This window comes from Schistocerca serialis, chromosome 5 (genome assembly GCF_023864345.2).
Source record: "Schistocerca serialis cubense isolate TAMUIC-IGC-003099 chromosome 5, iqSchSeri2.2, whole genome shotgun sequence".
NCBI lineage: Eukaryota > Metazoa > Arthropoda > Insecta > Orthoptera > Acrididae > Schistocerca > Schistocerca serialis.
The window spans coordinates 94,222,092-94,294,180 of NC_064642.1; positions in this window are offsets into that span (position 1 = coordinate 94,222,092).

Here is a 72,089-nt window from a genome sequence, read left to right on the forward strand (position 1 = left end):
CGGTTCACGTCCACGCTGTCGCGGCATGCTACCAGTGTTAAAGACTGCGATGGAGCTCCGTATGCCACGGCAAACTGGCTGACACTGACGGCGGCGGTGCACAAATGCTACGCAGCTAGCGCCATTCGACGGCCAACACCGCGGTTCCTGGTGTGTCCGCTGTGCCGTGCGTGTGATCATTGCTTGTACAGCCCTCTCGCAGTGTCTGGAGCAAGTATGGTGGGTCTGACACACCGGTGTCAATGTGTTCTTTTTTCCATTTCCAGGAGTGTACAAGTCGCTGAGAAATGGAAATGAAATAAATAAGAAGTGCTGGGAAGCTAAGACGAAATGGCTGCACGAAAAATGTGAAGAAATTGAAAAAGAAATTATTGACGGAAGGACTAACTCAGCCTATAGGACAGTCAAAACAACATTCGGTGAAATTGAAAACAAGGATGGCAACATTAATAGTGCAACGGGAATTCCACTGTTAAATGTGAGCAGAGAGCGGATAGGTGGAAGGAGTACATTGAAGGCCTCTGTGAGGGGTAAAATTTGTCTGATGGGATAGAAGGAGAAACAGGACTCGATTTAGAAGAGATAGGGGATCCAATATTAGAATCGGAATTTATAATGGCTTTGGAGGACATAAGATTAAATAAGGCAGGAGGAATGGGTAACATTCCATCACAATTTCTAAAATCATTGGGGAAAGTGGCAACTAAATGACTATTCACGCTGCTGTGTAGAATTTACGCGTCTGTCGACATACCATCTTACTTTCGGAAAAATATTATCCACACAATTCTGAAGACGCAAGAGCTGACAAGTTTGAGAAATACCTCACAATCACCATAGCAGGTCATGTATCCAAGTTGCTGACAGGAATAATATACAGAAGAACGGGAAAGAAAATTGATGATGTGTTAGATGACGATCAGTTTGCTTTAGGAAAAGTAAATGTACCAGAGAGGCAATTCTGACGCTGTGGTTGAGAGTGGAGGCAAGGCTAAAGAAAAATCAAGACACGTTCATAGGATTTGTCGACCTGGAAAGAGCGTTCGACAGTGTAGAATGGTGCAAGATCTTCGAAATTCTGAGAAAAATAGGGGTAAGCTGTAAGGAGAGACGGGTAATATACAATATGTACAAGAATCAAGAGGGAATAATGAGAATGGACGACCATGAACGAGATGCTCGGATTAAAAAGGGTGTAAGACAGGGATGTAGCCTTTCGCCCCTACTGTTCAATCCGTACCTCGAAGAAATAATTATGTAAATAAAAGAAAGGTTCAGGAGTGGGATTAAAATTCAAGGTTAAAGGACGTCAATAATACGATTCGCTGATGACATTGCTATCCTGAGTGAAAGTGAAGGAGAATTACGTGATGTGCTGAATGGAATGAACAGTCGAATGAGTACAGAATATGGATTGAGAGTAAATTGAAAAAAGACGAAAGTAATGAGAAGTAGCAGAAAGGAGAACAGCGAGAAACTTAACATCAGGTTGATCGCCGCAAAGCAGATGAAGTCACGGAATTCTGCTACCTAGACAGCAAAATAACGCATGACGGTCGGAGCAAGGAGGACACCAGAAGCAGACTAGGAATGGTAAAAAGGGTATTCCTGTCCAAGAGAAGTCCACTAATATCAAAATCGGCCTTAATTTGAGGAAGAATTTCTGAGAATGTACTTGCATTGTTTGGTTGAGAAACATGGACTGTGGGAAAACCGGAACAGAAGAGATGTAGGCATTTGAGATGTGGTGCTACAGACGAATGTGGACTGATAAGGTAAGGAATGAGAAGGCTCTTCGCAGACTCGAGGAGGAAAGGAATATGTGGAAAACACTGATAAGGAGAAGGTACAGGATGATAGTGAAACGGTACAGTAGTTTCCGCTCTGTAAGCAGCAGGTTTGGCAGCTCGCTCGAACCGGGAAAAACAAACGGAGGCTGCTCCGCCGCCAATTTTATTGCACGACGCTGCCGTCAGGCTTCTTAATACGTATTTATATGTGCGTGTATTATGCATTTCTTGTACGTGAATGTAAATCTGCGCATGAACTTTCCTAATCCTCCTCACACCTTTCCATAAAACGTGGCCAAATCTTAGTTGGGAAGTAATTCTGTAATAAAGTAGTGTCAACATTACTCCTGGGTAGGGGATCAGAGAGACAGCACAGGCAGGGCAAAGTCAAAGACGTTCCAGTGTCACAAGATTTGGGGTGGAGAGGTTGGTCACGGCCAAGTGGTTCGACCATCTCCTCCACCGAGGCCCAGGAAGACCTCCGGGTGCCTGCGATATTCTGGGAGTGTTACAGAAGACGGGTAAGTGAGCAGACATGCCCTCAGTGAGTCTGTCTCGATGTTCACGCGTGGAAGAGAGGTATTTGAATATTTGCACTAATTTTTTTACTTCCAGTTTCGGAATGTGTAAGGAAATGAATGTTCTCGTTTAATTTCGGAAATCTGACCGCCCTGTGTTACTGTATCTGGTCCCCAGTTTGCCCGTTATCCTCCTTACGTAATGGATGTCCCACGTAAAATATTGGGAGACTTTGGTGGTATACATTTGGCCAACGCAATTCCGTCTTGCCCGTAGAAATGTGCGTGCAGATTAGTATGCAATATACCCGAACTATAAGTTGTAAAATTGTAATATCTGTATACTGGAACAATTGCTGCAATCGCTGTAAAGTCGAGTAATAATATTTTAAAATAAATAGGTAATCAGTTGTCATCAATCTTTAACATACCCTAAAAATCACAAAGGAGTCGAGTTAAAGGAATTCATTTAAAATAAAAGATACAGAATGCAGGGCCCCACACATAAGCGCGTGAGCCCTCCAGCCCCTTGCCTAGTATCGGACAGAAAGGGCACGCTCTCTAGGTAGCGCTCTCAAGCTCCCCTCCCCAGTTATCCGTTGCGCGCAATTTTCATTCAGGGCTTGACTACATCAGCTTTCATCTGGCGTCCCTAGGCAAGAAGGTTTGACGGTAATCTTTCAATAGAACATCTGTTAAGACATGAGGGAATGATTTATATGGTACTAGAGGGAGCTGTAAAGGGCAAAAACTGTAGAGAAAGACAGAGATTGGAATACATCCAGCAAATAACTGAGGCTGTAGCTTGCAAGTGCTACTCTGAGATAAGAGATTGGCACAGGAGCGGAATTCGTGGCGGGCCGCATCAAACCAGTCAGAAGATTGATGACTCAAAAAACTTTGTGGTTTACCGATGACACTGTATTTCTGTCGGAGACAGCAAAGGACCTGGAAGAGAGCTGAACGGAATGGACAGTGTTTTGAAAGGAAAATATACACTGAAGAGCCAAAGAAACTAGTACACCTGCCTAATATCGTGTAGGGCCAGCTCGAGCACGCGGAAGTTCTACAACACGGCGTGGAATGGACTCGACTGATGTCTGAAATAGTGCTGGAGGCAACTGACACCATGAATCCTGGAGAGCTGTCAATAAATCCGCAAGAGGCTGGGGAGTTTGGTGGCCAGCGGAAGTGTTTAAACTCAGAAGAGTTTTCCTGCAGCCACTCTGTAGCAATTCTGGACGTGTAGGGTGTCGCATTGTCTTGCTGGAATTGCCCAAGTCTACCACAATGCACAATGGAAATGAATGCATGTAGGTGATCAGACATGCTTACGTACGTGTCATCCGTCAGAGTCGTATCTACACGTATCAGGAGTCCCGTACCACTCCAACTGCACTTGCCCCACACCATTACACAGCCTCCACTAGCTTTAACAGTCCCCTGCTGATGTGCAGGGTCCATGGATTCATGAGGTTGACTTCATACCCGTACACGTCCATCCGCTCGATACATTTTAAAACGAGACTCGTCCAACCAGGCAACTGTTTCCAGTCATCAATAGTCCAATGTCGGTGTTGACGGGCCCAGACGAGGTGTAAAGCTTTGTGTCGTACACTCGTCAAGGATACACGAGTGGGCTCCGGAAGTCCATTATCGATCATGTTTCGTTGAATGGTTCGCACGCTGCCGTTTGTTGCCGGCCCACCACTGAAATCTGGAGCAGTTGGCGGAAGGTTTGCATTTTCAAACTGAACGATTCTCTTCGGTTGTCGTTGGTCCCGTTCTTGTAGCATCTTTCTCCGCCCGCATCGATGTCGGAGATTTGATGTTTTACCGGATTCCTGATATTCACGGTACACTCGTGAAATGGTCGTACGGGAAATCCTCACTTCTTCGCTACCTCGGAGTTGCTGTGTCCAATCGCTCGTGCACAGTCTGTAACACAAGGCTCAAACTCAGTTAAATCTAGATAACCTGCCATAGTAGCAGCAGTAACCGATCTAACAACTGCGCTAGATATTTCTTGTCATATATAGGCGTTGTCGACGGCAGCGCCGTATTCTGGCTGTTTTGAATATGCATGCCTATACCAGTTCTTTGGCGCTTCAATGTAAAGCAAAACGACGATAATGGAATGTGGTCGAATTAAATTAGGTGATGCTGAGGGAATTAGATTTTCTACAGATGATAAATTTGTTAACATCGAGTGTAGATGTATGTGTCAGGAAGTCCTTTGTGAAAGTATTTGTATGGAGTGTAGTCATGTATGGACGATAACCAGTTTAGACAAGGAGAGAAAATAAGCTTTTGAAATATGGTGCTACAGAAGAATGCTGAAGATAGGTAGATCATTTACTAATGAGGAGGTACTGACTAGAATTGGGGAGAAGAGAAATTTGTGGTTCAACCTAACATGAAGAAGCGATCCATTGATATGACACATTCTGAATCATCAAGGGATCACGAGTATAGTACCGAAGGGAAGCGTGGAAGATGAAAATCGTGGATTGCGACCAAGAGATGGGTATAGTAAGCAGATTCAGAAGGTTGTAGGTTGTAATAGCTACTCAGAGATGAAGAGGCTTGCTCAGGATAGAGTAGCATGGACAGCTGCATCAAACTACTATTTGGACTGAAGACCACACCAACAACAGCCAGTTACGTGGAGAACAACTCCTCGGTGTTTGATAAATGTTGGCTGGTGTTTAATCGTGCTTTCATCCGCCAGTGTATTTTGGAATGTACCCTTTTTTACAACCATCTGAATCACATTGACTAACACACTCATAAGCTCTGGGTTTGTGAGTTTCGTGTTGATGCCCAAAGAAGAGATATTCGAACTCCAAAAAGAATTGCTATCGTAAAAGTGTGCCATAATTCAACAACACTCATGCTCGATACAGTCCTGCAGTTATGACCATGGCCCCTTGTTTTTTTTTTTTTTTAAAAAAAAGAAAAAAGAACGTAAATCACCGGAGCATTGTTCCCATTATTTGCAACGCTTCGTTGCTATTCTCGACGAACTGCTTTGGAAGAGAAGCAGGATCATTCACATAATCTTTGCAGGTTATCCAAAGGGGTCCTGACGTCTTTCCCATGCTACTCAGTAGTTTCTGTTGCACATCTATACCGCGATCACTTACGACTCTACATGTCTTTTTGTTAGTGCAACGACTGAAAGGATAAATATCATTAAAATATTTCACAATAAAACCACCTTTAGGGGTCGAGTCCAGTATTTCGGTCTCCTCTGTGCCCTCTGTATTAGTGCGAGAATGAGCACAGAACGATTGGATAGATGAATCTGATACGTTTTCTGATTTTTCATGTGACAAATAAACGAGTATCTTAGGGTTCTTTTTGTCATATCTAGTGATAAAATTTTACTTTCAACTTCGTCGAACGTTTCTCACATTACTCTCCTCACGATCGTCTACGCTTCATTCAACTTTTACTTCTCAACAAATCTGATGCCCTCTTTACTGTAGCACTAACTTCTTAATACTTGTATTGAACCCCATCGAGTCTTTCATACCGATCAAAAATTTGGTCGGCACATACCTGCTAAAGTGTATTCTACATTAATCTTGAATTAATTCCATCGATGCTCCTTCTCCTAATCCGGAGACGAACTGTTTATGTTTGATGCTCAGTTCATCTATTATCTGTTTCTTGGAGGACTTTTAAATGGAAATATGTTGCTTCATTTATTTAAAAACTCCGTTCTTGCTAGTACTAAGGATGCATATTTATTCTACCATACAAGTTGCGTTTTATTCTTTTATTTATAGCATAATGACTAATTTCGTTTTGTATGATTTTTCACTTCCATTCAAAAGTGTCGTTTACATGTTCATTTTCAAGGCATTCTTCCGTTTGGTACTAATTTTTTCGGCCTAGTTTCTCTTTCACTTGCAGGACTACACATTTCTTAGTATAATACACTACTAAATATCACACCACTAATGCTTTTTTAATTAAATAAACATTAGTGGAGAACAATTAAACATCAAGAAAAGATAGCGCTGCAAGACTAAGGGAAACTAAGCCGATGACACCAGTACCAAATGCAAGAATGCCTGGAAAATGAGCATGGAGACGACATTTCCGAAACAAAAGCAAAAATGAGACTAAAAACCAGTTAATAAAATGCCGCACATATGGTAGAATAATTGCAATGGTAGAATCATTACAAAGAATTATTTTAAAGTTCCTTAAATACTCATACACCAACTACGGTCCAGCATTGCCACAGACGGGAAGAAGGAATATTTTACGTCATTCCTTAACGTCCCTATTACCATATGTAGTCGCATGTATCAACACAGCCTTAGGCACAATAACTGCCTCGTGTACTTTAAGCGAAGAAACATTTTTTGTTTGGTTCCTTTTCTGTTTTCCTCTCGAGTGAATTACCTATATACCCTAGGTGATTCTCGGATAAGATACTTGAGTAATATCATATGGCCCCAGTCAAGTCACTTGTTGATCACGTGAGACTACCATGCTGTACAATGTTTCATCTCATCCTAATACCACAACATGAACAGGAAATTTACTTAACCAGATCTGTGATTTATAAAAGCGTTTTGCGAATTTGACCCACCATTAATGCTTACCTTTACCCAGGTTATTTCAGATTCAGAGTACATAATTACTACTGCAGTAAATGCGCTGCTAATGTGTGTAGTATCACAACACACTATAGTGTTGGTCACAGAGTGGCATTTCCAGAGACGGAGCTTTCCCTCCATTTCTGTTGGCGTCTGCGAGTTGCTCCGTTTGATTAGGGGGAGAGGGAATTTCACACAACCGAATCCCATATATAGGGTGTTGTAATCACTGGCTAACCCTGCCGGACAGATATCCCTTCCGGCACCTTTGTGTTCCAAGTGACACGCTCTGCAGGTGACGGCATGAGTAGCGCAGGCCTCGATGGTTGTCCGAAGGTGTCACCTGTTGCAGGTGGACCACTTTGCCACACCCTCCATGAACACCAACCAGAGACTACGAAGACATCGTCCGGCCAGGAGAGCCAATGGTCAACGAGTTCGTTATCACCAACTGTGGTAGCCAATTTTGTAGATCCGAAGTAGCACTCTGTGCGGTGTTGCAACCTCGAGCTCGATGACTAGAGTTGTTGTTGTTGTGGTCTTCAGTGCAGAGACTGGTTTGATGCAGATCTCCATGCTACTCTATCCTGTGCAAGCTTCTTCATCTCCCAGTACCTACTGCAACCTACATCCTTCTGAATCTGCTTAGTGTATTTCATCTCTTGGCCTCCCTCTACGATTTTTACCCTCCACGCTGCCCTCCAATAGTAAATTGGTGATCCCTTGATGCCTCAAAACATGTCCTACCAACCGATCCCTTCTTCTAGTCAAGTTGTGCCACAAATTTCTCTTCTCCCCAATTCTGTTCAATGCCTTCTCATTAGTTATGTGATCCAACCATCTAATCTTCAGCATTATTCTGTAACACCACATTTCGAAAGCTTCTATTCTCTTCTTTTCCAAATTATTTATCGTCCACGTTTCACTTCCATACATGGCTACACTCCATACAAATACTTTCAGAAATGACTTCCTTGTCATTGTCAGTCTACGTTTTATATCCTCTCTACTTCGACCATCATTAGTTATTTTCCTCCCCAAATAGCAAAACTCTTTTACTACTTTAAGTGTCTCACTTCCTAATCTAATTCCCTTATTCCATTATACTCGCTTTGCTTTTGTTGATGTTCATTTTATAACCTCCTTTCAAGACACTGTCCATTCCATTCAACTGTTCTTCCAGGTCCTTTGCTGTCTCTGACAGAATTACAATGTCATCGGCGAACCTCAAAGTTTTTATTTCTTCCCCGTGGATTTTAATTCCTACTCCAAATTTTTCTTTTGTTTCCTTTACTGATTGCTCAGTATACAGATTGAATAACATCGGGGATAGGCTACAACTCTGTCTCACTCCCTTCCCAACCACTGCTTCCCTTTCATGCTCCTCGACTCTTATAACTGTCATCTGGTTTGTTTACAAATTGTAAATAGCCTTTCGCTGCCTGTATTTTACTCCTGCCACCTTCAGAATTTGAAAGAGAGTATTCCAGTCAACATTGTCAAAAGCTTTCTCTCAGTCTACAAATGTCAGAAACGTAGGTTTGCCTTTCGTTAAACTATTTTCTACGTTAATTCGTAGGGTCAGTATTGCCTCACGTGTTCCAACATTTCTACGGTATCCAAACTGATCTTCCCCGAGGTCGGCTTCTATCAGTTTTTCCATTCGTCTGTAAGGATTCCTTTTAGTATTTTGCAGTCGTGGGTTATTAAACTGATAGTTCGGTAATTTTCACGCCATTTTCAACACCTGCTTTCTTTGGGATTTGAATTATTATATTCTTCTTGAAGTCTGAGGGTATTTCGCCTGTCTCATACATCTTGCTGGCTAGATGGTAGAGCTTTGTTAGGCCTCACTCTCCCAAGGCTGTTAGTAGTTCTAATGGAATGTTGTCTACTCCCAGGGCTCTGTTTCGACTTAGATCTTTCAGTCCTCTGTCAAACTCTTCACGCAGAATCATATCTCCCATTTCATCTTCATCTACATACTCTCCCATTTCCATAATATTGTCCTCAAGTACATCGCCCTTGTATAGACCCTCTATATACTTAAATATCTTCAATATTTCTTGGTCCTGTCGGCAACTGTGTAAATATTAATTTTAATTTGAATAATTAACAGTCTCAGTTGCACCGTTTGCCTAGAATTTCCCTATGTTTCAGTCGGGATAACCCATCCTTCTTCAGAATAACAGTAACTACCGTCTTTCCATAGTGGACATCGTCAAGCTGAAACTACAAATCCATAAATTATCGTCAGACTATAAAACTTATCTGGAACTGCCTCGGCCCCACTTCGCGACCGCGATGCGGCAGCCACGAGTGTTGAACTGGAACTCTATATACTCCTCCCAACTTTCTGCTTTCCCTTTTTTGCTTAGAACTGGGTTTCCATCTGAGCTGTTGATATCCATACAAGTGGTTCTCTTTTCTCCAAAGGTCTCTTTAGTTTTCCTGTAGGCAGTATCTATCTTACCCTTAGTGATAATAATTCTACTCCGTCAGTTGCAGTTCTGTTCTGAATCAATCTGCAGTTGCAGTTATGAAGTTATCAGGAAGTGCCATAGACTATTGAGAGATGCCATACTGGAATACGTCGTATTAGTAAATACACTTGTTATTGGAACCACCACAGCCATAGAGCTGCATCGCAGATACAGACTTAGTGTCTGAATATTTACTACTGCAACTTTTAAACTTGTTACGGACTAAGTTGAAAGGTAGCAGGATCTTTTACGCGCCTTTCTTCCACGTTATTTATTCAGTCGAACAGACAATAACAGGCTCTATGGTCAATGAGACTATTACAGAGGGCTGTCGGTGGTTTTGATACCGAATTTAATGGCAGCTAAATGCATGAAGGCATTAGCGGTGGAGGACTGAGCACTTATTTTATCAAACAACCATGGCTGTGACAGTAGTGGCTTAATGGTAACAATTCTGAGAGTATGACAAGTCACAGGTGTCTCTAGAGGGAGGTGAGACCCAAGCTGGCACCTCTGGACAGCGGAAGCCACTGCAGAGGTTTCAGCCTAAGGCCCAGTGGTTCGGAGGGGTGGGGACGGTCACTGGCCATAGAGAGTGGAAAGCCAGGAGCAGGGGAACAGCGTATTGCTCCTGACGCCAGAGGCAAAACATTTTACTACTGCTTTCGCCGAGCTGCGATGGACTGAGGAAATGGAAATTATTCCCGGCCTAGCTGAAGCACATTCTGCCGTTTCGACAAGGATCCTTGTATTGTTATCTGGGAAGCTTTCTGTAAGATTGGTATCAGCTAGGCCGGCGAAAACATTTCGCCGGAACGGACGAGATACTGGGTGGCCGAGAGTGCTGTAGCACTTTTTTTCATATGTCATTGTAGATGCACGAGCTGTGCTTTGTGGTAAATAATAATGTGTTGATTGGGAGGTGGACGGTGACGTCAGAAAACGTAACAGTGTGAGCCGTGCGTGGCTTATGTTCCCCCCATCATGTATTTTACACCCTGTTTTTAACGTACTTCCACCTCACTACGTTAATTTAAATTACTGGTGTCACTGAGTTGCTGCTTCGCCTGACCGTGAGCGGCGCTATCAGCGCGTATCAATTTATCTCCTCTCTTTGCTGGACTGCTATTACTTCCCGGTCGTTCTCTGTCGTCGCGAGTTCTGGCTGCCAGTCAGTTGGAACATGTCTGGAGCACAGCCCGGACCTGCCAGTCGGGGAGTTGGAATGTGGCACTAGTGCAGTCGGGTGGAGCAGCAGTGAGGTCTGCGTCGACATGGCTCGCCCGACCATTGCTGCCACGCATCACTTGAGCCGGCCACGGTCTTGGTGGATGGTCAGTCGGTCGTCCTACATGACGACGCGTTTTGGCTCGCCGATCGTTCATGAGTCTGGTGTGTGTGTGTGTGTGTGTGTGTGTGTGTGTGTGTGTGTGTGTGTGTGTGTGCATCGACTCCCGATTTGTCTTCGTGCGTGCTTAGTTACTGTTGGGTATCGTTCAGGTCTTCGTGCAAGTATTTGTCAGGTTGTATGTGTAATTGGTGTTATTTCCACTGACGACTATTTTAGATGTTGTCGGCATTCTGAGAGGAGTCGGTCGGTTGGTGTGGACCAGGGAAGTTATCTCAGCGCGGTGCAGTCGGCTGGGTCCGCTGGCGGTCCCTGCGCAGTGTCGGATCGTGTGTGGAGCTGTCCGATCGCTACGAGCTTCGTGGCTCACCAAACCAGGACGTCAAAGTTGAGTGGTGTTTTAAGCATCCAAGCCACGTCCATTCATGTTGTGGTTCGTTTCGGTGGTTCGCTGTTGAGGTTTTGCTGTGAGCAACATCGAGTGTTTGTATAGCTGAAATTTAGCCAGCATGCGGTGGAATTAACTATATTGGTTGACTGCAATTCATGTGTACCAGCGGAATTTTCTGCCTTGTGGCCGTTAGTGTTCCGGTTACATGCCACTAAATTTCAGGTAGTGTCCTTTCCTCATCTGTTGTCGCTGTCCAACACGGTGTGTAGCTTTGACAGCTGTTCCATTGCTTGAGATTTACTGTGATTAGCGGAAGGACGCGGAAGGAGGCTGTACGGTATATGAAGTGATATACGACTGGCGCAGGGGTGCTTTACTAGATTTCAGTTGGTGGTTTTAGCTCCACGGTGACCTTTCGGCAGACTTGGACGTAATGTGTAGAAGCAGAAGATTCGATCGCAAAACGCGGAGGAGAGCAGTCAATTTGGTGTTGGAGAAGAGATTTGGTTTTGGACTCGGACCCCGAGTGCGAAGGTAGATCAGGACGAGAGGAGGAAATTGTGGTCTGCCGTTCGATCCGACGCTGACGCGTATTGGGCATCACATCTCGAGATTTCTACATGCACACGGTGAGCATTTCACAGCAATGGCACTAGGAATTTTTGCAGTGAATTTCTCTTGCTTTATCGCACGCCCACAGCAGCAGCAGTCGTAGTCTCATTTAAGGACGCTGTGGATGTTTGTTTCAGGGTACAGTTTCACAGTCACTGCCATTCTATTTATTACAGTCAGATCGCGTTATCCATTTGTTCAACTTCGTCAGCTGTCTATAACAACACTGCACTTTATGAAAAGAAAAATATATTCTATGTGTTGTGTTAACCTATGTTCCATTTAATTCATGTCTTTTAGAAGTACGTCTGTCGTTACATTGAATTCTACCTGTTATTCACACAGAAAAGGTCCCTTGATCACTTTTACTAATTTTATTTATCTAAGTGGGAAATACTAGGAGTAGTCCTGGAATAAAAAAATACAATTTGTCGTCTTCAGTTTTACTGCACAGGACACACTTATTGTTATTCACGTCTAAAATGTTTTGCTTACACTTTCCTCCATAGTGTCAATGAAGGGGTGGTTCTGTGTCTTAGAGATATTGACAGGGAGAAGTTCATTAGAGAGACATTTTGTAAGGTTTGCGGCTCTATTGGAACACTTGAGTACCAGAGTTCACGTTGAGATATTCTGTAAATTAAAAAAAAGATTTCTTGTACTTAGACTCATTCGTTTATGTAGTAGCTCCAGAACACTGGACTGGTGCAGTCGCTCATAGTACCAGAGTTCAAAAGGAGTAGACACCACGTCGCAGGAGTGGCGAACTAGTACCGTGACACAATACCTATGCTTTAGTCACCATTGCCACAGGTGACCTACCCGTTAGCTGCATTTCTCCATATATTTGGCAAATTTATTGGCAGCCATTGAAGCAGTTATACTTCAGTGCATTTCTTTTGGATCGCACTGACAAGGTATTTCATGTGGTAATGTTATACAGCACAGTGTACTTACTCCGGATTTTCTATCTTCTAGTGTTGTCCTCAGAACATTCGGTGTTTAGTGTGGACGGCAATGTTATACAGCACAGTGTACTTACTCCGGATGTTCTATCTTCTAGTGTTGTCCTCAGAACATTAGGTGTTTATTGTGAACATAGCGGTCAACAACTTTTTTTCTCAGAACTCTGTTGAACATTCATTGAAAATAGGTTATTTGGTGGGCGTTTTGGACTTGGGCACTCACTCTTGCGGCCTCATTATATGGTTAAGAATTCTCACTGTTCGTGAACTGTTCCAAATGTCGTGAACACTTGACGTTATGAACATTTTCCAGGCACTCAGTGCTTCTGCGGAAAAATTAAGTCTTACTCAGGACTTATTGTTGCACCAGCTGAAGGACCAGGAACGACACCACCTAGATATTTAGCAAATGACATCTGCGTTCCATCCATTTGACGTGGCACAGGAACAATGGGCCAGTTACATGGTCAGCCTTGAACAACATTTTACTGCACACTGAACTTCAGGTCATATAACTAATGTACATTTCTCTTTTCTAATGCTGATACTTACTTGTATGGACTGGTTCAGCACCTTTTCCCAAATAAAGACTTGAGTGAGTTGAGCTATTCAGACATTAAGGACAAGTTAAGTGAATATTTTCAGAGTAAACGTCTAGTTGCGGTGGCATGCTATACATTTTGGTGTAGTTCTGAAGAGCCTGGCAAGCACTTAAAGAATAGGCCTTTGCAGTTGGAGGCTTCCCTCACAGCTGTCGCTTCAATTATGAAAACAAAGATTTTGCTCTTTCCTATGCAAATGCTGCAGTGAGAGATATGTTCGTTATTTGTGCTCCTATCGCAGGGCTTCGTAATAATCTCATCAATTTGAATAATCTTACATTTGATGAGTGCATTCGAACAGTTAAAACGTGGCATAGGCTCTTAAAGAATATTTCAAACTTCAAGATTAATGACTTTGACAAAGGAAAAAAGAACGGTAAACATCGCCTGGCACCTAGAATCTGCGCCTCAGAACAAGGCCAAATCATCTACTGGTGGTAACTTCTCTCATGTCAAATCTTGGTCTCAGTGTTTCGTGACTCGTAATTCGCAGTTCTGCTATTACAAGCGCACGAATTAATAAGGATGAAGTTAGTGTGAAGAGATTATGTCACACGATCAAGTGCTTCACTTGCACCGGTGGCACACATGATTCAGCAAAGATATTCTAATACTGATGGTTTTGAGAAAACAGTATACAGTGTGTTATTACGTGATAATTTTGGTAGTGATGGTTTTCAAGATAATTTATACGGTGCTCTCTCATATTACAAGTTTCACCCTAATGTTGATGAATATGAAATGATTTGGATCGGGTACTTCCACATAATGTGGATATCGCAGTTAATGGACAAATAATTCAGTTTCATGTGCTCATTGGCTCATATAAATCTCTTATCAATAGTGATACTTATGAGGTAATTGGATCTCTAAATTTGTTCATGTTCCATGGAACTCTGAACTGTTACGATAAGCAAACGGCGTAAATCAGAAGTCATTGTCAAGTATGTGTCCAGTATAAATACAATCAAGTATAAACTCTGTTTTTAGTGATGCAAAAGCATACAGTGGCCAATATCTTGCGACTAGATCTCTCTCGCCAACTGCGTCTGGGTCCCTGATTCAGGACCCCACATCCTGACCATGGACGTTGATGTGGGCGCCTTCTTCCCTGCATGCGACAGAGCCATGTGAGCCATGGAACTGGCTTCACCTTCGATCTGTTGGGACTTCTGTGGGAATGCACTGGTTCGTCTTGCTGTAAGCTAGCATTGACAATTGCTATGTGGTATGTATGGACAATCTACCAGACGGTCTGGACATTATAATGTATTTTCGCTGTGAATGATCTTCCTCACGCCCTTGTGACGGATCATGGCATACAGCATTTGCACTGCTCTGCCGATGGTGTCACAGGCCTCTTCATCCAAACATTCTAGGATCAAATGTGGACGTTAGTAGCTGACTTCCTTCTAAAGGGTGCTTTGCATTGCCAGCGGACAGGATGCACTCCTGTTATGAGCGACGCCCTGCCACCAGGACAACGTGGACGTTACCGGTTTCCATATTGGTAAACGGCAGTTCACCCTGGACACCACAGTTTCTAAGTCAGTGACTTGATTGGGACAGTACGGAGACGTACGCTGACCTCACACCACTGTTCTCTATGCATCAGGGCAGTCTTGTCTTACAGGCCTTACAGCCCTCTTCAGTTACAGGTGCCAGTTATGCGTCTTTTCATGTAGGGGAATGGGGAGTCTAACACAGCACCGGACCACTCTCACTGATGCTCAGACATAGAAAATGCTGCCTGGATGCAGAGACCCACAGCATCGGCAGGGAGGCCTGGATACAGACAGAAGACCAAAAACCATGGCCAATGAAGATGAGGCTTCACCTCACACTATCACAGGGATGTTGTAGCCTCTGGGTACCCCTGCTGCATAGATGTCCTTCCCAGCACTTTTGTGTTCCAGGCTGCATGCAACGCAGGCGATTCAATGAGCAGCACAAGCCTCGGCGACTCTTCACAAAGGTCACCTACAGCATAAGGACTACACTGCCACACTCACCATGGACACCAGTCAGAAATCATCCAGTCAGGAGAGCCAATAGACAAGGAACACTTCCGTGAGTGGCAGCCAATCACCTGGATCCAGTGGAACAATTTGCACGGTGTTATAACCTGCAGCCCTTGGGCTGCACGGCAGTTGCAATTTTACTCCAGCAGTTGCAGTTCTACTCTGCACCAAAGTGCAGTCACAGTTACGATGTTACCAACATGTGCCATGGACTGTCAAGAGACACAGACTGGAATATACTGTATTAGCAAACACACTTGTTATAGAACCCACCACAGCTACAGTGCTGCATCACAGATATAGACATAGTGTCTATATCTACATCTACATCTACATAGATACTCCGCGAGCCACCGTAAGGTGCGTGGCGGAGGGTACCCATACCACTACTTGTCACTTCGCCTCCCATTCCATTCGCAAGTAGAGGAAGGGAAAAACGACTGTCTGTACGCTTCCGCATGAGCCCTAATTTCTCGTATCTTATCTTTGTGGTCCTTACGCCCTATATATGTTGGCGGGAGCAGAATCGTTTGGCAGTCAGCTTCAAATGCCGGTTCTCTAAATTTTCTCATTAGTGTTTCTCGAAATAACGTCGCCTTACCTTAGGGATTCCCATTTGAGTTCCCTAAGCATCTCCGTAACACTTACGTTTGAACCCACCGGTAACAAGTCTAGCAGCCCTCCTCTGAATTGCTTCGATGTCTTCCTTCAATCAGACCTGGTACAGATCCCAAACACTCGAGCGGTACGCACCAGCGTCATATATGCGGTCTCCTTTACAGGTGATCCACTCTTTCCTAAAATTCTCGCAGGTTCGAATCCTGCCTCGGGCATGGATGTGTGTGATGTCCTTAGGTTAGTTTCTAGGGGACTGATGCCCTCTGATGTTAAATCCCATAGTGTTCAGAGCCATTTGAATCTGAGTAGTCACTATGGGCTCATGAAACTTCATGTTTTTGTTCCTTATTAACCAATGAGTGTCAGATATCAGCTCGGTTTCTTCATATGAAACAATGCGGCTTTTTGTTTGCAGAAGGTTAGTTTTACTTCAGCTCTGTGCTCTCTAAGTGTTCTCACAACTTCGTTGTCAGCTTATTATAAATTATTCATCAAGGATCGTGTGTACATGCCTCCGCTACCAGCAGACGTCCCTCAATTAAGAAACCGGATTGAAGCAGCTGTTGCTACACTCACTGAAGACAGACTTATCAACGCTTGGGAAGAACTCGTCTATAGACTTGATGTGTGCCGTGTGGCAAATGGTGCTCACATTGAACATTTATAAGGTTATTGGTAAAACTGTTTGAGTTGCTCTTTCCTTTGATATATTATTTATAGCTGTAAGTTTAATGTAATGAATATTATAAAGCGTTAAAACCCCGATATTCGTTTATAAACACTTTGTATTAAAAATATTTCATCTGATAATCTCAAGCCTGGATAAATTTCTTGTTTCCGTGTTTCAATAATATCGTCAATATTTACAAAAAGTGTGGGTGATAAGCCCCGACTCCCAAGTTTCTAGATGGTTTCAAATACCATGGTTATCCTCTGTTAAGTAAGATCTTGGTCAGCTTAATCACTGGAAAATACGATTTGACAACAAATTAAAACATTTACATACATCATAAACGAACAAAAGAAAAATTCAATGGCATTTAATAATAGGTCTATTCGCTTGAAGCGTCAATAATTGCTTGGCCTTTCCGAGGCACTCTTGAAATTAAGTTTTCCGCTTATTCACGTCGAAGAGACCTTCAAATGCGTCAAATTTGCGTTGACAGATATTTGCAAGTGAAGAACTTTTTTCCTTCCGACGTCTTTCTGATGTAAGACAATAAATTTTCAATAGGCTTTCAGTACCTGCATATCTTTCTGTTTGTCCCAGTCACTGCAAAGCCTGCTGCGGATCATTGTCCTTCTGCGGTATCACAGCTTCATTTTTGTCGATGAATCAACGTTTGGCAATCGACATAAGAAATCCTTGATAAACGCGACGCGTAGACTACAGTCAAGTCTCTTATTGTGTCTCTCAGTCAAGGATTCAAAGTAAACTCTTGCTTTATGGACATTACGTGAATGACAATAGATCCCTCTATTGGGCTGTGAAAGAACTAACGCAACATCTTTTACCATCTATGCGTAATGGCGACCACGCTCTCAGTTAACAGACTGTAATTTTTATTCTTATTTTTGTACCTCTATATCTCTCTACCAGCTTTGTTATTTGCTGAGGATATCCTTTCTCGTCTAGTATGTTGCATAGGATTTTTTTATCCACTTTGACAAAAGGCTTTTTGTAAGTTTCCCTATTCAATTCTCTTTGGTCATCTATGTCTTGTTTAAGTGTGACAAAAATAATCAGTACAGAATCTTTTTCTGAAACCATTTTCTTCAGGTAGTGAATTTTCATCAATGATTTATAGACGCTGGTTTATTATCTTTGCGTAATTCTTAAGAACTCTGTCTGCCAATATACTACGGTAATTATTTCGTTTACCTTTTCGAAGACTCGTATGACAACTACAACTGTCCACAGTTTTGGGATTTAGCGTCTCTTCCAACGCATTGTGTAATTGAAGAAGTCTACATTCTAAAAATAGTTCCCTGTATTTAATAAATTCTACGTTTATGCCGTCAGGTCCTGTTGCTTTCCGTTATTATTTTTTTCCCAGAGCCTCGTCATCAGAACGCCGTCATATGGGTTATCCATTTAAAGGAGGCACTCGTCTAATATTTATTGTTTTTTCCACCATAACTTCCTAGTAATGAGGGATATTCCGCATGGGCTTCGGTTATCGAACTACACTACTGGCCATTAATATTGCTACACCAAGAAGACATGCAGATAATAAACGGGTATTCATCGGACAAATATATTGTACTAGAACTGATTACATTTTCACGCAATTTGGGTGCATAGATCCTGAGAAATCAGTACCCAGAACAACCACCACTAGCCGTAATAACGGCCTTGATACGCCTGCGCATTGAGTCAACCAGAGCTTGGATGGCGTATACAGGTACAGCTGCCCATGGAGTTTCAACACGATACCACAGAGTAGTGACTGGTGTATTGTGACGAGCCAGTTGCTCGGCCACCATTCAGATGGTTCAGATGGCTCTGAGCACTATGGGACTTAACTTCTGAGGTCATCAGTCCCCTAGAACTTAGAACTACTTAAACCTAACTAACCTAAGGACATCACACACACCCATGCCCAAGGCAGGATTCGAACCTGCGACCGTAGCCGTCGCGGGTTCCAGACTGTAGCGCATAGAACCGCACGGTCACCACTGTCGGCTCGGCCACCATTGACCAGACGTTTTCAATTGGTGAGAGATCAGGAGAATGTGCTGGCCAGGGCAGCAGTCGAACATTTTCTGTATCCAGAAAGGCCAGTACAGGACCTGCAACATGCGGTCGTGCATTATCCTGCTGAAATCCAGGGTTTCGCAGGGATCGAATGAAGGGTAGAGACACGGGTCGTAACACATCTGCAAATGTAACGTCCACTGTTCAAAGTGCCGTCAATGCGAACAAGAGGTGACCGAGACGTGTAACCAATGGCACCCCATACCATCACGCCGGGTGATACGCCAGTATGGCGCTGACGAATACACTCTTCCAATGTGCGTTCACCGCGATGTCACCAAACACGAATACGACCATCATGATGCTGTAAACAGAACCTGGATTCATCCGAAAAAATGACGTTTTGCCATTCGTGTACCCAGGTTCGTCGTTGAGTACACCATCGCAGCCGCTCCTGTTTGTGATGGCAGCGTCAAGGGTAACCGCAGCCATGGTCTCCGAGCTATAGTTCATGCTGCTGCAAACGTCGTCGAACTGTTCGTGCAGATGGTTGTTGTCTTGCAAACGTCTCCATCTGTTGACTCAGGTATCGAGTCGTGGCTGCACGATCCGTTACAGCCACGGAGATATGATGCCTGTCATCTCGACTGCTAGTGATACGAGGTTGTTGGGATCCAGCACGGCTTTCCGTATTACCCTCCTGAGCCCACCGATTCCATATTCTGCTAACAGTCATTGTATCTCGACCAACGCGAGCAGCAATGTCGCAATACGATTAACCGCAATCGCGATAGGCTACAATCCGACCTTTATCAAAGTCGGAAACGTGATGGTACGCTTTTCTCCTCCTTACAGGAGGCGTCACAATAACGTTTCACCAGGCAACGCCGGTCAACTGCTGTTTGTGTATGAGAAATCAGTTGGAAACGTGAGCACGTTGTAGGTGTCGCCACCGACGCCAACCTTGTGTGAATGCTCTGAAAAGCTAATCATTTGCATATCACAGCATCTTCTTCCCGTCGGTTAAATTTCACGTCTTTAGCACGTCATCTTCGAGGTGTAGCAATTTTAATGGCCAGTAGTGTACTTCTGCACTGTGGCATGAAAGTCGTTCACTCGGAGTTCCGAACTACCGTTGTCCCCTCCCCTACCTCATCGTCCTTTGGAATTATGGACCAAGTTATTTTCTACGAACCGTACCCTTGGCTCCAATAGAGCTGCTTTGAGTAACACAAGAGCTAACCAGAGGGAACTCTGACTTAACTCGCCGGCTAGCAGGATCCTGTCACCACCGGTAATACTCGCGCCTTCGTCCCCGATTGCTCCTCTCCCTTGATGACATTCCACGCCGGATGGCATCGTGAGGCGGTGAAGGCTACGCGATCGCGTCAGCCCGCCTTTACGGCAAGCGGGCGGTGAATGCCATCCGCGAGCGCCCGCCGGGGTCTCGCGCCACGCCCGCCCTTGGGAGTCCGCCATTGCTCGCGTAACGTGGCGTGGAGGGCCGCGAGCACGCCTAGGTGACGCTAAGGCGGCGGCGCCACCTGGACGTCGCAGGGCGCCAATGAGGCGCGCCGCATCTAGGCCGACGCCGGAGCGAGGCGGAACGAATGTGCCTCACGTACTTGCCCGCTCAGCGCAAGTCACTTTCTCAGTAAAAGGCACTCCATAATACAGCTTCGCGAGTCCACCGATCACAGAGAAGCCTTAAAGGTAGACAACGCAATAGAAGGGGAAGTAGGACAAGTTCTTGTTAACGTGGGTATGTGACGGAACTGCAGTTCATCCCGTATGTCGAAGAAACAACAAAGGAACAAGTGAAAAAAATTCTAGGGGAACAGATAACGATCTTAAGTTAACAGACCGCACAGACAATCTGTCATGTACTATCCTCCTACAGTATTTATTTTCTGCAAGCGTTGTCGAGTGCGATAGCTATGATCTCATTACTCAATAGCAGCAACTACTGCACTTGGCTCCCATGTGCAGTAAAGATCTGTTCTGCGAGGTACCGAAAGAATAATTGATGAATATATAGAAACTTTTCATTTGCACTGCTTAAGGACAATTATCATTTTTTACTTGGAATGAAGTGGTATAGGAAATTAATTGTCATTGTTATAATGTCTGGTAGTACAGGGTGGGGTAAATAAAAGTAGCCCAGACAGTTTGAAACCATTTGTGACGGTATTAACGGAGGAGGAAAAGACCTATAGTTACTTCTAACACGATGGGGCAACTGCCCTTTCAGCCGGCCGAACTTTGGAGCACCACAATTTTCACACCTGACACAGTTGTTAGCAGAGGTCAGTCTGGTCGCGGCCTTAGATGGCCACTCCCGTCACCTGATCTGTCAGTGTGCGATTAGTTTGTGCGGCGAGCCGTCAAGCCTAAGGTGTATTGCAACAACCTCCATAGTCTTCAAGGGCTGTAGTAGAACATTTAGGATGAAATTGCAGCTTCGATCCTTCAGAAACTTACTGACCAGAGCCCAAAAGTGCCAAGAGCTGATGGTGGTCACTTTCAACGTCTGATATAGTCTCGTTAGTACTGCATTTCCTTTCCTGTTCTGTGTCCCTTTGTACCCTTGAAGTGTGTACCACTTTGATTTGTTCCACCATGTGTAATCCGATATAGAGTAATTGGGAATCAACAGATAACATACTGAACTGCTCCCGCCAGTGATACACCATTCTCGACTCTCAGTGTGTTACAACATCCGTTGCGGTAGCTTCTTGCCTGCTAGTTCCCAACTAGGAAACTAGCTTTTTTATGGTGAGAGAAAAAGATTGTGGCTCTGGCAAAGAGACGGAAAAGTAATAAATACTGCAAGATAGCAGTGTGTTATAGAAATAGTGAAGGAGAGAATGGTAGTGTGAGAGAAAGAGAGAGATCCAGTGGCAGTGGAACATGGTTGACAGTGACAGAATGGTGCTAGGATACGAGTTAAGGAAACAGTGCTGGGGGAAGATGGAGGAATAAAGAGAAAGATAAAGTAGAAAAGGGTGAGAGCTAGTGATAATCAGAGTATATGACAGTGACAACGAGTAAGACAGACATAGTGACAGTGAGAAGAGATAGCCGCTGTAGGAAGGAAGGTATGAGATATTAGGAGTAAGAGAGAGCAAGAAGGAGACAGTGACAATGAGAGGAGAACTAAATAGGACAGAACGAAGTTGACTGTGGCTGTGACATAGGAGACAATGACAGAAAGACGCGAAGAGAAAATGACTGTTTCAACTTCCTTTGCCGCGTCGCCAGTCTGTTTTAACTTCCTTGCACGCTGCGTGGTTCCTCAGTGGATACAGGAGCGAGGAACACTAGAGCAGGACAGGTTTTTAATGTGTTGTTCCGGTGTTTGGATGGAGACGATTATGTCGTCAAGATAATTAAAACAAGAAAGCAATTTGGACATTACTTGTTCGAGGAATTTTTGAAATAACGCAGGCGCGGAAGCACTTACGAAGAGGAAACGTTGATATTCAAACAAGCCGACACGACTATTCACAACAGAAATTTTCTTTGTCTCTCCGTCCAATGGTAATTGAAGACAGGTTTCTGCAACATCGGTTTTTGAGAACTGCCCTGCTGTCCTCTACTCGTGGGGGCAGGTAGGAATCAATGACTGTCTCTGAATTTACCGTGCGTCTGAAATCTGCACAAAGACGAATGTTTCCATTTCGGTTAAGAATGACGACTAAGGGCGATGCCCACTGACTTGATGACACCGACGGATTCCAGTCTCTGTATTTCTGCAGCCGCGTCATCACGTCATGCATGCGGCACAGGGCGTGCGCAGCAAAATTTGTGCCCATTCGCTTTCAGCGTAATGTGACCGTGAAAATCTTTTGCACATCCTAGAGTACCGTCGCGCAAATGCTGATACTTGCCACACAATTGTTGAACTGCAGAATTGTCACAGAATTGTTGAATTGCACAATAGGAAACTTTTGTGTCAATGGCATGCACAATGTCCTGTATGTCTAATCCGAAAGAATCAAATGCATCCATGCCGAAAATATTTGTGTTCGTTTGTGAGCGGGCTACAGTGAAAGGGCTTTCGTTAATCGTTTTATTTTATTTTTTTATTTCGAAGGTAAGCGGTACGCTCTAAGCACTGAAATGCTGTCGCCGTTATAGGCGTTGAGACTCACACTTGATGTCTGCAAAGGTGGTTGACCAATTTTTTCATGTGTATCTAGGTTAAGCAACTCGCAGAAGCTTCGATATCTAGTTGAACAGGCAATGACTGGTTACAATTTTGCATTGTAATATCTATTTTGTGTGTCTGCTAGTTGAATATCATTTATAGACCTTCATAGTGGCCAGGGCTAGTGATCTGTTGAACAGTTATTGTACTGAAGATTGACTGATCTGTAAATCTGCGGTATCTGCATATGTTTCAACATTCAAAGCTACTATTAGCGACTGACGCTGCAACTACAGCTACAAAATTATATATTATTTTTTACTATTGGTACTAGATGTAAAATCAAGTAATACCTGAATTCTCCGAAATATGTATCCATTAAAGAACCACACAGCGTGCAAGGAAGTTATAACAATGACACCGACCTGTGCAGAAAGAGTGAGCGACTAAGGGCAGCTGGGAGTGGATGGGTATGAGCGACTCACACCGATGAACTAGCGGGTGCGAGTGAGTTGTAGTTGGGTGAGCTTGTGGGAGTTTCACGTGAGCTGTATGTTAAAAAAAAAAAAAAAAAAAAAAAAAACAAAAACGCGAATATGTTCACACACCAAAATTATTGGGAAAGTTTTTAAAGGTGCTGAGGAAGTTAGAATGAGGCAGCTGGTACCCCATTTTTCAGTCAGTCTTTTAAATAAACAGGAAAATATTCGCATTTTTTGTGCTCCCATACGAGCATTTTTCCCCTTGTATGAGAATATTCCATGAACCATGGACCTTGCCGTTGGTGGGGAGGCTTGCGTGCCTCAGCGATACAGATAGCCGTACCGTAGGTGCAACCACAGCGGAGGGGTATCTGTTGAGAGGCCAGACAAACGTGTGGTTCCTGAAGAGGGGCAGCAGCCTTTTCAGTAGTTGCAAGGGCAACAGTCTGGATGATTGACTGATCTGGCCTTGTAACAATAACCAAAACGGTCTTGCTGTGCTGGTACTGCGAACGGCTGAAAGCAAGGAGAAACTACAGCCGTAATTTTTCCCGAGGGCATGCAGCTTTACTGTATGATCAAATGATGATGACGTCCTCTTGGGTAAAATATTCCGGAGGTAAAATAGTCCCCCATTCGGATCTCCGGGCGGGGACTACTCAAGAGGACGTCGTTATCAGAAGAAAGAAAATTGGCGATCTACGAATCGGAGCGTGGAATGTCAGATCCCTTAATCGGGCAGGTAGGTTAGAAAATTTAAAAAGGGAAATGGATAGGTTGAAGTTAGATATAGTGGGAATTATTGAAGTTCGGTGGCAGGAGGAACAAGACTTCTGGTCAGGTGACTACAGGGTTATAAACACAAAATCAAATAGGGGTAATGCAGGAGTAAGTTTAATAATGAATACGAAAATAGGAATGCGGGTAAGCTACTACAAACAGCATAGTGAACGCATTATTGTGGCCAAGATAGATACGAAGCCCACACCTACTACAGTAGTACAAGTTTATATGCCAACTAGCTCTGCAGATGATGAAGAAATTGAAGAAATGTATGATGAAATAAAAGAAATTATTCAGATAGTGAAGGGAGGCGAACATTTAATAGTCATGGGTGACTGGAATTCGAGTGTAGGAAAAGGGAGAGAAGGAAACATAGCCGGTGAATATGGATTGGGGCTAAGAAATGAAAGAGGAAGCCGCCTGGTAGAATTTTGCACAGAGCACAACATAATCATAGCTAACACTTGGTTTAAGAATCATGAAAGAAGGTTGTATACATGGAAGAACCCTGGAGATACTAGAAGGTATCAGATAGATTATATAATGGTAAGACAGAGATTTAGGAACCAGGTTTTAAATTGTAAGACATTTCCAGGGGCAGATGTGGACTCTGACCACAATCTATTGGTTATGACCTGTAGATTAAAACTGAAGAAACTGAAAAAAGATGGGAATTTTAGGAGATGGGACCTGGATAAACTGAAAGAACCAGAGGTTGTACAGAGTTTCAGGGAGAGCATAAGGGAACAATTGACAGGAATGGGGGAAGGAAATACAATAGAAGAAGAATGGGTAGCTTTGAGGGATGAAGTAGTGAAGGCAGCAGAGGATCAAGTAGTTAATTGATGAAAGGAGAAAATGTAAAAGTGCAGTAAATGAAGCAGGCAAAAAGGAATTCAAACGTCTCAAAAATGAGATCGACAGAAAGTGCAAAATGGCTAAGCAGGGATGGCTAGAGGACAAATGTAAGGGTGTAGAGGTTTATCTCACTAGGGGTAAGATAGATACTGCCTACAGGAAAATTAAAGAGACCTTTCGAGATAAGAGAACGACTTGTATGAATATCAAGAGCTCAGATGGAAACCCAGTTCTAAGCAAAGAAGGGAAAGCAGAAAGGTGGGAGGAGTATATAGAGGGTCATTACAAGGGCGATGTACTTGAGGACAATATTATGGAAATGGAAGAGGATGTAGATGAAGATGAAATGGGAGATGCGATACTGCGTGAAGAGTTTGACAGAGCACTGAAAGACCTGAGTCGAAACAAGGCCCCCGGAGTAGACAACATTCCATTGGAACTACCGACGGCCTTGGGAGAGCCAGTCCTGACAAAACTCTACCATCTGGTGAGCAAGATGTATTAAACAGGCGAAATGCCCTCAGACTTCAAGAAGAATATAATAATTCCAATCCCAAAGAAAGCAGGTGTTGACAGATGTGAAAATTACCGAACTATCAATTTGATAAGTCACAGCTGCAAAATACTAACACGAATTCTTTACAGACGAATGGAAAAATTAGTAGAAGCCAACCTCGGGGAAGATCAGTTTGGATTCCGTAGAAACACTGGAACACGTGAGGCAATACTGACCTTACGACTTATCTTAGAAGAAAGATTAAGAATAGGCAAACCTACGTTTCTAACATTTGTAGACTTAGAGAAAGCTTTTGACAATGTTGAATGGAATACTCTCTTTCAAATTCTAAAGGTGGCAGGGGTAAAATACAGGGAGCGAAAGGCTATTTACAATTTGTACAGAAACCAGATGGCAGTTATAAGAGTCGAGGGACATGAAAGGGAAGCATTGGTTGGGAAGGGAGTAAGACAGGGTTGTAGCCGCTCCCCGATGTTGTTCAATCTGTATATTGAGCAAGCAGTAAAGGAAACAAGAGAAAAATTCGGAGTAGGTATTAAAATCCATGGAGAAGAAATAAAAACTTTGAGGTTCGCCGATGACATTGTAATTCTGTCAGAGACAGCAAAGGACTTGGAAGAGCAGTTGAATGAAATGGACAGTGTCTTGAAAGGAGGATATAAGATGATCATCAACCAAAGCAAAACGAGGATAATGGAATGTAGTCGAATTAAGTCGGGTGATGCTGAGGGAATTAGATTAGGAAATGAGACACTTAAAGTAGTAAAGGAGCTTTGCTATTTGGGGAGCAAAATGACTGATGATGGTCGAAGTAGAGAGGATATAAAATGTAGACTGGCAATGGCAAGGAAAGCGTTTCTGAAGAAGAGGAATTTGTTAACATCGAGTATAGATTTAAGTGTCAGGAAGTCATTTCTGAAAGTATTTGTATGGAGTGTAGCCATGTATGGAAGTGAAACATGGACGATAAATAGTTTGGACAAGAAGAGAATAGAAGCTCTCGAAATGTGGTGCTACAGAAGAATGCTGAAGATTAGATGGGTAGGTCACATAACTAATGAGGAAATATTGAATAGGATTGGGGAGAAGAGAAATTTGTGGCACAACTTGACCAGAAGACGGGATCGGTTGGTAGGACATGTTCTGAGGCGTCAAGGGATCACCAATTTAGTATTGGAGGGCAGCGTGGAGGGTAAAAATCGTAGAGGAAGACCAAGAGATGAATATACTAAGCAGATTCAGAAGGATGTAGATTGCAGTAGGTACTGGGAGATGAAGAAGCTTGCACAGGATAGAGTAGCACGGAGAGCTGCATCAAACGTCTCAGGACTGAAGACCACAACAACAACAACATGAGAATATATTTGAACAATAGGAAAATAAAACTCTTTTTCTAAAACTTGTACACAAGAAACGCAATGCGATATGCTGCTTTGAAAATATCCTTTCCTGACCTAAGTATTTTAGTAAAAAACAAAAAATTATTACAGAGTGCGAGAGTTTCCACAGTATGACGTAATGGGTTTGAACCCGCTTTCCAGACAGCGTAATTTTAACAATTCCAAAAAAATTGACGTATCTCTAATAATGAGCTAACATTAAGAAAAATTTTGGGACATGCATGTAACACCACACCATAAGTAAAATTCAGATATTCCACGCGATTTGTGTAGGAGACAGATATTTGAAATTGATTTTCTATCGTCTGGAAAGTGTAGCGCAATGGCAGTTGCCTGCCGATATTAGTGGTGGCGACGACATGTCGCGTTACGGAATTAAATATCTTTGGTGTTATTGTAACCGGAATAAAATCCAGGTATACGTTTTCCAGTCAGGCATTCTGTCTACACTTATTTTACTACCATACTTTTTGTGATTCGGGGATACTGACCCTTCCTCATAAATTTTGAAGATGTATAGAAAATTTCCCTTCAAATGTGCATACACAAAATAACAATTTGATCACAAAGGTACTTTGTTTTCAACATACGAGTAGTTATCGTTCTTGACCAATCGATTCTCAATGGTTAGTAATACTTCATGGAAGATATAAGACTACTAAATAAGTCAATATTTATATTTCGCGTACTTTTTTTTATTTTTAGGAAGATTTTTATTATACATCGAGCACGTTTCATCATCATTTTTTGAAGATGTCGCTGTACCTTTTTATTGCTTACGGAATTTGATTATATCGCTCTATATAGCAACTCAAATCACTTAATAAAAGCAAGTCTTCTGGTCCAGACTGTATACCAATTAGGTTCCTTTCAGGGTATGCTGATGCAATAGATCCATACTTAACAATCATATACAACCGTTCGCTCGACGCAAGATCCGTACCCAAAAACTGGAAAGTTGCACAGGTCACACCACTATTCAAGAAAGGTAGTAGGAGTAATCCACTAAATTACAGGCCTATATCGTTAACGTCGATATGCAGTAGGATTTTAGAACATATATTGTGTTCGAACATTATGAATTACCTCGAAGGAAACGGTCTATTGACACACAGTCAGCATGGATTTAGAAAACATCGTTCCTCTGAAACTCAACGTGCTCTTTATTCACATGAAGTGCTGAGTACTATTGACAAGGGATTTCAGATCGATTCCGTATTCATGGATTTCCGGAAGGCTTTTTGACACTGTACCACACAAGCGGCTCGTAGTGAAATTGCGTGCTTATGGAATGTCGTCTCAGTTATGTGACTGGATTTGTGATTTCCTGTCAGAGAGGTCACAGTTCGTAGTAATTGACGGAAAGTCATCGCGTAAAACAGAAGTGATTTCACGCGTTCCCCAAGGTAGTGTTATAGGCCTTTTGCTGTTCCTTATCTACATAAACGATTTGGGTGACAATCTGAGCAGCCGTCTTCGGTTCTTTGCTGATGACGCTGTTGTTTATCGACTAATAAAGTCGTCAGAAGATCAAAACAAACTGCAAAACGATTTAGAAAAAATGTCTGAATGGTACGAAAAGTGGCAGTTGACCCTAAATTACGAAAAGTGTGAGGTCATCCACATGAGTGCTAAAAGAAACTCGTTAAACTTCGTTTACACGATAAATCAGTCTAATCTAAAAGCCGTAAATTCAACTAAATACCTAGGTATTACAACAACGAACAACTTAAATTGGAAAGAACACATAGAAAATGTTGTGGGGAAGGCTAACCAAAGGCTGCGTTTTATTGGCAGGACACTTAGAAAATGTAACAGATCTACTAAGGAGACCGCCTACACTACACTTGTCCGTCCTCATTTAGAATACTGCTGCGCGATGTGGGATCCTTACCAGATAGGACTGACGGAGTACATCGAAAAATTTCAAAGAAAGGCAGCATGTTTTGTATTATTGCGAAATATGGGAGAGAGTGTCACAGAAATGATACAGGATTTGGGGTGGACACCATTAAAACAAAGGCGTTTTTCGTTGCGGCGGAATCTTCTCACAACATTCCAATCACCAACATTCTCCTCAGAATGCAAAAATATTTTGTTGACACCGACCTACATAGGGAGGAATGATTACCACGATAAAGTAAGGGACACTCACCCTATAAAATCGCTGAGCATAGCTTTTACAAGAAATTCTTGCTCCAGTCTTTAATTTATGTCTATGACACGTATCTTACAGTGAAGCATACTTTAACTGACCCGAGAGAACAGTGAAGCTTCGTTCTCAAAAAAATTCAGTGAACAGCACAGCAGGTTTTGTTAAACTTTTGCGAGTCGTCAGAACTACTCTCTAAAATATTAGGTAACAGATTTTAATGTATTACAGACTGACCAGTCATATTGATATATGTACGGGGGCGTGCTGGAAAGTAATGCCTTCAAATTTGTTATGAGAAAATTCTTAAAGCTTCTTCAGTAAAACAAGTATAATTAATATTCTACACCTTTAATCTTCTTGTCTACTTAATTTTCTGTTTTTGTTTTGTTTACGTTGATCCCTGGTGACGAACACATTTCTCTCCAAACGAGGGACCAGTTTGTTGATAGCATCACCGTAGAATGTTTGACTTTGTTGACGGAGCCACAGCTTCGCCTCTGCTTGCACCGCTTCGTCAATATCAAAGAGAAGTCCTCGACGGTGTTGTGTAAGTCGTGGAAACAGATGAAAACCGCATGGGGCCAAATGGGGACTGTATGGAGGATGGTTCATGATATGATCCCAAGAAGTTGGATTATTGCAGATGGCACAGTCCTCGGGTGTGATATGGCATTATCATGCTGAAATATAGAATGCTCCATGTATGGACGAGCTCTTTGAATTCGACACTCGATTACTGCACGGTGCTTCTCAAGCACCTACATAAGAGAGGCCTTGAGTAAGGTAAGTAATGCAACACATTTTTCTCGGCGTATTTCCGTTCAAAAAATGTGGAATTTGATTTGGAACATTGTGGAATAATCACGCTTCAGCCCGTATAGTTTCATGAAGTTCCAATAGCTGAGGGCGTTATACGTTGTCATCAATGTGCCGACTGTGACGGAGATGCGCTGTAAGCACAGAGCTGTCAGCGAGTTTCTTTTGACGGAAAACCAAAGCGTCGCAGATATTGGTAGGTGTCTGCATAATATCTACGGAGACATGGCAGTGAACAAAAGCACGGTGAGTCGAGCGCGGCGTCATCATCATCGCAACAAGACCGCGCGAACGTGTCCGATGTCCCGCTGGCCGACCGCACAGAGTTGTGACTGCTGCAATGTCGAAACGAACGGACACTCACATTCGACGTGATCGACAGATTACAATCAAATAACCGGTTGGCAACTGCACATCTCGGTTGGTAGTGCTGACATACTCGTCCACCAGTTGGGTACTCACAGGTGTGTGCCGGCTGGGTTGCTTGTTGCGTAACGGAAGTCCATAAAAAGCAACGAAGAACCATCTGTGAGGAATTGCTTGCGCGCTACGAGGTTAATTGTAACAATTTTTTGTCTAATATCGTCACAGGTGGTAAAACATAGATCGAGCACTTCGAACCGGAAACAAAACGGCAGGGCATGGAGTAGCGCCACCCCCCCCCCCCCCCCTCTCTCTCTCTCTCTCTCTCTCTCTCTCTCTTCCGAGGAAACAGTTGAAAGTCGCACCCTCAGCCGCAAATCCTGATGACGGTCTCTGAAGGGGTTACTCCGTTTGATGCTCCCCCTCAACATGCAACGATCAACTCTGTATTGTGCTATCCTCAGAAAATCGAATAAACGAATTCAGCGTGTTCGTCGCCACAAATATACAAACGAACTTCTCTTTCTCCATGACAGCGCAAAGATTCACACAAGTCTGCGCACCCGAGAGGAGCTGATAAAACGTCACTGGACTGTTCTTCCTCATCCATCCTTCAGCCCGGATCTCACACCTTCCGATATCTATCTATCTGGCCCAACGAAGGATGCACTCCGCGGGAAGAAGTCAAACCAATGATTTTTATCAGATGGTCTGCCTCATGTGCCATGATGTCCATATGGTTTTATAAATGTTAATCCACGTTTCAGATCCGATGATGGCACCTTCAGAGTGCTGAAACCGGTCATCTAGTGAAGGATATTGAAGCGATCGTGGCTTTTCAATTATTTAAAAAAAGAGTGATCGCCCCACGACACACCATGTGTTCATTGCAAAATTTTGTATGGACTCTAGCTTCTACGACATTAGTTCGCTGAACCCCATTTGGACTACAGTCAAATGTATTGGGGGGCACAAAAAATATCAACTGGCGATATTTTGCTACGTAATGTTTTTAAACGTGCAATTGGCGTTCTCAGTTGAGCAACTCGTTTTGAACACAAACTATGATTTTAATTCATGGGGCACATCAAATCGAGCGAGAACGTAGAGGAGACATCGTACATATTTGCGTGTATAGAAGATGTGTTGCCACCGTACAATTCCGTCTAGCATTTGCGTATCGGACAGTCTCGAACTGAAATTTGAAGCAGGAGACTGTGACTGCCTGTAGATGCGATGTCCTTCACGGAAGGTGAACCTGCGCAGTTGCCTGGATGACACCTCCGGCTGCTATCGAGGGCCGGTGTACTCTGCAGAGATAAGACTTGTTTGCTCGCAGGTTCGGCAAATCAGCTCAGCTGGAGATAAGCGACAACGACCAGCCTTCCCGCCCACTGGTCCAGGCTCATCTGTGCAGACCAGGCCCGAGAAACTAAACTGCCGCATTTACAGCCTGTACTTATCAGGGAACATTTACCCATCCTAGAAAACTTTTGTAGAAGCAAGCCTAATTTCTGAGTGCCTTTTGGGAATAAGTAACGAACGTACGTACGAAACATTGAAACAAATTAAGACACGGAAAACAAAACTTATTTGTTGGAAACTGGAAGAAGGAAGTGCGTAAGAGAATAAACTGATATTTCATTTTGGTTCGTCTCATATGACGACACGTGCTCGAGAGCCCCTAATAGGCGACGGAAGCGCTCTCTCTTACCTCTGTATAACTATATCTTCAGAATTATGGAGAGCAGCAATTCTGCAACAGCGATCTATTGACATTTTTAAAGCAGAAATCAAAAATACGAAGAACAGTTTTTTGTTCACCATGAAAACGCAATTTTTTACCGATGGCCACGTGCATAAAGGATAGCATATTTGTGGACAGAGGAACGATTTTTTGTAATAATTTGTCTATTATATGTATTATAATTTGGCTGTTCTCTGTCCGGGACTTCTTTTCTTAATTTCTGGTGGAGATGGATGTATGAAATATTAAGTCTCAAGAGAGTTTTTTGTGTTGTATTTCTTTGTTTGTTTCGTCAAATGCAACTACAACTGAAGTACGATGAAGAAAGGAAGTAGATAGAAATAAATACTTCAATGACGTATTTCATTGGTCTTCTGGAAAGAGGTCGAGTTGTTTCGATCGCACAGCACATTCGTGATCGTACATTGTAATGTTACTGAAGTTACTGCGATACTGTAGTTATTGTACTATCATAGAACAAAATAGGTCGAAACATTACATTTTAACTTCTCGTTGCTGAAATTATCGACTGCGTCTTACATTTAAAGAGACAACACACGAATGTGACTCCGACATCCATATTTGTTACATGAGTTTATTAGGTTCTTGACCTGTACTGAGGAACAATTACTTCCAGCTCTGGCCAAAAGCCCGAAATTGCAATAGCGGGACGTGCAAATAAAAATTTTACAGTCTCAACTGTCAAACGCGAGAAAAATGTATTTTACAGAATAGAATTTTTAAGTGCAGTATCTTGGTACTCTTTTCAACTAGGTGTTGATACGATAATCCCAGCAAGCTTCCAGTTTCCACACAGCCATAAACACGCTGCTTTTCATTCGATGGTGCATCGCTACATATTGTTCCATTATTTGAACCAGTCTTTCAAACAGGGCTACAGACTATCAAACATATCGCTTCCAGCAATGGCTGTAGCTCTGCCCTGAATGATAATACACTACGAAAAAAGAAAACATATAACATTGTACCACTTCTGTACGCTGGCCAGCAGCAATCACTCAGCAGTTACAAAGCGTCTTGCAAAACACCATACACTGACAACATTTAAGATAACCTTCCAAAAATGTCTCGTAACTACAGACCCGCCGTTTATAATACCAATAGCAAAGAAAATTTTTAATTCAGTAGCAAAGACAAATTGCAGCCCTTGGCACAGAGTGATATATATAAAATCACTTGCAAGCAGCGTGAAAAAGTGTATTTTGGTCAATCGGCAGAGCTGTGGTAATTATGCTACGTGAATATGAGAGAAGCTGGAGATTAAGGAAGAAATATTCATGCTTTGCTGACCACATGTTAGCAGAAAACCATTCATAGGAAGTAGAATGTGAAGTTTTACTTTCTGTCAAGAAAGTAGAAAGATGACCCTACTGAAAATACTGGAAATCAACAAACACATGAATGCCAGCCTAGTATTAAACGATCAGACTCAATTACCATTTTCGCCTTTGTTAAATTAAGTTTTCGTTACAAACACTAGAATCAACACTAATTACGAGACATGGAAAGGAATGCTGGCATGCAAGTAGGGGTAAAAACTAGCGAACTATAGTCCATGGAAAAGGACGTACATTAACATGAGCTAGTGTCTCCTAGAATTTTATTATTCATTTACTTACTTTTAAGCACTTTACGCGATCACGACTAGAGGTCCGCGTGCGGCTGCAAGACTCCTGCTCCAATTTTGTGCCTTCTCTCGCCAGACAATCTGCATCAAGTCGTCACTGAATTCATCCCTTCATCTTTTCTTCGGTCTTCCTAGTGCACTTCTTCCACGGGGAGTAAAATCCATGGTTATCAAAGGCCAGCGGTGTTTATCCATCCGAGTGACAAATCCTGCCCATACTAGCCGTTTTCTTGTCTTCAGGCCCTCAAGGTTATTACTTAAGTCTTTTTTTCGGACACTACAATTTTCGCAACCTTACAGTCCTACACGCTGGATCAGTATTTTGTGCAGCTGGAGTTTGAAATTCCTTGAGGAACTACGTAATTTAAAATGCTGACTTGGAAGCACCCCTTGAGTGCGAGATCGCAAGTTCAGTCTTTAGTAAGGCTTATTTGGAAGCATTGTGTTAACTATTATGACAGGAAAAAAATCTTAGGTGCTAATGACGCACCACGTCCATCAGGTGGGCGACAGAAGATGGGTATCCGGGAGGTGTAGATATCAACCTTCTATGGGATGTACGAATTGCACTTCGACCCGCAGGATTAGCCGAGCGGTCTAAGGCGCTGCAGTCCTAGACTGTGCGGCTGGTCCTGGCGGAGGTTCGAGTCCTCCCTCGGGCATAGGTGTGTGAGTTTGTCCTTAGGATAATTTAGGTTAAGTAGTGTGTAAGCTTAGGGACTGATGACCTTAGCCGTTAAGGTCCATAAGATTTCACACCCATTTGAACATTTTTGAATTACGCTTCACAAAATAGACATCGTCGACATCTACGAAATGTTCAAAACAAACCATTAGCTTGCACCCTGAACACCGAATGAAAAATGGCGCACCACAGTGATCGCAAAGGTTCGCACCATCAAGATCGAGGGCGGACTCCTTGGGAGTTACAAACCGTGCAGGATGTTCAGCTAGGTATTCGCTCTGAAAGAATTCATATACAATTGTGTTTGTGTAACGGGGTGAAGAGAACTGATAGAATGTGATGGCATGCAACTGAATGCGAAATAATCTGTTGTGGAGCTTATCTATTCTTTAAGACGTAGCTGCAGGCAGTGCAATAATATGTTTTATAGTCATGGAAAAAACAAACATAGAGAGACTGAATTTGTACAGTGTTCCAGTTGTATGAACTGCAATGTCACACACTATTCAGGAGGCATACTGAGCTCTAAAAGAGTAGCATTTTTATATACTGACCAGGAATCAAGTCAAACCAAGTTACTTTGACCAGCTATCGGATAAAAGCAGTGCTCATTCCATAGTTGTACTTCTCTTCCGCGTATTTTCCCACCTTTGCTTGCTGTGATGTAAACATTCATCTACATCTACATCCATACTCCGCAAGGCACCTGACGGTGTGTGGTGGAGGGTACCCTGAGTACCTCTATCGGTTCTCCCTTCTATTCCAGTCTCGTATTTTTCGTGGAAAGAAGGATTGTCTGTATGCTTCTGTGTGGGCTTTAATCTCTCTGATTTTATCCTCATGGTCTCTTCGCGAGATATACGTAGGAGGGAGCAATATACTGCTCGACTCTTCGGTGAAGGTATGTTCTCGAAACTGTAACAAAAGTCCGTACCGACCTACTGAGCGTCTCTCCTGCAGAGTCTTCCACTGGAGTTTATCTATCATCTCCGTAACGCTTTCGCGATTACTAAATGATCCTGTAAGGAAGCGCGCTGCTCTCCGTTGGATCTTCTCTATCTCTTCTATTAACCCTATCTGGTACGGATCCCACACCGCTGAGCAGTATTCAAGCAGTGGGCGAGCAAGCGTACTGCCTCATGCCCTTTCAAGATCACGTACACGAGGAAGCATCGTAGCGGGCAAAGAACTTCCTACTTCTCGCAGCGCAATAAATAACTTTCCAGCCAATTTACCATCCAGATTAACAGTCGGCGTAATTGTACGCGAATGGTCTAAGGCATCGATGTTAGTTGATCTTGATACAACTCTCATGGCAGCTTTAACTGCCAAGGTGCCTTTCATATGCGTTTCCTCTTCAAACCCAAATTGGTCGGAGTTGAAAACAAATTCCTTACTGAACGATAGGATAAGTTTGTTTATCTCGTCTACAAATTTACTGGGCGATCCCGCAGTTTTCTGTACATCGGCAAATTAACACTTTGTTTGAGATTTAGTTATCTCACGTTTTCCAATACTGTAGCATCGTTGTTTGAAGTTATACAACCATCCACTGCTTCCCTTGAACTCACTGTAATATAGGTCGCGCGCAGTTTGATGTGCGTGATATACTAGGTCAGTGTCAAGCACATCCTGTAATTTGTATCCAGTATCCTTGAAAGGAACAAACATCAGTTTTTGTAACAAGTGCGCCTTTTGCCCCCTTGAATATCCGAAGTTTATCTTATGCATTACACAGTCATACTTCTGCGGACTTATTCTAAATCCGTTCACAATCGTTCTTTTACTATGCTGCGGATGATCTTCCATGTACGTAGTTACGTTTAGTATTGGCTTCTTGACTAACGACTGTCCTTTAATGGTTTTCCTGGAGACTAGATATGTGGCTCCCTGTCCGAAAAGGATTATGAACTACATAGCTTGGTATCTGTTTCAATATCACTTTCACTTGTTAAGCACCAATCGTCATCATTGTACTCTTCACGACAAATAGATTGTCCGCACAGTCGAGCTTATACGACACCACACTTTCCACTAACCCATCTTGCAGAAACGGTAATATTTCATCTGCGACTTCTTTCTCATTCTGCGAAATACCTTGGCTTCTTTTCTGACAAAATGTCAAAGTCGGCAACTGTTGTCATAGACATTAAGCGATGTTCGCTATGTTTATCGTTGCCATTGGTCTGCTTTGTATCAACACCACTAGCACCGTAGCACTGTTGTAAGTTACTTGTCAACCAAACAGTTCAGCTACGCTCCGTAGCCTCATGCTGTGCGTGCCATTGGATTCCTGTCCACTCCCGCGCCCTGTTGCCACTAGCAGCTAGCGTCATAATTATATGGTAAACAACTTTTGGGCCGTCGAATATCATAAACATCATTGGCCTTTTGCGACCTCGTATTCAAAGGGTTCCTCGTTAGACTGAAGCACGATCGGTTTCCATCTTGGATTCTCGCTTTGATTTCTGTCTGACACGATGTGTCCTCTGTAAAGATTGCCCCCAGTATGAACCGTTTCATATGATCGGGTTCCGATTACCAGGCGCTGGAGACGGTCTCTTCAATATGCATGGTTCCTGATCATCACCATGTACTCTGTCTTCCATTGTCTCACAAGGAACCGGTTTTGCTCGCTGCCGCCTCCATGCGGTCCAGCATTCGCACCAGTTCTCCCTTAGATCGGGACAACAGGGAAACATCGTCGGTTAATGCGAGGTGTGTGATTTTCACATCCTCTACATCAATCCCCTCAAAGTTTTATAGAAAGCTTTCTCATTCACTTATTAATGACTTGAATATACTGCATTAATGTTTCACAATCATTTGTTTAAGAATTCACTATGAACCGGCTTTCGGCTTCTTATACCATCCTCTGATAACGTAACACTAAACAGTGAATATTCACAGCTATAAAATGGTTGTTGTACAAAGACATTTTATGACTATATCGATACAAAACGCAGACACAAAGAGAAAGCCTCTGAACAAATAAGTCTTGGATTGAAGTATATTGAAATATTAAAACTATATGAATGTACAAGCCAAAAAACGTTCTACATGTGAGTAATGGAGCAGGCTACTATATCATATGAACAAACTGTTGAATGTGATTGAACAGCCCAGAAAAGATTGGGCGGGGGGGGGGGGGGGGTGGCGAGAAAGAAGTCTACGGAATGTAGATGTGGAACAAGCATTATCTAACGGTGAGACTGGCTGCTGCTGCTTTAGTAAGGGTGATTAAACGAACAGTTGGTCATTAAGGAAGGGGTCATAGTTCTATGACTGGTGTTTATTTATGGACAGAATTTCGAGTGATGTTAGTTTTCTGATTTTGGTTCCTCTATAGAGAACTACACATGTAATATCATGTGAGTGACTTACTTCAGAGCATGTTCAGTAAAGGTGGAATCTTTATTTTTCAGTCTCCGACTCCTTCCATGCTCAGTCAGTCTAGTAGTTATAGCGCTTCCTGATTGACCTACGTATAATTTACCACACGGATTGCAAGAAGTACTATAGATTCATCTCTGTTCTAAAGGCAAAGTCTTGTCTTTAATGCTGAACAGAAGTAGTGTAAAAAACCTGGAGTGTATTTCGTGGATTTTAGTTTCCTGGCAAAAACATGTGTAGTCCTACCCAGAAACTGCCTGGGAGCCTATTTGTCATCCGTATGGTTTTGTGCTGTCTGCGGTGAATAAAAGAGTGCTGTTATTCTGTGTCTCATCTTTTTGCTGAATGTGTTTGAGCCGTGGCGCCACTGAATTAGTAGGCTGTTCTGTCTGGCGCCACTGGCTCAGGTGTAGTATCGACTATCCCTCTTTCGACCCCATTGCCAATATCTATGAAGAAAAGTTTCTGTCTGTGGGTTGTGTTCTTAGAAGATCTTTGCTTGCCGATGTACATACGGAGTTCGCTGGCCCGAGAGGGAATCACGAAGTTTGGGGATTGGCGGTAGCGTCGCGACAAGAGGTGGTCACGAGGTCCGAGCGGCAGAAGCCACGAACTGCGCAAGGAGGGCCTGCGCAGAGCGAAGATACCGGAGTACTTCACCGGGCTCAGCGTCGACTACAAGCAGCAGGCCGACATCCCGTCGATTGGTTGGCAACATTCGTGTCGGACGACCGCTCGTAGCCTGGCTGCCCTCTTCTACCTGGCTTTCATCGGCACCACTCAGTAGCAGTAGTAGTAGTATCAGTAGCTTTATTCACCCGTAGATCTCTTTTTACAGGGATGTAGGACATGTCAAAGTATTTACAAGTTTAGACCAATTTAAAATAAGCTGATTCGTACACACATACATTTACAGTCTTCTAGTTAGAGACACGCACTGTGCATCCATGCAACTGCTTGCTGGAGAAGGGGAGTAACATTCTGTAATCTTTGTGGTGATTTGTTTCTTTGCCTACCTGCCCTCCTCATTATTTTCTGGTTTGTGCCCAACCCTCAGAGTTTTACTCGGTCGGCTCTTTGGTCGTAAATATAGGCAGTAGTATTGTACTAAGACATTAGTTGTTGTTTGAAAATTTGTCCCTCTATTACAAGGTGGAATCCAAAATTTTCGGGACTCGTGCTGCCATCTGGAAAGTAGAAGTAGTAGACCTTTGCACAGCTAGATGGCAATAGCTGCATATCTGATGAGTCAGTGTGCGGAGCGGCATTCAGCTGGGAGGACGTGTTGCGTGTCCACAGTGATTTCCGTAATACTCTATGTTTGGTGTGTGGCGATTTTACGATGGATCTGCGAACATAACAGCTCGTGTGTATCAAATTCTGTGCGAACCTCTACAGAGACCCTTGCAATGATTCCACAAGTATTTGGGGGACAGAACATCAGCCGTACACGTGTGTTTGAGTGGCATGCTCGGTTCAGGGCCTGCCGTACAGACGTCGAAGATGATGCTCACACTGGAAGGCCCATTAGCGCACAAACTTCAACAATTTGTTCGTGCGGATCGACTTCGAACCATTCCAGACCTTGCGGATGAAGTGAGTTATGGGACATGTCAACGAATGTTGACTGATGAATTGGGCATGCATCCTATCGCCGCAAAATTTGTGGCCAGGATCTTGACCGCGGATCAGAAGGCACAGCGTGCAGAAGTGTGCATGGACCTTCGTCAGACCGCATCTGGTGATCCAACCTTTTTGTCACGGGTTATCACCGGCGAGGAGAGCTGGATTTACGGCTGTGACCCAGAGACCAAGCAACAATTGTCCCAGTGGAAGAGCCAGGGCTCTCCAAGACCCAAAAAAAGGGAGACAGGTGAAGAGCAAAGTGAAGAGCAGGATCATCGTTTTCTTTGATACCAAGGGAATTGTGAGGAAAGTATTCGTCCTACCCAACCAAACAGTGAATTACGCATACTAATGTGACGTTTCGAGATGGCTCCGTGAAAATGTGTGGTGACGATGGCCCAAACTTTGGCGTCAAGGGAAGTGGCTGCTGCATAACGACGACGTGCCCTGTCACACATTCTTGCTCAGTAGGACCTTTTTGGCAAAAAGCAACATGGCGGTTGTACCCCACCCACCGTACTCGCCAGATCTAGCACCTTGCGACTTCGCGCTATTCCCAAACGTGAAACTCAAGTTGAATGGCCGTTGGTTCGACACTCTAGAGATGACTCAAGGAGCATCACTGGTGGTGATAAACACCCTCAAAGAACAGGACTTCCAGAAAACGTTTGGCCCGTAGCAGAAGTGCTGGGACCAGTGATTATTTGCAGATGGGAACTACTTCGAGGGTGATGGTGACCATTAGTCCAAAGGTAAGGTTTTCAACAGATGGCAGCACCAGTCCCGAAAATTTAGGATAGAACTTTGTATATTGCCTTCCCTTTCTGGTTTGTACCCGATCATAAATGTTCAAATTAATCATCTCTTGGTTGTACATACAGCTGGAGCAATTGTACTAAGGCACAGGTTGCCATTAAACAAAAGAGGGAACTCGTGGTTGGATTTAGCTGTTAACCAGTTCAATTCTTTGATTGTAATTGCATTTCTCAGCCATTAGTTGCAATTTGAAAGACCTGTTGTAGTAAGCTGTTTGTTTCCGTATTTGAAAGATCGGGTCATTATTGGTGTTTTTCAACTGCACCTTGTAGCTCCGTCGAGTGAGTTCTCTTGTAATAAGTGTTCACAAGTGGTGTTTTAAGACGTTCGTTCAGAGCTGTCTTAATAACTTACAATCAGTTTAACCTTGAAAATATTAACAGCCAACTGTCACCAGGGCTTTAGTCAGTTGTCAGAAGGAACGTGGTGGGGCCAGTCGCCCTTTGTCGCCGATTGAAACTGAGAGGTTGGTTGCTTTGAAGCAAGCCTTATCATCGTCATATTGTTTGCTAAGCTGTTTAATCTTTAAGCACAGGTGTGCTCTTAACCGTGAAATTTTCGACATACAGCTTTCAAATTAAAAGTTAAGTCATTTGTTTTGAATAATTGAACCACTCTTGTCATCAATGGGCTTGTGTTGCAGAAGGGCAGTTAATAAGACATACTGTGCCCAGCGTCGTAGTAAACACCGCTGTTTCACCCGGTAACGGGTGGGCTGCAGGTCCGACCGTCTTGTAGTCATTGTCATATTGTTTGCTGTTTGCAATACAGCACTACAGATTTCTTTTGCAAAGATTAAAAGCTTATTCAACTTAAGGTTTAAGGTCAAAAGAATTTTCAAGATTTGTTCATTTTGTTAAAGAAAATTTTATCGTTAAATGCTTCGATTGTCTGTAAAACACAGTTTATATATTGTTAAATGAAGAGGGTGTGTGGAAAGAAAGTTATATTGGTGGGTCGCCCCTTCCAAGTTTTCCTTAATTCCAGTAAGTACCACGTATCAGTGTTGTCAATTTTGGTAGGACTATAACAATTGCTGTAAGCTACTTCTTTAATTATTTTCAATTCATTTTCAAAATATGGTTTCGTTTGTGGTGTAGGCAGTAAGTGGTGCACCAAGGAGTGCTGATTGCTTGTGTGCTAGGGGATGCTGCGAACTTGCTGGTATTAATGTGTCTGTTGAAGTTACTTTCCGGTATATCTCAGACAAATTCTGTTGCTTGTAAATATCAATGTTGAGATCTAAAAAGCTGATAGTCTTCTCACAACTCCACCGTAAATTTGATTTTACTGCGGTGTGAATTCAAATGTGGAAAAAATTTATTTAAATCACTGGTTGTACCCGTTCACAAGCACAGTACATCGTCCACGTCGTGCTAAGTCCAATATTGTATTTTAGAACTTAGAGGCTCTTTATTCAAAACCTTTTGCTCAAAATTATCCATAAATATTTAAGCTAATAGGGGATGCAGCGTTTTCAAAAGGGTTCAAATGGTTCATAGCACTATGGGACTTAACATCTGAGGTCATCAGTCACCTAGACGTAGAACTACTTACACCTAACTAACCTAAGGACATCACACACATCCATGCCCGAGGCAGGATTCGAACCTGCGACCGTAGCAGCAGCGCGGTTCCGGACTGAAACGCCTAGAACCGCTCGCCACATCTGCCGGCGGTGCAGTGGGGATCCAATTACTAAGCCATCTGACTGGCAGTACAGAGTATGTTGAAACTGGAAATAATTTTGCTTTAATCATGTTTCAGTTGCCATTCTTATGTCTTCTGTCTCCACTGGATTTGTTCTTGCTATACATAACAGTTTTGTTAAACTTTTCATTGCTTCTGCAACAAATGGAAAACAAGCTTCTAACATCAAATGAGACTAGTTTTGCTCTAGATGAAATGTGCACATCTTTTAATTTTTTCACTAATGCAAGTGGATTAGGTATTCCAAATTTTGGTTGAAATTTAGTTTTTGTTTTAATTAGTGAATCTAACTCTTTTGCTAATTTATGGCAAAGTTCTGAAACTGAAGACACTGCATCTATTATTCGAACACCTTCTTTGTGAAGCTTAGATAACCTGCTTGCTCTGGGTGCTATCGGATTCATGTTTGTGAGGTATTTGGAATCACTATCAGTAAACATGGATTTACAGGTTTTAAAAAGGTTCTTCGCTTCCATAGCATATTTCATTGTGGGATCGTTAGGTAATTAAGAGAAGTCTACAGGGTTGACGAATGTAAACACTTTTTCAGTATATTCTGACTTACTAACATTAAACTGTTCCCTTGTCGCTCATGGTGGCAATCACATCTTGAGAATGTGTACAACACTCCTTTCTCCCTACAAATAGAGTTGAATATAGCTGTGTTTATAGTTCTTCGTTCACGGGTTACCAAATGTATCGTGGACACATCGTCTAACAAAGATCATTCGAGAAACACTTTCAGAATGTCTAGCTGTTTTTGGAAATATTGTATTTGGGAGCCTATTTAATTCCCTCACTTAAAATTTGGAATTCTTCAGAAGACAAATTTAGATTTGCTGTTCTAATGACACGTTCTACAAACTGTTGACGTTTAGTGTTTGATGGAGCTCGTGATAGTTGATATGACTGGTACACTTTAGCTTTCTGGCGGAGGTACATCAGATTTGTAACAGCAAATGAATCTTCTGGAACTTATTTATGAAATACGTCGAATTCTCAAGGGTGTGGGAGTGGCGTAACTGCCGCGTGAACAACTTTCAAATGTAAACACCCACTTTGAGGCACCATATACCACTTTTTCATTTCTTCATTCACCAGCGTTCTCTCGGCAACACGGACTGGTTTCTTGGGTACTTGTGTGGTGCTTCCTGACTTCAGTATCCCGCATTTCTGTGTGACGGTTAGTTTTAAGCAATCGCAGTTGAACCAGGTATGTTGTCTGGCTTTAGACTTCTGTTTCACTAACCCATTGTTTATGACGGGTAATTGAGCTAAGTTAGAACATTTAATAATATTTATGGAATATTCCATAGAGTTCTTTCTCGCCCCTCCTCCCTGCTTTTTCGGTCTATTCAGTAGTTTATCCATATGAGGTAGAAGCCGGTGCCATTACTCACTTGTAGTACATTTTTAGCTTGTAAATTCATATAGTTTTAATATTTTAATATAGAGTGAAACAAGATTTATTTCTTCAGTTTCTCTTTAGGTATTACATTATGCTTGTGTTTTGTATTGATGTTGTCATGAAATGTCACACATCTTTGCACGACAATCTTTTTACAACTATGAATTTTCACTAAAGTTGTGTGGACTATTAAGTTCTGACGATGGCCTAAGAAGCCGAAAGCCGGTTCACAGCGAACTATTAAATAAATCATTGCGGAACAATAAAACTGTGTATTCAAGTTATTAATATATCTATGTTCCCCCACGAACCGACGGAATATGCCAGAAATATTTCTCTTCGAGCAACAGGTTGAGCAATATCGGTGACATACCATCTCCCTTTCTCAACCCTATTTATGGAAAAGCTCTCCGTGACCTGTTTCCCGAGCTTCACTTCGCCTTTCGAATCAGTGAGACAATCTCGAACTAGGCTGAAAAGTTTCTTACGTATTTCAAATTCGGATGGACAGTTCATCAGGCCGGCCGCGGTGGTCTCGCGGTTCTAGGCGCGCAGTCCGGAACCGCGCGACTGCTACGGTCGCAGGTTCGAATCCTGCCTCGGGCATGGATGTGTGTGATGTCCTTAGGTTAGTTAGGTTTAAGTAGTTCTAAGTTCTAGGGGACTGATGACCACAGCTGTTAAGTCCCATAGTGCTCAGAGCCATTTGAACCATTTTAGTTCATCAGGCTCTCCTGGTGGATGCAGACACATTCAGGTCTTCGCCATATCCCTACATCTACTCGGTGAGCTGTTGCAGCACCTAGATGTTGTAGACAGTAGAACAGCCCTTTCTGAACCCCCCCCCCCCCCCTAAAGTTCACCAGTCAGTTCTTCTGTAAACGGGTGGATTGTATCCAGCATACAGTCGGAGAAGATCTCATAACGGACGTTCACCAGGGCAATTTCTCTGTACTTAGTGTAGTCCATTTTGTCACCATTCTTTTCGGTACAGCAGATGACCGCTGCTTTCCAGTCTTCTGCGATCTCCTTCTAAATCTAGAACCTCTTGATTAGTTTGTGAATTTTCTTGTGGTCTCTCTCCATCAGCCTGAATGATTTCAGCCTGGATTCCATCTTCTCCTGGACTTATCTTCTCTTCAGCTTCATTAGCTGAATATTTACGTCCTCCAGTGAAGTTGGGGGGGGGGGGGATTATCTAAGTCTACAATATCAGGAGGTTAAAATTCGAATATATCTTTAGGTTCATCACAGTTGAGGAGCTCACTGAAATATTGTTTTCATCTCTGAGTAATGTTGTAATCGTTGGTGAGTATGATCCCATTATTGTCCTTGATAAAAGTTTGGCTGCTTTGGAATTCCTTCTTTCAGAAGTTAACTTTACAGGACATCTTTTGCGCCTCTTTTCCCACGAAATCTTGATTAGCTTCATCTACCATTCCTGTGGCGTACATTCTCTCCGCTCTGGTCATGGTTTCTTTGCTGGGTTTTCATTCTTCTTCGAACTATACTTTGCCTTAAGCAAAATCTGCGCCTCGTAGCCAGCTCTCCTTGGCTTCTCTTCTCTTGGCTGATGCCTTAATGCATTCGTCCCCGAACCGAATCTGCTTGCCCCCGAACCGCTTCTTGGTAACGGCATTTGCCATCTCAGTTACTGCATGTTTGGCTTCTTTCCACTCTTGTCCTTTTTTTGCAAATCCTCTTCCTGCAGAATTTCAAAGCGTTTTCTGAGCTGGAGTTTAAATTCGATTGTTTCTAACTCTGACTGTGGGCTACGCTTGTAGCCAGTTTTTTACTAGGAAGTACTAGGAAGTGGTCGCTTTCGCACCCGGCACTCCATTCAGTCTTTACATGCGACATCGCATGCTGTCTTTACATCCATCACCCTGTTCTTTGCCTAGATGTCAGTTGCCGTGTGATCTATCTGATTAACTGTTTCATCATCTGGCGACACCTAAGTTCCTTTATGCATATTCTTCCGTTGGAAATTCGTGCTGTTATTGAACATCCCTTTCGATGTTGCAAAAGTTATGAACCTGATGCCATTTCCGTTGCCATTGCTGAGTGTGTGTAAGCTGCGTGTTCCAGTTGTTGAAAGGAATTCGTCTTCACTTCCTGCCTTAACATTCATATCACCTAGCGAGGCTTCAAAACTGCTTTTGCGGCTAGTATCCACGACAGCTTCCAGTTCCGCATAGAATTCATCCTCCAGTAGGCATGTGCTTTCTTCTGTGTGCACATGGTAGTTCACAAACTACACTTTTGTGTCTTCACATCTATCGTTAATACTGCTATTCTAATGGTCACTGATGAAAAGCTGGATACATTAGCAGTTAGAGCATTATCCACACAGAATACCGTGCCTAGTTTGTGTCCTGTCTCATAGCTTCCATTTTAATGTTATGGTTTCTTACGGGGGTTGATTTTTTAACAAATTCTGTCAACAAAGGATCGACGTGCTCTTGTGCACGCATTGGAATTCAAACGCACCCCACAGCTGGGAAAGGAAATTCACTAATCACCGAAAATCCTAATAATCCCTGAGAATTACGAATGTCTACTTCCAGACCTGACTTCTGACTGCTCTTGTTGTTCAAGAAAAACTGCAGAGCACAATAGACAAATTCTGACGCTGGTGGATAATGAGAACAAGATTCATTCGAGAACTAAGTTGAAAACCGGTAAAGTTTACATACACAGAACTTACTCGCGTATTTCCCTTGCTAACTGAATGTAATTACTGCATCTATTACCAACATTATAAAGAGAAACATCTAACAATAGTATCAACCAAACGTTTTATGCTAAGTGTGCTCAGAAGCAGCAAATGTCACTAATCACGCCAGAACACGACTAAATGACCACGAAAACTTTTATAACTCCCCAGACGCTGTGGTCTTGTGAAAAATTTCTGATTGGTGGCGGTGGACAGAAAATCGTGAGGAAAAACGACCCTGCGGTGCCAAACGCTTCGCCCAATCGAATGAACGCTAAAACAATGTTAGCGCCTGTTAATCAAATCTCCCACCAGTTTACCGAATAAAATTCGAACAATAGTTCAGTGGAAAATTCCACAGTCCATTCGTTAGCATGACTGACCAATCGCAAGACGAACGTTTAAAAAGAGCAGGACGATCTGTTGTCTCGAGTCGAGTCACGATACAAGCCTACTTTGAAAGTTGGAACTCAGTGGACATTCTCACTCTTCCGCAATGAAACCCAAGAAGGCTACTCTGATTCTACAATTGCACATGTATTTTCACACAACCACACATTCACGCATCACAGAGATAAGTGATTAGGTTATGGACAGAAGGTAACATATGATGTTGATATGAAATAAAAGGAAATAAAATAAATAAAGTTGGTTCCGTACGCTACTCGTTTTCCAGACGTCGCTATATGATAAGCAAATAGCAGAAAAGCAATCGCTGAACTAGGTGAAGTCAGGTAAGTCTTTACAAATAATACTTTCGTGAAATTTTTCTTTTGTGTGGGGCCATAGCCTCTAGAAATTTTATGAAGGAAAGCATGGTCCATAGTAGGTTGTATAGTCATTATGTTTTATTAGTGGTGCTATCAGCCGATTTCTACAATTACATCATTATCAACCACACGTGGATTAGTATCACATGATGCAACACATAAGGTGTGCCACATGATGAAAACTTCTGTGGCAAACTTGGGACAACATTTTATATACTCCCATCAAATCGCTCGGGGCACTATGGGACTTACCATCTGAGGTCATCAGTCCCATAGAACTTAGAACTACTTAAACCTAACTAACCTAAGGACATCACACACATCCATGCCCGAGGCAGGATTCGAACCTGCGACCATAGCGGTCACGCGGTTCTAGACCAAAGAGCCTAGAACCGCACAAATTTCACATCAAATATATCAGGTGCACGGAAGCATTTAATTACATATACATAAACACATGACAGTAGGTGTAAGGTGTGACCAAGCGAAATATAAACTGTCAGCTTGGACTGTAACTGTCAGTTTACCTACTGAGTGGCTAGAGATTGCACCTACTGTCATTTGTTCAAATGGTTCAAATGGCTCTGAGCACTATGGGACTTAACATCTGTGGTCATCAGTCCCCTAGAACTTAGAACTACTTAAACCTAACTAACCTAAGGACATCACACACATCCATGCCCGAGGCAAGATTCGAACCTGCGACCGTAGCGGTCACGCGGTTCCAGACTGTAGCCCCTAGAACCGCACGGCCACTCCGGCCGGCTGTCATTTGTTCGTGTATGTGTAATGACATGCTATCATGCACGGTTAATATTGGATATGGTCTGTGTAAAATGTGGTCTCAAGCATGAAATAGAAATTTTAACATCTTATGTCCGCCACCAATTGATACTCGTCAACATGTGCTTGATAATGACGTAGTTGTCGAAATCGGCGGATAGCACAGCTAACAATAAGTAAAAACAGTATAGCCTACTGCGGACCATGCTCTCCCTCATATTACTTTCATAAAAGGTAGTTGCGACAGATGCGTTTAAATACAAAATCAGTTAAAGACGGTGTAAGAACTTGCACAACTTCGAATAAAAGAATTTTGGGGTATTATGCTGTGTCATTCTAAAACGCTAAAGCAATTAAATTGCCAACGTTTCGACCGTCCTCCTGTGGTCCTCTTCAGGGTGATTAACTGCCGGAGACTGGTGAATCTGGTCCCCTACGTGCTGTCTGTTTCGGTCATCTGGTTTGCTATCGACGTGATGTCACATATCAGGAATGTCTCTGGACAATATAAAGAGAGATTGTTGTGGAAGGGGGTAGTTGTATGGTGGGCTATTGTCTGTGCTACCCTGGTGGCTGATTGGAAGGTAACTCTAGTTGATAACTGGTAGGCAATAGCAAATCGGCAGTTATAATCCATGGGGTCATGTTTTCCTGCAGCGAAGCGTTAAGGCCGCACGGCGGTTCTCTCGTGGCCCCTGTTCACGCTGCTAAACGCAGGTCAAGTGGTGCTGCTGGCTGACGAACACACGCGGTCCGCCAAGCTGGAACCACTTAGGTCGCAGCTAACTTATTGCCACCCTCCCTGTTCATGCTGTTCGAACATTTGATTATTTTAGTAGCTTCTCTTATTTTTCGCTGCTGCATCCACAGCTGCCGAGCAAACTGGAGGTTCTAGAAAATTTATAGAACTGCCACATTCCCGGTGATGTTCAGCTACGGCTGACTTGTTGTTCTGTCCCAGTCGAGCGAAACGTTCACGCTCCTTCATTATTAATGTGTCTCCCGCTTTCACCAATATAGACTTCGGTGCATTCAGTCATGCATACTCATACACACACACACACACACACACACACACACACACACACACACACACACACAACTATAACAAGCGGTGCACGGTCACTTCTGGCTAACGATAGAAGTTAAAAGAACTCTGAATGCGATACGAAAACATATCACACAGACGATGTCTCTGGGCTGTAAGATTTCCAAGGCATTTCATTCCCCATAAAACTCCAGGAACTGCCAACTTAAGCGACAGAACCCTGGCTATTCAGTTCGCTTATACACCCTGGAAGTTGATGATAACAAGCCAGAAGATGTTGCACAACAACAAAGGACTGTAATAATGTATTACAAATAAGAAGTTGTTGATAATGAACTACTAGTTAATTTCTTCTATCACTGTTATTATTTCCAAACTATGCCAGTTTAGAATTATTGTTTATAACATTCCTGAACTTCTCCCCATAATGCAGAGATCTCGATGAAGAGGCAAACAAAACTGAGCTAATTATGAAGGATGATATGGTGGAGTGGGGAAGCTTGAATCTAATTCGTTCACGGGCTTCCACCCATTTTAATGATCTCCCATTGGTCCAGGAGTTTCCCACCAATTATGCCGTGACCTCGAATATAAATAGTCGACGTGCCTTAGGTAAGTGGGGGTTACCCTGGATGACGCTGATCAATTGTACCGCTACGGTCGCAGGTTCGAATTCTGCCTCGGGCATGGATGTGTGCGATGTCCTTAGGTTAGTTAGGTTTAAGTAGTTCTAAGTTCTAGGGGACTGATAACCTCAGAAGTTAAGTCCCATAGTGCTCAGAGCTATTTGAACCATTTTTAACCTTGACTATAAGTCTCCCAAGTGCGTAACCTGACACGGGACGTCTTTATAAGTGACCTTGAGCTAAGAAACTAGTTGTAACCGTCTCGCAGTTTTAATGCCCACCAATAATCTACTGTCGCGCAGACCCCAAATTATGCTCACACTTATAATATATATAATATTCAGTACTGTAATACAAGATACGTCTTATACCTATCCAATTCAGTTGGCCACGTGCTTTTACATTAACATTCGGATACAATACACAAAATAAAATCGCCACGCATTGCATTAATGCTTGAAATATTAGCTGACGAGTGGAAGAGCAATGAGATAAGCTACTGAAACCTTGAATGACTGAGAAAAAATATGCTATTGGCCCCATGTGTTCCAAAAAGTTTGATCTTCGAACGATGACATTGGACTTCTCAAGTTAAACTCTAATGTTAGAAAACCATGTAAGGTACAGTCACGTAAAAACAAAACCTACAAGCCAGCAACGAAGTCGGTTAAAATGCACAGTTAACTATTACAATACAAAGCGTCTATTTTTCAAGGTAACATAGGAACGTAAACATAACAGCAGCAAGCGCAATGCAAGTGAGTGTCTTTGTATGCCAGCCACACAGCCCCGCCAACCAATTCTGTCACCAAGTTTTCCCATTGGCTGAGTAACGTCAAATCTCGCACGACTTGGTAAGGCGTACCATGCAGTTTCCAGCTAGACATGTACTGCCGGCCGGAGTGGCCGAGCAGTTCTAGGCACTACAGTCTGGAACCGAGCGACCGCTACGGTCGCAGGTTCGAATCCTGCCTCGGGCATGGATGTGTGTGATGTCCTTAGGTTAGTTAGGTTTAATTGGTTCTAAGTTCTAGGCGGCTGATGACCTCAGAAGTTAAGTCGCATAGTGCTCAGAGCCATTTGAACCATTTGAACCATGTACTACCCTAGCAGACGGATAACTAACAGCTGATCATTGAGCCTGGTAAGTGCCTTTCGACGAGGGCATGAAAACGCGGCGTGAAAGATGTGTGGACAGCGGGCGCCTCTCAAGCTCTACTGACGTCAGATTTTGATACTGAAATAAGTAAATTCCTGGAGGGATACATAGTTTCAACGTGAAATGTGAACTAAAGGAAATTCTAAGAAGAGGAAACTGGGAGCATTCACTATAAAGTACTGTAGAATGTTGTTGAAAATTAAGTTGATAGTGAAACGAAAAAACTACTAAATAGAATACCTGAGGAAAGAAGTCTATACATGATCCTTATCAGAAGAAGTGTCCAGTTAATGCGACATCTGATACCTCGTCCGTGTCAGACTAACTTGGTGCTCGTTGGAACATTAGAAAGGAAAATAGCAGGAGCCTATAGCTAGAATATGTGAAGACACAATAAAGGATGTTTGGTGTAAAACTTACAAGGAAATGAAAAGATTTGTACAGTCTAGGAAAAAACTGAGGACAGTATCACACCAATAAAAAGACTGACGTAAATCAAAAGGAGTCCTCTAGTAGTAGTGTAGTAGAAATGTTGTATTCTGTTTTGACTTAGTCATCGACTAAAAAGTGTGTAATGGTTGTCGATAGTGACTGGTCAGGCGAAACCAATATAGTTTATGTGAACATAACCAGAACTAAACTTTATAGTAAAAGCCAGTTATTATGCACTTCTGTTGTGACTGACTGATGGAACCCAATGTTTCAATATCTCGGGTACTGGTTGACTGCGTTATGTATTTCCTCAGTTATGTATAGAGCAAATATTCTTTTCCTTGTTAGACAGGTAAGCTATTACAAATGATTTTTTATTTTGCTGTTTTTGAAACATTATGGACAACTGGTTCGGCTGCCTGGCGAAGTTCTTCAGAAAAATTAGGACTTGTTATTGTTTACTGGTGAGTTATTTAGCTATGAAAATGATGTTGGCACATAATTATTGCACTTATTGGAGGGAAAAGGCACTATATCTATTTCAAAAACAATTTCATCTTGTCATACAGAAGGAAGGTTCAAACATAAAGTTCCCCCAAACGTAACAGCTTTCTCCGATTATTTTATGACGATTATATTCCCTCAAATAAATCACAATGTTGGATAATTGTTGAACAAGCAAGGTGAAAAAATTTTTCATGATAAAGAATTGCATTTGAATTGTAGTTACTACTTATGTTAACTAACTTAAAATGTCGGTAAAAAAATAGAAGAGTGGTCGTGCGGAAGTGTGTTTTCTGGAACGAAAAATTAAAGAAGACAAATGTTACACCGATGATCCGGACTTTCATTTGCCCAAAAAACACTATGAAATCAACTATTTTATAATTACATAAAAACCCCTGGGGAGCATTTGTCCATTAAAGTGACATCGTATGCAGTTTTATTCTGTTTTATCAGGATGTATTTTACGAGCATTTGCAGTATGGTTAGAGCATTGTAATTCGATAAGTCAAGCTGCATGGAATTCAGAAGGAGTAGCAGTGGAAATAATTATGTTCATAGGCCATAGTCGGATAGCCCTTACTGTTGACACGATGTTAAGAAGCTAATAAGATAAGAAAAAAAGGTGTGTTGCTTCGTTCGTCACAATACACGTCGTGTTTCTGGATAACACGACAACCAGTTTCTAGCAGCAGAAAACCACTGGCGAGCGAAAGCAAAGCGACAGCTGAAACGAACAGCAACTGTAAAGCGGCACGCTTCAGGAAGTCTGTAACATCTCATAAAAGCCGAGGCCACGGGAAACGCTGTTTGACAGCCGCGACTTATCATCCATACACCACCCACAGAGCGACATTGTGCACTGAGAACCTGTCACGCTTTTATTCACGAGCTCCCTCCTGAATGAAGCGGCTTCGTTAGATGTCACAAATGCAAATGCAACGAATTAATTAAGATACCGTGCATCCGGTGACGCCGCGCTAACGCAAGCTATTTACATAAACTGCTTAGCAATCTGAACATCACACTCTCTGACGCAAGAGCTTTTCCAAACTGACATTAAACAGCCGCGAATATTGTATCTGCAGCTACCGAATTTTCTCAGCGAACACGAGAGAAGTACCATTAGTTATGAATTTAAAATTAAAATAAGGGAAAGCATGGGAAAACCACAGCTCGCACGGGAAGATATCTGTGTTCGATTTTTTCGCGCGCTGTTCGTGAATAGACTAGTAGAGAATTATTGTGAAGGTGGCTCAATGAACGCTCTGCCAGGCACTTAAGTGTGATTTGCGGAGTATCCATGTAGATGTAGATAAAAATTCATGTTAGGTTCTTAAGCTACATGAAGTTACGAATAATTCATACGTGACAATAAGATTACATTATCTTTGCAGCTCACAATACATTTCAGAAGTAAATATATCAATATCAGAGTTTTTTACGAAATCTAAGGACACATGTAATGGTATTCGTACGTTATTGCCCCGACTCTGTGAACTTCGTGATTTCCAAGAGTTTTGTGTTTCATAGCAACGAGACACATCTCTGGACATCTGATTATCTTACCTGTTTTAACGTCACAGTCTCGTCTCGCGGTGGAGTGCGGGTCGGCAAACCAGTTTGTTGTTTTGCCAGCCCTGCACGACGAGGTATCAAAGTATGTACAATGAAGAGCCAAACTAAGTGGTACACCTGTCTAATATCGTGCAGGGCCTCCGCGAGCACGCAGAAGAAACGCAACACGACGCGATGGGATATGTACTGACTAATTGACAACAAGAATACTGCAAGGCTGACCATAAATCCGTAAGAGGCCGAGGGGATGGAGATCTCTTCTGAATAGCACATTGCAAGGCAACCCAGATACGCTCAGTAATGTGAAATTTAGAATTTTCCCGGCGAACTAAATATTCAAAAAGATTTCGGCTTTGCAGCCGGTCCGTCCACGATATTTCGACTGGACAACTGCCAGCCATCCTCAGGTGAGCCATCGAAGGCTGACGAAGACGCCCTCCGTTCCGTAATATAGTGTGCAGCGAGTATTCCGCGCATGCGTCAAAATCGTATGGAGAGACGAACCACACCGCCCGCCAGCAGCGCTATATATTACGGAACGGAGGGCGTCTTCGTCAGTCTTCGATGGCTCACCTGAGGATGGCGGGCAGTTGTCCATTCGAAATATCGTGGATGGAAGCTAACAACGACCGGCTGCAAGCCCTAAATCTTTTTGAACGCATAATAATGTTCATGTCTGGAGAGTTTGGTGGCCAGCGGAAGTGCTTAAACTGAAAAGTGTTCCAGAATCCACCCTGTAGCAATTCTGGAAGTGTGGGGTGTGGCATTGTCGTGCTGGAATTGCCCAAGTACGTCGGAATGCACAACGGACATGAATAGATGAAGGTGATCAGACAGGATGCTTACGTACGTGTCACCTGTGAGAGTCGTATATAGATGTATCGCGGGTCTCATATTACTCCAACTGCACACGCCCCACACCATTAAAGAGCCTCCACTAGCTTGAACAGTCCCCTGCTGACATGCAGGGCCCATGAATTCATAATGTTGTCTCCATACCCTTACACGTCCATCCGCTCGATACAATTTGAAACGAGACTCGTCCGACCAGACAACGTGTTTCCAGTCATCAACAGTCCAATGTCGGCTTTGACGGGCCCAGGCGAGGCGTAAAGCTTTGTGTCGTGCGGTCATCAAGGGTACATGAGTAGGCCTTCGGCTCCGAAAGCCCACATAGGTAATGTTTCGTTGATTTGTTCGCACGCTGACACTTGTTGACGGCCCAGCACTGAAATCTGCAGCAGTTTGCGGAAGGGTTGCACTGCTGTCACGTTGAACGATTCTCTTCACTCGTAGTTGGTCCCGTTCTTGCAGGATCTTTTTCAGGCCGCAGCGTTGTCGAACATTTGATGTTTTACCGGATTGCTGATATTCACGGTGCACTTGTGATATGGTCGTAAGGGAAAATCCCCACTTCATTGCTACCTCGGAGATACTGTGTCCCATCGCTCGTGCTTCGACTATAGCACCACGTTCAAACTTAAATGAATCATGATAACTGGCCATTGTAGCAGCATTAGGCGATCTAACAACTGCACCAGACACTTGTCGTCTTATATAGGCGTTGTCGACCGCAGCGCCGTGTTCTGACTGTTTACGTATCTCTGTATTTGAGTACGCATTCCTATACCAGTTTCTCTGGCGCTTCAGTGTATTATAAACGTAAAAATGTCTTAGCGGGTATGGAGCAAACAGCGCAAAAGCCTCATATTTTCTTCTTCCTAGCACCAAGAACTGCAGGATAAGCACTGCCTGACAAAAACGTGGAGCACCAGAAAGGCTTGTTTTGATGTCATTGTAGCTTTGCCTATGTACACATCATCTGCGGGTGTGTAAATGACATTCTCTGTTACAGAACGGCCACCAGTCTGTATTAGAGGTGTTCGTGTTCAGTGTTGTTACCAAGCCTGATAATCATATATGAGGCCTAAACAGAGTCATATGTAGAGCGACCACCGGCCGGAGTGGCCGAGCGGTTCTAGGCGCTACAGTTTGGAACCGCGCCACCGCTACGGTCGCAGGTTCGAATCCTGCCTGGGACATGGATGTGTGTGATGTCCTTAGGTTAGTTAGGTTGAAGTAGTTCTAAGTTCTAGGGGACTGATGACCTCAGAAGTTAAATCCCATAGTGCTCAGAGCCATTTGAACCATTTTTTTTTTTTTTTTTTTTTTTTTTTTTTTTTTTTTTTTTTTTTTTTTTTTGTAGAGCGACCGTCGTGAAGGACACGGTGATGCCGCCCAAGACAGCGTTATCAACACCTGACTGTTTCAAAGGGGTCTGGTTGGCCGACTGGTCGAATCGTGCAGTATCCACATTTGGGGGCCATTCGAAGGTGACAGTGGCCCGACGAGGGACGGCAAGCAAACGTTAGGGCAGACATACGCACTGTCAGGGTCGTGGTCTACCATCTCTGACCACCACAACGGAGGATCAACATATTGTGCACCAAGCTTGTTGATCACATCCGCGCCTGCCATCCGAGAACAAGTAATGGACTCCCTGCACCACTCTGCATCACCCCGCACCATTGGTCGCCGCCTAGCAGCAGCCGTAGTAGAGAGTTAACGTCCCATTATGTTAGCACCACAACAAATGGTTCAAATGGCTCTAAGCACTATGGGACTTAACATCTGAGGTCATCAGTCCCCTAGACTTTTTTTTTTTTTTTTTGGTCATCAGTCTACTGACTGGTTTGATGCGGCCCGCCACGAATTCCTTTCCTGTACTAACCTCTTCATCTCACAGTAGCACTTGCAACCTACGTCCTCAATTATTTGCTTGACATATTCCAATCTCTGTCTTCCTCTACAGTTTTTGCCCTCTACAGCTCCCTCTAGTACCATGGAAGTCATTCCCTCATGTCTTAGCAGATGTCCTATCATCCTGTCCCTTCTCCTTATCAGTGTTTTCCACATATTCCTTTCCTCTCCGATTCTGCGTAGAACCTCCTCATTCCTTACCTTATCAGTCCACCTAATTTTCAACATTCGTCTATAGCACCACATCTCAAATGCTTCGATTCTCTTCTGTTCCGGTTTTCTCACAGTCCATGTTTCACTACCATACAATGCTGTACTCCAGACGTACATCCTCAGAAATTTCTTCCTCAAATTAAGGCCGGTATTTGATATTAGTAGACTTCTCTTGGCCAGAAATGCATTTTTTGCCATAGCGAGTCTGCTTTTGGTGTCCTCCTTGCTCCGTCCGTTATTGGTTATTTTACTGCCTAGGTAGCAGAATTCCTTAACTTCATTGACTTCGTGACCATCAATCCTGATGTTAAGTTTCTCGCTGTTCTCATTTCTACTACTTCTCATTACCTTCGTCTTTCTCCGATTTACTCTCAAACCATACTGTGTACTCATTACACTGTTCATTCCGTTCAGCAGATCATTTAATTCTTCTTCACTTTCACTCAGGATAGCAATGTCATCAGCGAATCGTATCATTGATATCCTTTCACCTTGTATTTTAATTCCACTCCTGAACCTTTCTTTTATTTCCATCATTGCTTCCTCGATGTACAGATTGAAGAGTAGGGGCGAAAGGCTGCAGAATTGTCTTACACCATTCTTAACACGTATCATTGATATCATTTCACCTTGTATTTTAATTCCACTCCTGAACCTTTCGTTTATTTCCATCATTGCTTCCTCACAGATTGAAGAGTAGGGGCGAAAGGCTACAGCCTTGTCTTACACCCTTCTTAATACGAGCACTTCGTTCTTGATCGTCCACTTTTATTATTCCCTCTTGGTTGTTGTACATATTGTATATGACCCGTCTCTACCTATAGCTTACCCCTACTTTTTTTCAGAATCTCGAACAGCTTGCACCATTTTATATTGTTGAATGCTTTTTCCAGGTCGACAAATGCTATGAAAGTGTCTTGATTTTTCTTTAGCCTTGCTTCCATTATTAGCCGTAACGTCAGAATTGCCTCTCTCGTCTCTTTACTTTTCCTAAAGCCAAACTGCTCGTCACCTAGCGCATTCTCAATTTTCTTTTCCATTCTTCTGTATATTATTCTTGTAAGCAGCTTCGATGCATGAGCTGTTAAGCTGATTGTGCGATAATTCTCGCACTTGTCAGCTCTTGCTGTCTTCGGAATTGTGTGGATGATGCTTTTCCGAAAGTCAGATGGTATATCGCCAGACTCATATATTCTACACACCAACGTGAATAGTCGTTTTGTTGCCACTTCCCCCAATGATTTTAGAAATTCTGATGGAATGTTATCTATCCCTTCTGCCTTATTTGACCGTAAGTCCTCCAAAGCTCTTTTAAATTCCGATTCTAATACTGGATCCCCTATCTCTTCTAAATCGACTCCTGTTTCTTCTTCTATCACATCAGACAAATCTTCACCCTTATAGAGGCTTTCAATGTATTCTTTCCACCTATCTGCTCTCTCCTCTGCATTTAACAGTGGAATTCCCATTGCACTCTTAATGTTACCACTGTTGCTTTTAATGTCACCAAAGGTTGTTTTGACTTCCCTGTATGTGAGTCTGTCCTTCCCACAATCATATCTTTTTCGATGTCTTCGCATTTTTCCTGCAGCCATTTCGTCTTAGCTTCCCTGCACTTCCTATTTATTTCATTCCTCAGCGACTTGTATTTCTGTATTCCTGATTTTCCCGGAACATGTTTGTACTTCCTCCTTTCATCAATCAACTGAAGTATTGCTTCTGTTACCCATGGTTTCTTCACAGCTACCTTCTTTGTACCTATGTTTGCCTTCCCAACTTCTGTGATGGCTCTTTTTAGAGATGTCCATTCCTCTTCAACTGTACTGCCTACTGCGCTATTCCTTATTGCTGTATCTATAGCGTTAGAGAACTTCAAACGTATCTCGTCATTCCTTAGTACTTCCGTATCCCACTTCTTTGCGTATTGATTCTTCCTGACTAATGTCTTGAACTTCAGCCTACTCTTCATCACTACTATATTGTGATCTGAGTCTATATCTGCTCCTGGGTACGTCTTACAATCCAGTATCTGATTTCGGAATCTCTGTCTGACCATGATGTAATCTAATTGTAATCTTCCCGTATCTCCCGTCCTTTTCCAAGTATACCTCCTCCTCTTGTGATTCTTGAACAGGTTATTCGCTACTACTAGCTGAAACTTGTTACAGAACTCAATTAGTCTTTCTCCTCTTTCATTCCTTGTCCCAAGCCCATATTCTCCTGCAACGTTTTCTTCTACTCCTTCCCCTACAACTGCATTCCAGTCGCCCATGACTATTAGATTTTCGTCCCCCTTTACATACTGCATTACCCTTTCAATATCCTCATACACTTTCTCTATCTGTTCATCTTCAGACTTAGAACTACTTAAATCTAACTAACCTAAGGACATCACAAACATCCATGCTCGAGGCAGGATTCGAACCTGGCGATCGTAGCAGCCGCGTGGTTCCGGACTGAAGTGCCTAGAACCGCCCGACCACAGCGGCCGACAACACCACACCACAACACAGCCGCTTACGTTTGTAGTGGTGCGCCACCGAGAAGAGGTTGTGGTCCTACGTGAAATAAACTAGCGGCAAGACACAATCAATGCCTTCTCTGTGTGATAGCAATGGAAACACTATCGGCGACGTTGCTCCCAGAGCAGAGTTATTAAACACAGTCTTCCGAAATTACTTCAGCAAAGATGACGAAGTAAATATTCCGGAATTCGAATGAAGAACAGTTGCCAACATGAGTAACTTAAAAGTAGATATCCTCGGAGTAGTGAAGGAACTTAAATCACTTAATAGAAGTAAGTCTTCCGGTCCAGACTGTACACCAATTCGGTTCCTTTCAGAGTATGCCGATGCAATATCTCCATACTTAATACTGATATACAACTGCTGGCTCGACGAAAGATCCGTACCCAAAGACTGGAAAATGCACAGGTTACAACAATATTCAAGAAAGGCAGTAGCAGTAATCCACTAAATTACAGGCTCACATCATTAACGTCTATATGCAGCAGGATTTTGGAACGTATAGTGTTTTCGAATATTAAGAACTACCTCGAAGAGAACGGTCTATTGGCACATGGTCAACACGGATTTAGAAAACATTGTTCTTGTGAAACACAATTAGCTCTTTACTCACACGACGTGTTGAGTACTATTGACAAGGGATATCAAACTGATTCCGTATTTCTAGATTTCCGGAAGGGTTTTGACACTGTACCACACAAGTAGTGAAATTGCATGCTTATGGAATATTGTCTCAGTTACGTGATTCGATTCGTGATATCCTATCAGAGGGGTTACAGTTCGTAGTAGCTAACAGAAAGTCATCGAGTAAAACAGAAGTGATTTCTGGCATTCCCCAACGATGTGTTACAGGCCCTCCGCTGTTCCTTATCTATATAGACGATCTAGGAGACAATCTGAGAAGCCGTCATAGGTTGTTTGTATATGATGCTGTAGTTTGTCGTCTAGTAAAGTCATCAGAAGATCAAAACAAACTCCAAAAGGCTATGAAAAGAAAACTGGCAATTGACCCTAAATAATGAAAACTATGAGGTCATCCACATGAGTGGTAAAAGGTAACCGTTAAACTTCGGTTACACGATAAATCACTCAAACCTAAAGGCCGTAAATTCATCTAATTGCCTACGAATTACGATTATGAACAACATAAATTGGAAAGAACAGGCAGAAAATGCTCTGGGGAAGCCAAACCAAAGACTGCGTTTTATTGGCAGAACACTTAGAAAATGTAACAGATCTACTAACTTGGGTTCCTACACTACGCTTGTCCGTCCTCTCTTGGATTACTGCCGCGCGGTGTGGGATCCTTACCAGACAGGATTAACGAAGTACGTCGAGGAAGTTCAAAGTAGATCAGCACGTTTTGTATTTTCGCGAAATAGGGGAGAGAGAGTCACTGACATGATACAGGATTTGGGGTGAACATCATTAAAACAAAGGCGTTTTTCGTTACGGCGGAATCTTCTCACGAAATTTCAGACACCACCTTTCTCCTCCGAATCCGAAAATATTTTGTTGACACCGACCTACATAGGGATAAACAATCGCCATAATAAAATAAGGGAAATCAGAGCTCGCACAGAAAGATACATGTGTTCGTTTTTTCCATGCGCTGTTTCATATTAGAATAATAGAGAATTATTGTGAACATGGTTCGATGAACCTTCTGACAGAAACTTAAGTGTGATTTACAGAGTGTCCATGTAGATGTAGATGTAGCGTGGACTGTTGAAGGGTGGCATAGCATTGTGTTCAGTGATGAACAACGCTTCGGCACTAATCCGGACGAACAACCTCGGCGAGTATGGGTGCGATTTGGGGAGAGGTCGCGTTCTTTCAATATACTGGAGAGGCACAGCGGTTTTACTCCCGACGTCGTGGTTTGGGGAACCATCGGTTTGACTTCAGTTCATAGCTGGTAGTGACTGAGGCACAACGGCACGTCAGGGCCATTCTGCGTCCTCATGTGCTACCCTCTCATGCTGCAGTATCCTGGTGCCACTTTTCAATACAGCAATGCTCGTCTATACGTGACACGCACCTATGAACCGTCTGCGTGATGACGAGCGTCTCCAGTGGCCAGAACATCCGCATACCCACGGCCGATAGAGTATGTGTGGAACCAGCTCGGACGCCAACCTCCGCCACAGTGTCAGTATCCAGGATTGGTAGGACCAATTACAACAGTTTTCCATCTTACACCTGGGGTGTTTACAAAGGCTTTATGGCACCCTTCGCAATCGAATGAGTGCTTCGAGACCAAAGAGCATGTAGTATCATACTAATAAGTGGGCTCATGCAGTCAAGTTCTTTGCAAATTTGAATCGATTATATAATCTCAATATAACATCAGTCCGGTCGAATTCAAAAGTAATAGCAGTGTGCATGGCTACAACAATAGGAGAAAAGATGATCTTTACTACTCAAGGTTAAATCTAACTTCGGCTCAGAAGGGGGTAAATTATTCTGCCACAAAATTCTTTGGTCACTTACCTAATAGCATCAAAAGTCTGACAGATAGCAATATGGCATTTAAAAGGAAATTAAAAGAATTGGTGAATGGCAACTCCTTCTACTTATTAGATGAATTTTTGGATATAGTAAGTGGGTAATTTCCCCATCCCCCAACCAAAAAAAAAAAAAAATTAAGTGTCATGTAATATTTTGTATAATGTAACACCTTTTATTAACCTGACACGTTCCGCATCATTATGAAGTGTCGTATTCATTATCTATGGAACAAGTAATAATCTAATCTAATCTAAAACATCACATACCTTTTCAATCCATGTTTCATTTAGCTCTCTCCAACCCCTAGTGATGCATATTTTTTTTTCTCAGGCAGTGTATATGGGCGCATATTTGAGAAAATAACCTGAGAGACGATATCGTGTTTACACTACTACACTGCTCAAAATAAGCAGGGGAATTTCGTTTTGGGCGTTAGTCTTACTCCATTAAGGAGGGTAGGACGTCAAACGGGCCGACTTGGAGCAGGAGAGGCATCACAGGACATTTTAATTTACACTGTCTATACTTTCACAAATAAATTCATAAAACTTTGTCAACATGACCAGGAAGGATTCGGAATTTACATTCACAGCAGTGAAAGTTCGAAAACATAACAAAATAATTTTTTTTACATGTGAAATTTCATCTTTTTTTTCACTTACTAATGGCTGCATTTGTTGGTATAGGTACGCTTTTCTTCATAAGTAAGAGAGATTCTTCGATGAATTTTGCACAGCATACAAACCATACTCAAAGATGTATGAAACTCCAGAATTTTACAAATTTATTAAAAACTGTGGTAAAAATTGAGGTAATTAACTAGAAAATTTGTGTTTTTTCTAAACATGAAGTTTAAAATATAACAGCTCATTCGTTTTCTCATAAATTAAATAAATTGTAGAGTTTCATACACCTGTAAGTATGGTTTGTATGATGTGCAAAATTCATCGAAGAATCTCTCTAAATTATGAAGAAAAGTGTACCTATAGCAACAAATGCAGCCATTAGTAAGTGAAAAAATGATGAAATTTCGCAAGAAAAAAAATTTATTTTGTTATGTTTTCGAACTTCCACTGCAATGGGTATGAATCCTGAATCCTTCCTGGTGATGCTGACAAAGTTTTATGAATTTATTTGTAAAAGTATGAACAGTGGAAATTAAAATGTCCTGAGATGTCTCTCCTGCTCCAAGTCGGCCCGTTTGACATCCTACCCCCCTTAAGAAATAATTGATGACTGCGTATGTTCCCAAATTGCACCTCTATCTTCTACAAATTAAGTACACAACGGAACATCATTACATCCTCGATCGCTTGCATAAAAAGAATTTAAATGTCCAACAGGTGTCGAAAACAAAGTGAAAACAACCTTCCATCGCGTCATCTTGGGTACTTTTCATGGGAATTTGAGAGCTTCAGTAACGTTTAGCCTCTCAGTGAGCTTTTATCAGTGCCTGACACCTACGTGAGATGCTCCATATAAGTCTACCGAAGCCGTCCTATCGTATCCATCCTCATTCTTCAATGCGAGCACAAGAGAAATGCTGGAGAGTCTGTGGTGGAACAGGAAACAACGGATACGCCTGTCGAGCATGTCCCACTTATGCACGATGGGGTTTAAGTGGGGATTCATCACCGGCCATTACATTACTTCAATGTCCAGGATTCGCAAGAAGTCCCGGCTGACGCCGTCACATGAGCCCTGGCAATAGAAGAAATTCAGGACTGCCATCGTATACAGCATCCACCACATGGTCCAACAGGATCCGTTCGATTTACTGAGTGGCGATAAGGTGATCATGGAAAACAAGATCCGATGCGGGTCATCACTGACGTCATAGAACCTTGGGAATCTGTCGACTTCCTGGACAACATCAGGGAGGTTCTGATGATCACGGGTCTCAACACTCGAACACGGCCATCATCTTGCGTCAGAGGACATATGAACTCAGTGACGAAGTTACCAGTTGACATGGGAACAGCAAAACTGAAGGCAAGCTGCAAGACATCGTGTCAAGTGTGGTACTCGAACAGGACGTCTAGGTCTCACGGTGCTTTCATGTAACCTGTTCATTACAACCTGGCTGGACACAGCGAATCCATTGGCCTTTCTGAGATCGTCTGATAGTGCTCTGGCGGTATCCGAACGACACTGCAACGGATGTTGGTCGTCACGTGGGGTTTTAACGCGTCCGCGACCTTGTCCAACTCGCCTTGTGTACTGACCTGTCTCCCTTCGGCGTGTCCACAACCTATGGATGACGGATGGAGAGACATTGGATTCCGCAATAACACGAGTGAAAGTCCATCCTTTTTGGGTCAAACAGGCCGCCCTCTGTGATGTACCTTTTCCTTTTCTTCCTTTTATGTTTTCGTTTTCTTCAAAGGCAAAGAGAAAAGGTGAAGCCGCGGCCCAGCGTAGAGCCTGCGCTTACCGTCATGTATTTTTGATTTTCAAGTGTTAAAAAACATAAGATGTTTTTCCTGTTCCTCAGTAAGAGGAAGGACTCGCTCTTTGTTAATGAACGAAGGTAGACGCACGTTATTTTAGAGAGTAATCAGCGGCAGACATTTCAGTTGACAGAATGAGTAAAAAGTCTGTATTTTTATAGAATATAGCATTATTTTACCAGAGAAGTTGTATGAGTCATTATCCCAAGTAGTACTGTAATATATAAAAATCCAAGAAGCCCACCTGTGTATTTCGGAGTTATGACGAAGATCCGATTACAATATCATGGACATGATCAAGTAGCGGTCGCGCGGTTCTAGACTGAAGCGCCTAGAACCACTCGGCCACAAAGGCCGGCTCCGGACGCAGTATTATTAATTGGTAAGTATAAATCTTCAACAATAGAAAGACTATTTCGTTAATCTGGAGCTAATACAAAAAGATGCTTTAACCATTTACAGGCATAGCTCAGCTTATTGTGCTTGTCCGACTCGCCGAAAAATTAATCTCATTAATTACATGTAACTAAACAAAGATTTTATATATTTTTTATTATATTATAAAATGGCGACAAGTGACAGGCACGATACGTAGTGGGCAAAACTGTGAGTAATAGTATAGTTAAGACAATGAATATACATGTATGTTAATAATTACTTTATGTTTCATGTATTCTGATGACATGGCGGAGACGATGATGTAACACTGGAAAAATACTAACTGAAAGAAAAAGAAATAATAAATAAATTAGAAGGAACAACACAACAATACCTAGAGTGGACAACTAAAAGTACAATAGAGGGAAGTACGACGCAGATGCTGACAGGCGTAAGCCATAAGTGTCTAGGGAAGATATGCAAGCCTTATTTCGAGCCTTAACAGGAACGCAAACAGACATAAACGCAATGAAAACAGACATAAATTCAAAAATGTCGATTTTAGAAACAATACTTGCGAACATGACTAATATGAAAGCAGACATGACCACAGTAAAGACCGAGATCGGGAAGGTAAATATAAACATGACACATATATCAGGCGAAGTAAAAAATTTGCGCACAGAACTTAATAATCCGGATACGAAGTTCACACAGAAGATTTCGCAAATCTCCACGGAGGTGGGTAGGAAAATTAACGAACAAGTACTAACTTGAGTTCACGATATGAGTGAGAAATTAAAAGGCACAGTGAAGAAAAATTTGAAACACTCACATGCACGTATGGGCATGAGCTATCCAGAATCAGAGAAACTCAGGATAATTTACAGGTAATCCAAAAGAATACGCAGGTTAACATAGATAATGTACAATAAGAAGTAGCGAAGTGACGACTTATCAGAAAATGTAGAGAAAATCAGAGTGGAGAACATAAAAGAATCATCTCAGACATTTTGCAACTTTACGAAACAGTTAAGGATAATACTAAAGATGAAAACACAACGTTCGCGGAAAAATGCGAACGCTAACAGCGCACTTATGTGGAAGCGTTAAAGGAAGTAATGGGGGACAAGGAAGGAGAAATTTTAAAACGGATGGAACATGATATCAGATAGGTAGAACAAAGATTAATGGACGAAATGGTTAGCAAACAAAGTAAGATAATAACAGTGGCGCGGATAACAATGCCCAACCCAACCCACGCCGCGCGAGCGCATGCCGACGCGCGACGCGAGCAAAGGGCAAAACTTTTATGAGATAGATATGTCATCACCGCATGTAAAAGCTGTTCCGTCCTGCTGGACAACGTTGTTAATGGACGAGAGTTTAATAAATCACCGACAGTTTCCTGTATTTTCAAATGAAACGAAGCGAACGCACCCGGTATTTTTTGTTCGAGTCTTCAGGAATGAACTGCTTAGGACTCGGACAGAAGCTCAAAAGTTCAAAAGTTCAAATATGTGGTAGGACACACAGAAGACGACACCCTTTTGTGGGCTACAGAGATGTCGGAACTCTACGAGACATATGATCAATTTCAGAATGTATTGTTAGATAAATACTGGTCAACAACTATCCAGGAGAGATTAAGACGAGAGTTATTTAACCCATTATCATATCATCCAAAATTCGGGGGGGGGGGCTAAGAAACTGTTTTGAAACATATCTAAACAAGACCCGCTACTGGAATAATCCGATATCGCAAGTCGATGTAGTCTACTGAAAACCTTGAAGAACATGTTGCCTACAAATGTTAGGGAAAAATTAATAACCATTCCCGAATATGATCTCGAGTATTTTCTCTCAGTGCTCGACTCAAAAGAACTAATTCATGAGGACGGGCAAGCCATGTCTAGTTATCGTAACGGTAATGAACACAGCCCAAATGGGAGGAACAACTACGGTAACGGCAATCGCTTTGGAAACTATAATGGTCGTGTGGGTATGAATGAACGGCATCCTTATGCACAACCGCGCCGCCACTGAAATCAGCACAATCGGTTTACCTATCAACCACAGGGTGACCGAAGGTACGAAAATAAATGTTAACCCCATTGGTATGGCAATGGCCGAGATAGGAGAAATTCGAGAGAAAACTTTGATATTAGGTGACAAGAAAATGCAAAATACCAGGATCGGAAGGTGGAACACAGGGATCCTAGATGGGACACAACTGGCGAGCACGCAAACATACGGTGAACATAGTAGATATGACGGCAGAATATGAAACAATACCTTTACCGCCCCCAGGAAATGACAATAATCGAGCATGACTAGAGGAAGAAGGTAATGAACTGTCAGTGTGCCACACCAATAATATTAGCGACATAAACACTAACACGAACAGAAATAGAAAAGAGGAAGTAGACACTGAAACAAGCTTACACGTACAGCACCTCCGTAATCTATTTTTAAGGTATGATAAGGAAGCAGAAATGAAAGAAGATTTGTTCACTGAAGACAAAGATACATCACGCAAGGTAAGTGAAATTATTCAAGCAACAACGAAGGTAAAGGTGGGAAACATAGATATACCAGTTGTTTTGGATACTGGAGCATCAACAAGCCCGATGTCAACCAGCTTGTTTAAAGAGATAGGGCGGGAAGTAAATATACCTACGCTACCTGTAGAGAACTGCAAGATCGCAACGGCGATGGAAAGTAAATCTAAAGTTATAAAATTACAGGCCACTATACCCATCAGCATATGTGGTGTAATTTTGGAGTGTACTTTCTTGTTGGAAGACAAACTTATAGTGAACTATATACTTGGTATTGAGGTGTTCTGAGGGGAGGTTTGTCGACCTTTAATGAATAAACCGACTGGCGCTCGGTTCCTCTCCAGCTACGGGGTACAATACTTACATTTACGGTACCCTCTTCCTCTTCTACTATCCAGTTTAGCCAATAAGGAATGTTCAATGCTCTTCTACTATCTAACATGCAAAGAATGACACGCAACCTAGTGAACAGAAATTTTCCTTGTATTTTGGTTTGTACTTTCTTAGGACTTAAATATCTATAGAAGCAAAGGAAACCTTTTGATATTCCTTAAGGAAACACGGAATATACAACGAGGACTAAAACAAATATACATAATACAGAACGAGTGAAAACAATTAGATGACGTAGCTATACTATATCAAGCGCAAAAACTTGAATAAGAGTGATGGAAAAGGAAGGGACAGACAGCGCGCGAGAGTTAAGCGAAAGTCACGAGCGGTGATATGTATTGAGACGTGCAGCCGCGCTTAAAGCTGAGAGAACATTAACAATCATATGCGAAGCGGCTAACAGTTGATTGTAGGGATAGAGTAGTCAAAATGCAAAGTTAAGGTCAGTGTCATCTTTAAGGACAGCCGGCTACAGCTGAGAAGCGCAAAGACACACCGCGCACCGCGACGGAAACCAATATGGAATTTAAGCGAATCGACATTCACGGCGCGCAGCCGACTGAACAAACCAGAAGCGATACGAAATGGAGTACCTGTCAGCTGATTACTACAACGTATATCAGCTACAGAAACAAAATGAATAGAGAGATTTATTCCCAAGTCGGAGACTATGCTTTAAAGAACACTAATTCTAAGAGTATATCATTATGTGAAGCGCATCGACGCAAGTAAACTAAGACCGTAGAACACTCTAAATTTGTGAACTTAACATTGGCTACTGAATGTACATAGTTAGAAATAAGTATTAAAAGTAGGAAAGAATATACACAGGAAATAACCTATCCGACTATATACAACAGGATTAAGACAAGTTTAAAAAAGATGTAACAACATGTACACTTAAAAGAAGACGATTAGCACGGAACTTAAAAACTAAGAGACTTACATACAGCACGCAAGTAAGCGACGAAGATTAAGGCAGAATGAAATATACACACAGAAAAACGCGTGTGACTGAGACGTAAACTATAAAATAACGTATCATACAAGATTTAGCGAGAGGAGCAGTTGTGTACTTACAGAACTACACTTCTTTACAGACAATATTATAAGTAGTGAGCTTAATGAACAGGGAGAATACATACCCACAAATCTGCTATTACAGAACTCACTTATGTTAGTTGCTATTAATTACATAGTACCTTATAGGAAAAGCATAAGCAGCAAAATAAAACTGTGAACATGAGTCGTACAACACGCGGGTGATAAGCTAAGCAAGTACGAAAACAAACCAATACCCACACAACATGATTACATGAACTTCAACAAAATAATTGAGGTAAGTACTGTGTGTGTGTTTAAAAAGCGATATGGAGAAATAAATTAAAGTTCACTGCTGGATAATACTTGGAAGTAGAGAGAGAGTGAGCCGCTGTGGACGAGCGGTTCTAGGCACTTCAGTCCGAAACCGCGCTGCTGCAACGGTCGCAGGTTCGAATCCTGCCTCGGGCATGGATGTGTGTGATGTCCTTAGGTTAGTTAGGTTTAACTAGCTCTATGTCTAGGGGACTGATGACCTCATATGTTAAGTCCCATAGTGCTAGAGGCATTTGAACCAAGTAGAGAGAGTGTGAAAGATTTTAGATTCAACTGGAAGTATTAATTAGTTTATCTACTTTTGTGGTGACATATCATACATGGAATGAAACTAGGAAAATAATGAAAATGTATTAGAATAATATGAGTTTATTTATATTTGTGGGAAGAAATAAATAACGCGTTGCTACCAGAGTGAGAACCCCACAGGTAATATATGGGTATACTAATGGGCAGGGGCACTACGAATGTAGTGCGGGACAATACGTTGAGAATGTGGGTTTCGCGGGAGGCGTGCCAGAGATAAATCCCTGCAGTCGCGTTATCTTCTGTGTCCTCGGTGGCTCAGATGGATAGAGCGTCTGCCATGTAAGCAGGAAATCCCGGGTTCGAGTCCCGGTCGGGGCACATATTTTCATCCGTCCCCGTTGACGTGTGTCAACGCCTCTAAGCAGCTAAGGGTGTTCATTTCATTGAAATAATATGTGGGTATAAATGAAGATTTATGTGGAATATTTTTAAATAATAATTATATGGGTACACGGTGACGAATATGTAGTTGAATATTACTTGGTACCTAGGAAAGGACCACGAAAGCGACGTAAAAAAGGAATAGATTATATTGCTTTAAGTCTTGGAATGAATGATTGTATGAGTGTGGAAAGGGAAGTATGATGATACATTTACGGTAAGTAATTGTGAAAACGAACGTCTTGAAGAAGCAGTGAAGAGTAAAGAAGAGACAGTGAAGTCAATAGTAACAAAGGTACACGGTACATTTAACGTACACCGAACAGCCCGGTTAGCAGTGAGGTCTAACTCGCTGCTTTCCGGGTGGAGAGGCGTGCCGGTCACTGGCACGAATTCGCCCCGCTGGCACGAATTCGCCCCGCTGGTTAGTGTCGAGGTACGGTGCGCCGGCCAGTATGTATATGGTTTTTAAGGAGGTTTTCTACCTGCCCCGGCGAATGCTGGCTGGTTCCTCGTATTCCTCCTCAGTTACACTATGTCGGCGGTTGCTGCGCCAACACTATCTCCACGTACGCGAACACCATAATCAATCTATCACGCAAACATTTGAGGTTACACTCGTCTGGTGTGAGACGTTCCCGGAGGGGCCCACTGGGGGCCGAACCGTACAATAACCCTGGGTTCGGTGTGGGGCGGTGGTGGGGTGAGTGGACTGCTGTAGCCTGTTGTGTGGTTGTGAACCACTGAGGGCTACGGCGGGGACGAAGCCTCTCCGTCATTTCTAGGTCCCCAGTTCCAAACAGTAAAATACAATAACGTACGCCACAGAGCAGTAATTTGCTACACATACCTCAGAACGGAAAGTAACTTAGTATGAAAACTACTTCCTTAGCGACTAACTGTCACAGCTTGAGCAACTATATGGTGCATATAAATGAAAATATGATATACAATTCGTACGAGGGATGAATACAAAATGCTGTGAAACAATATTCTTTACACTAAGTTCTTGCCACACGCAGAAGTGAAAGCAGCACTTTAACATAAGCACCTTCTTCTACAGCAGGAATGAATTATTAGTGGAATTACCCATGACAGAAATGCAATAAAATTACCGGTCACGCGTTACGAAGGTAAACATGTATTTGTCGTCGCATCAATAAGGCAGTTCCACAGCTTGAAATATGTGTTCATGAATATGAAATATTACGACGATTAACAAGCAATGATGAAGTCAGGATTGTCAAGGGATAAAACACTCTCCACACTCGCTCACAAACGAGCGTTTGTAAATATTGTACGTAGTATGAAGATTTATCAAATGCTATGAATAGAATAAGTAAACTAACGACGCACTACAAGTAGAAATACTAGAAGTAGCTTGATCTGTGAAGCAGACCCTAGCAAATCTTCTTTTTTCCATGTAGTGAGTAATGCTGGAACGTATTTTCTATGTGTAGTTGTGATGATAAAAGTGCGCTGGAGGTCGGTCTTACACGACGAAAAAAGGAAATGAAAATATTCAGAATAAATGCCAGATTGCTTCTGATTTATGTATTAGTGTGTAATTGGTGCCTGTCATGACGTCCATATCTGTAATGTGAATGTTAACTGTACATTTATTTGTCAAATTTATTATTCTCATTGACGATATCTACGTAAAATTATGTACAATTTTCTATGTGTAATTGTGAAGATAAAATTGCGCAGGCGATCGGTCCTGCAAGACAAGAAAAGAAAATGCAAATATTCAGAACAAATGCAAGGTTACTTCCAATTTACATATTAGTGTGTAAGATGGTGCATGTCATGGAGTCCATAAATGAAATTTGAATGTGAACTGTACATCTATACGTCAACTTTATTATTGTCAATGTATATGTCTATGTAAAATGTATGTACTACAGTCAGTTTTAGTGGAGTTTTATTCTTGAATGATGTAGCGCTGCTCTTGACAGGCGAAAAGAAAAAGAATTGATATTTTTATATTTTTTGAAAAACGTCGAAAAGGTGAATATTTTGGTTGGGCACTTGGCAACAGAATCAGGGATTGATTACACTATTATAATAACATACGTTGAGTATTAAATAACTAATTCGATTATTTTGAACAAGAGTAGCAGATTGATTTATTTGAGATCGTTCGGAAGGAACATTATCATTTCTGTGCATTTTTATAGTCGCGATGTAGTCATACCCGGAAAAACACTAAGGGACCAGAAGATTTATAGACTTTCAAAAGAAATACAACACTACACAATTAAAACAAAAGAGCTCATTCAGAAATAATAGGAAAACGATAATGTTCCTTCTGCCTCATGCTGCGTTTAGCCCATCAGCGTAATCGTAATTTCTGGTGATGAACTAACACAAAATAATTAACATTCAAGTAAATGAGGAGATGAGAATCATCAAGGTTAATTTACTAAAATAAGTACACTTATCTTTAACACACGTTTTTTTAATGCTACGTACCTTTTCATACTAAATTACAATAGATGACCATTGTGGTTAAATACTTTATACATTTCAGTCAAAATGTTCTCTTGATGTGGTGTGTTCGTTATCAATTACAAGAAACTACATGTTTTCTGATTGGAAAAATAACGATTAGCATATTTACTGAATATTTTCACATAAAATATAGAATACCGATGCGTAACGCAGCAAGACCGCGTCCGCCTTTCATGGAATACAAACAGTAAAAGGAGAGGCACCCAATGCCTCATTTGTCTTGAAACAACAGAATTCTTTTTTATATCATTAATCGATACAAGTATATAGAGGTTTACAGTCACCGCGCAAGAACGGCAAAGATAAAGAATAATAGATTCTGTCACTGCTATGCGATGGTTCATTTCTTTTACTTTACAATTGTTCGATAACTTTAGGCCATCAGGCGTGTACTATTGAGCATATATTAATGTTTGTGAGGCGAAAATTACTAATATTACACTACCTCCCATGAGGAGGGAAGGAATACCGAAGGTATTACTTTCATCCTCATGCTCATTGGAATATTTGTAATTTTCAGGTGTAACATACAGGTTATTAAAAGTTTTCATTTCACATTCATTCCATAATAAAAGAATTAACGTTACAATTTGTAATTACTGACGATAGATCATTGCCAATTTGTTCTGTTTTTCTATCAGTCTTTGTATAGATTCAATCTTTCTTGATGATTCTTAAAATTAAGGCTATAGGTACACATATTTACAAACTTTATAAGGAAAATAAGACAGCCTTCATTTTTCATCGTTGCAAAAGTAATTTGACTATCACAACTGGTACACAACTTTCTGTTTTGACTGTATTCATTATATTGTCATCGTCTTGTCAGTTGATTGCTTTGTCCGTTATCGCACTTAATTATACATTTATTTTCGTCGCACA